The sequence below is a fragment of the Corapipo altera genome, unplaced genomic scaffold, assembly GCF_003945725.1.
Source record: "Corapipo altera isolate COAL_440 unplaced genomic scaffold, ASM394572v1 0, whole genome shotgun sequence".
Taxonomy (NCBI): Eukaryota; Metazoa; Chordata; class Aves; order Passeriformes; family Pipridae; genus Corapipo; species Corapipo altera.
In genome coordinates, this window is record NW_020884872.1 from 13,160,825 (window position 1) to 13,231,112 (window position 70,288).

Here is a 70,288-nt window from a genome sequence, read left to right on the forward strand (position 1 = left end):
TTGAGCCCTGCCCTTCAGCCAGTTCTTCAGCCAGTGCACTGTAAATCCACTCATCCCACAGTTTGATATGGGCATTAGCAGTTCACTCTTATTCCTTTAATGGAAACTACACAAAAAAGTGTATCATAATCAGGTATAACTTATGTACTATTTATGCACATTTTCACTCAGGTACTGAGTGTATTTGCTGTGAATGAAGTAAAATTCCACTGTATCTCTGTGGGGAAAATCTTTTAGCTGTAGCTTTAATGGGGAAAAAGAAGAGGCACTCACATGTGTGTGCTCACTCACACATGATGCGAGTCACACATGAGACCATGGGACTAAATAAACTGCACTGAAGAAAAGGAGGATTCAGTTAATGGTGGCAGCTCTGCTGGATGTCCATGGAGGTTATTCCCAGGTTGAGGGCTGATTTGAGGTCAGCCCTGGACATCATCCTGGCTGTACTTGCCCGGCCTGGGGTGGTGGCTGAGTTTGCAGAGTTTTGGTAAAAGAGGTTCTCTGGAAAAAATATTAGTGTTTCATGCCAGCCGTGTTGCAGAAAGCTGTTTTTGGGAACACTTGTTTCACTGCAGGGAACTGTATTTCTTCACTTATAAAACTCAGTGTATGTTTCAACCAGTGTGCTGGGAAGCAGCCTGTAAGACAGGCAGCCAAGTGTTCACCCACAGAGCCATAACACACGCTTTGCCTGTCACGTTCAAGTCTGAAAGCCTCTTCAGACAAGACATTTCCTATCTGAAGAAGTGTGAACTTCCTCTTCCCGTGATGTAAAATAGCTGCTGAGGGGGGGCTTGGCAGCAGAGCAAACCCACTGTCAGCCCTCCCCTGCCCTCAGCATGCCCAAAAGCCTGAGGAGGGATGAACTCACACCCGCTCCCCACATCTGCCCATGTTTACCTCAGTGGGTTCCTCCTCCATCACGCTCCCACCACAGAGACTACAGTGAGCCCATGTACATCACTCTGGCTGTGATGCTCTGGCAGGCACTAAACCTCAACTGCCACAGCTCACCCACTGCAGAGAAGTTGTCTCAGACAAACCCAGGCTCTTCTCAAATACTGTTTGCCATGTCATGAGGCTCAGCCTCACTGGAAAAGGATGCTGTTTCAGCTCCAACTGGCATGGTGTGCATCCGTGTGGTGTGTTGGCAGGTGCTGATCCTGCAGATGTTCCCCGTGCTGCAGCCAGGCAGGTTTTGCTGGCTGTGGTGTCACTAGAGGTGACTCTATGAGAATTTGACACTTGGAGTTGTTTGTGGGGAACGTCTTCTGCAGGCCAGCTGAGGGACTGGGGCTGCACCCTGGCAAGTGGTGAGGGCTGGCCCAGCACAGCCCACAGCGCACTTGTGTTTCTAACCTCTTATTGCAAGCTGCACATGCTTGAGGTGGATTTACATCTGGTTTACATCCTTTACTTCTGCAAACAGGAGCACCTGATGCTTTATATCTTAAATCAAAGGACCATCAATTCTTGGATCCAAAAGGCTCAACAGCTTCTCTAGGATCAAACAGGAGATAATGTCACATCCTCCTCTACACCTTTTCTTGATTTTAGACCTGTGTTAAAAGGACTTTTCACTTTTGCAGTGCTATGTTTATTTCAGAAAATAGCCTAGCTGAGAAACCAGATGCGTGTGCAAGCAAAACCCCAGCTGCCCAAAATGTGCTGGAGGGGCACATGGCTATGGGGACCTAGAGGCAAACATGGTCCTGCCTGGGAGTGAAGCAGGGATGTCTGACTATGCTGAGCTGTAGGAGTGAAAAGTGCTTTGGCTTTTAACAGCAGAAAATAATAGCTTGCTGACACCAAGCCCAAATGGCAAGAAAAGGAGGTCTGGGGTTCTGGGTCCCTGCAGGACTTCTGTAATCAAATTTCAGTCAAATCATGGTTATGGCAAACCCAGCATGGAAATACAAAATAATTTTATTACTTCTCTGTGCAGAGAAGGTAGTCAACTCATGCCTATAAATCCCAAGTATTTGCTTACATAAATTATTTTTGTTTTCCTTTGGGATTCTTTAACCTTGTCCTCACTTCACCGTCATTTGTACCAGCTGTACTTTGTAATGCAGTGGACTTTGGTTTATCACCCTTTTTTACAGTCTGACAGCTTTACAGCTTTCAGAGATATGTGGTTACATAAAAATGGGTGTGCTTCCTTGCCTGGCTAAGGAACAGCATACACTGATGGCCACTATCCCTTGAATTTTCAGCTGGGTTTGGTTTTGTTTAAAACTGGATTAATAAGGTGTTATTTCTTTGATACTAGCACTTGCTGCTGCCTCTCTCTGCCAGTTCTGCCATTTGCTCTTCAGCAATAATTCCTGCTCCTACACCACGAAATCCAGTGCTTGGTAATGCATTGAGTTATGGCTAATGTAAAAGTAATGCAGAAATTATTAATGTATACCAGGAATTTACCTCTGAGACTTCTGAATTTGTGAAATAAGAGTCTTCTAGTTTCTTTTGACTACATTGTCTGGAAGTAGTAAAGCCTACGCTGTTTCCCTTGATGCCTCCTCCATCGGAGGTGTGGCTTCCTGTGGCAGGTTGTGGTCAGCCCCTGCACCTGGCCTCCTTCAGCACTGCAAACCTCTCCTCCTGCCTCCTTTTTAATTTACATTTTCTGCCCCAATGGCAAAGCTACAGCTCTATACAGGGGTTATTACCTCTAGGAGCAGTGAATGCAGATTTTGATCCATCCGTCTATATTAACTCTGAAAAAAAAAAAAAAAAGACCCCTGTGCCTGCGACTGTAGCTAAAACACATTCAGGCTTTGGTGGGAAATCCTCCTGTACATTTTTGCTACTCCATGGTAGGAAGTTGGCTGGGGAAGAAACCCAAATTCTGTCATGTGAACTGATTGCAAAAGGCACGAGACTATGAGTCCTTTGTTTGCTCCTGTGCAAGCTGTGGGGTGGTGTTTGTATGTCAGTGTCTCAGAAAGTTCAGGGAGGTCATGGAGAGCCCAGACTGGAGTTTGCTCCTCGTAAGAGCAATAAAGAAAGACTGTTCAACGGTACTTTCGCTGTGGTATCTGGGTGCCTAATTATAGTAACCAGCTTTGAAAAATCTCAGCCTGCACTTTTATCAGTGCATTTTGAAAACAACAGTGCAATATTCAGTTACTTGGAAACACTGATGGGCTTTCATGTGGAAATCTACTGTCTCTCTCATGTTTTTTTTCTCATACGGAGGAAGGTTTCTAGTAGGAATTTCAGGGGTTTATGTCCCATCCCTGCTCACTGGGTTCCCAGGAGGTGATGTGAAAATGTTAAGCCACCTCATCATGCTGTAAAGCAAACTTTCAGGAGAGGATGGGCACTTGGTTTCATCTTACCAAGGCACGTTCTTTTTAATCTGTTTTGATGGAGAAGGGAAACAGAGTTCAAGAAAATGGAGGTTCCTTTTCCCTTTGAGTGGATGTGACCAGCTGACATCTGCTATATGAACAATCAAAATATACAAAGTTCAAAACACAAATAAACAAAACTATTTACCTGAGAGCAGTTTCTGAACAAGGTGTTTGTTTTCCACCCTCATAAGCTATTTATCTCCTGGGGCTTTTTATCTCCTGCTTTGGCGTGGAGTAAATCTGTGAAATAAAACCAAAACAGTTTTGAAGATGGAATTGCTCCCCATCCCTCCCTATTTTCAGTTAATGTGTGCACCTGTGGTTTATTCTGTTATCAACCATGGGGAGTGTTTCTGATTGCAGAAAAAGTCAGAGCGTGGTAGGGAGAGGCCTAAGGGTCAGGAGATGAATATCCCACAGGGCTGCAGTGGTGGTGGGCTGTGCTCCTACCCCAGAGCCCACATCACCGTCCTCAGCCTTATACTCTCTCCTCCAAGTGCTCCCTATTGAGACTAGTCTGAGCTCCTGATGGATTCTGAAGCCCTCCATCAAGATTGCATTTACCAAAAACCTTCTGGACAGCAAAAACAGTCAGGTTGGGGGGGGGGGGCAGGGGAAGGAAGAGCCTTGGGAGGGAGTCGCACCTGGATGGTGAAGTTAGAGCCTGCTTTGAGTTTGCAATGAGATTAAACATTAGCAGCTGACATGCTGCTGCTGTGCTGCTTTGTTTCAGACAGCAGCTGATGCATTTATTTAAATAGCGGCCGCTTCTCTGAAACATGAGTTCCTAAAAAAAAAAAAAGAAAAAAAGGTGTTTAAGCAATCCTACCCAAGCAAGGAAAACAACTGGGCAAAGCCGAGTCTGTTACGTGAGGTGAATTATTTAAACCCAGGCGGGTTTCCTCGGCGCTGCCATCAGTCAGCCTGTTCCCAGTGCCTGTGTGTGTGCATTCCAGTTGCTCAGCTTTTGCTCCCGCGAGGGATGTAAGGGGGGAGCCCAAGGGAGCGAGCGCTGTGAGGAGGAAACTTGTGCAAACTGAAGGAAATAAACCTTCTGGTCAACTCAAAGGGAGGGAGGCGTGACGCACACCTCTGGGCTGGCCTCCAGCCCGAGGTAGCGCCGTGTGGCGGGGAATTATGCAGAGCTTTCCTGAATCCCTCTCCATACGTAGCTGGTGTTTTCCCTGCAGCTGAGACTTTCGCATTCAGCGGGCCAGGCTCCAGGATGGCGAGTCTCTCAAGACAAACACCGCGTGCAGGAATGCACTAAAGCCCCCCTACGCTCTTTGGAGGAAAAGTTTGCATTGGCTTTTTGAATTACGTTGACAGCAAAGGCTCTTTACAAGAAGAGGGGAGGGGGAAGGGTTGTTTTTCTCGCATATATTCTGTTTTAACTTAAATTATGTAGACAAAAAAAGCCTCCTTCCATGCCGTCGCTATGGCTACGGCTCAGATCATTATGCAGAAGCCTGTGAACAGGAAAAGGCCAAGTGGAGAGGGGGCGGCGAGCCCGGCGCTCCTTGTGCTTGCTGTCGGGTATGGTCCTCTGACGCATCCTCCGGCCGCAAGTTTGTCCAAGGTCACCTTTCTGACCCCAGCCGACGGGAGCGTGGAAACACTGCAATTGCGAAATCTTCTGCTGGCTTGCTCAGCGTTAGGAGAACTTACCGGGTCATGAGTTTGAGAGCGAGAGCTAGGAGGAGCTTCGCACCTCACCACCCTGGAGATGTTATCAGCGCGGTCATTAACACCGCCTCTCTAACTCTTCCCTTGAGGCAGGCAAGGGAATAGGGTGACGCTGACACACCTGCAGGCCACCCGCAAGCCCTGTGCCCCTGCTGTGATGGGATCCCACTGGTGTGATACCAGTGAATAGCTCAAAGCCATTGCTTAGCCCCCATCATATGCTCGCAGTGCAGCTCAGTGCTGTGATCGTGCGCACCAGGTGAGGTTTCTCCAACGCCTAAAGCCACAGAAAATACTCTGCTGCGTGTCTCAGTTGTAGTACCAGAGTCACTTTGGTGTCCCGGTAGCTTGAGAAAGTTATTGAGGGAATTTAAAATTGGTCTTGACCCATGGCATTACCATATCACTGTTGGAGACTCTTACCAAAACTGTGAGAATATTTCTGCTGGTTCTAAAAACCCTACTGCTTAATAGGATCTCAACAAAAGTCACATCTGAAAGGTTAGTGTCAGTCTTTCATATATGAATGTTTAAAATTATCACCAGTGGCTAGAAAAGGTCTTCTCATTTAGAACTGCCTCACTTGTTTTCTGTGACTCCCAGAGAATCTATTTCATCAAAATCTGTTTAGAAAATGCAATGATAGAAGATGAACAAAATACGATAAACAATTCTAAATTGATTGAAAATCTGACTAAGCTGCTTACTTTCCTAATTATAATGCCTAATTAGTTGGCTCGTTCCATTCAGTCATGCAGCTTTGATAGCTTTATTGTGCTCTAGAAGTCTGGGGCCTGAGATTGAAGCACGTCTGGCCTAGATATCTAATGAACTGTTAATTTCAAAATAAAAACATTCTTAAACTGCTCTACTAGCAATCACCTTCTGGTCTGATACACGGAGCCAGAAGCACAGCTTAAAATAACCAAAACAGATTGCACTTAGGACTGAGATGCACAAGTAGGTTAATGTAGCTGACAGAGTAACCAGTGAAGTTACTGCAGCTTCGCCAAGGAGAAGAGACAACACCCTGGTGCTCAGCAAGAGCTGCTGGAGACCATCTCATCCTTCCCATTCCACCTCCATCACCAGCTACTGGGCTGTTCACTGGGTGGGCTTACTCTCACTTCCTTTGGCTTGCTGAATTGCAGAAGACCACAGGCTGAGCAAGAGCAAGTAGGGAGGTTTGTAGCCTGGCATTTAATCTTCAGCCAAGCGAGAAACAGATTTCTGTTCCCCTTGGGTAGGAGAGGGATTTGAATCTCAGGCTCCAGTGCGTGGTATGAGTACTCTCACAGCAGCTGAGGTGCTGCACAGCCATGGGCAGTGTCTGGAAATGATTGTTTCTTATGCATAAACTGACCTGCTCAATCAGGGTAATTTTGTGACAGATTCTGTGATGACAACTGGAGTTTGTCCAGACAACCATTTGGATATATCACAGAATCATAGAAGGGTTTGGATTGGAAGGGACCTTACAGACCATCTAGTTCCAACCCCCTACCCTGCTCAGGGATGCCACCCACTAGACCAGGTTGCTCAGCCCCCCATCCAGCCTGGCTTTGAACACTTACAGGGATGAGACATCCACAGGGCAACCTGTTCCAGTGCCTCAACACCCTCACAGTGAAGTATTTCTTAACACCCAAACTAAACGTGCCCTCCTACAGCTTAAAGCCATTTCTCCTTGTCCTGTCAATACATGCTCTTGTGAAAAGTCCCTCTCCAGCTTTCCTGTAGCCCCTTTAGGTACCGGAAGGCCGCTAGAAGGTCTCCCAGAGCCTTCAGGCCGAGCAGTCCCAACTCTCTCAGCTTGACTTCATAGGTAAAGTCCTCCAGCCCTCTGATCATCTTTGTGGCCTCCACTGGACTCGCTCCAATAGGTCTGTGCCCTTCTTGTGGTTGGGACCCCAGAACTGGACACGGTACTGCAGGTGGGGTCTCACAAGAGGAGAGTAGAAGGGCAGAATCCCCTCCCTCCACCTGCTGGCCACACTGCTTTTGATGCAGCCCAGGACATGGTTGGTTTTCTGGGGTGAGCACATGTTGCCAAGACAATGTCGAGCTTCTCATCCACTGATGCCCCCAAGGAAGAGCTACCTTCTGCTCTCTTTCAAGAGCTCATATATTTCTTATTAGTCTTCTTATTCTTGAGGCAACAACTGACAGCTATACCTCACACCTGGGCAGAACTGGCACACTGCTGATTACACCTCAGCTAAACACAGAAACAAAACAGAAAATAAAGATAGTTTCATGCTAAATGCCCTGCACAGCTTGCTGTTGGCCCCAGGCAATGATACCTTATTCTTAAAATTAGTTCAGGATTACATGTAGTTGAAGCAGTCACTGTCCTCTACTCTCTAGGATGAGGAAATATCTTCCAAGTGATATGTGATTTATGCAGTGACCAAAAGGTTTAAAACTTTGTTTTATTTAAACCAGTTAATGTTATAAAGCAGATAAGTCTCTTCCCTTCCTTTCAAGCAAAAGCAGTGCTGGCCAAAAGAAACTTTTTATTGCAGGGTTACCACAGAGCAAGAGGGGAGCAGTGTAAATCTTGCATGCACCCGCTTTCACCATCAATTTAAGAGAAGGGCCAACACAGTACTGCAAAGTTAACTTGTTTCAAAGGCAACTAAAAAATTGCTGAGCAGCATTGTTTTCACCTACTGCTGTGCAAAGGCTTAAATACACAGTATCTGTTTTCTGTTAAGTGCTTAACACAGCATTTAATTTCAGGCAGCTCAGCACCACTGACTACGTAGCACTGAGGCACAGGCAGAAAGGCTGAACCTTATCTGAAATCACATACAGAAACCCAGGTCACCAGAAGCATTCAAGTTTGGTGTTTTAAAGTCACATAACGGAGCTTTTTTGTGGTTTGTAAAAATACTTTCTCCTACATGTGACCAGTCAAAACCTTTTTTTGTTACTTAGGCTTTAAAACTACACCTGGATGCATCTTCCCCTTAAAGGTAATCCCATTCCAACTGAGGTGATCTGCAGGTAACTGGAAGGCTCAAGCTCCAGATTTTCTGGAGCTGCTTTCCAGAGAGAAGCAGCCTGATTTAGGGACCCCAGCTGTACCTTAAAATTTAGTTCACAAGAGAGGATGCTCTGCACTACTGAGACCATGGTAAATTGTTTCACTCATCGTGAAAATGTTTGGGTGAATCAGCAAATCTTTTATTAATTTGCATGTTATTTAACTGAAAACTGTGAGAATTAAAGTCAAAACTACTGCCATAAAGTGAAAACACTATTTATTTTTATAAAAGGCAATAATTAAAACAAACCCTACCAGTGTGTACATTGTACACATTTGAATGACACTTACAAGAATGAAGTTTCCATATACAAGGATTACAAGCCCACACTGGTAAAGGATGCACACAAGCACATGCTGAACTTTACAGATGCCAACTCCAGATCACAGTACCAATTACTCTATGACCACACCTGCATAGCGTTCTCATTATTAGGATCCACACTACTTTATTCCACTACAACATGTACATAACACAGAAAGCAAGAAGGAGTTTATTCAGAGAGCATATATATTCGCAGAAAGAATTCATTTGCTGGAATAATCTCTCACTCTTCTGTTGCCATCTTCAAGAGATACTCTTTGTCAATCTTGAAGAGCCTCCACCCCTCCTCAGTGGACAGATCGGAGGCGCCCCTCCTCTTGTAGAACCTGATGGACGGTTCGTTCCACTCGGCGACGAGGAAGTGCATGCTGCTGCAGCGGCACTTCACAGCCACCTGCAAGGCAGGACACACCACACGGCTCACACAGCAGCTTCAGGTCACGAGCACAGCAAGAACCGGTGAGATTACTCAGCAACTCTGCATCACCAGTCAGCGAGTTCATTCTGTCAGTCACTTCTCACTGTTTACCAGACTCTAGACAATGCTTTAAGCTGTCTAGTGTCCTGTGACCTCCTTAAAGTCAGCGTAGTGCTGAAGGAGAAGCTCTACACAGTTAACAGAAAAGCAAGAACACTGCTTTGTGCTCAGTTCTGCTTGTTTAGACTTATCACTAAGACATACCTGACTCAAGTTCTTCAGAATTTCTGACCCGATACCAAGTCCTAAAGAAACAAAAAGAAACAAGAAACTTAAGTTTCAAATTTAAAAAAGTCCTATAAGCAACTAATCTCATTCTGTAATATATACCTCTATACTCAGCCATCACATAAAAATCTTCAAGATACAGCAGTTTTCCAATCCATGGATCGTAAGTGAAGTAATACATGGCAAAGCCCACAACACATGTTTCTGAAACAAAGGGTGTAACTTCAGCTCGTCTGAATTTAAAAGGCAAAAATATTAAGTCTTACATGCATGTTTAAATATATGTATTCTCTGTAACATGCAGACATTTGATGCTAGGTTAGAATTAAAAATGAAGTTTACAAGTAAGCACACAACTGAAAATATGATTTCTGACAAACTTGTATCAGCCTAACAGAACAAAGTTTGCCCTAGCCATACCTTGAAATCCTCAAAAGCACCATCACAGTAAGTGCTAACACAGGGCTTTTTTCTACAAAGTAAAGCACACCCTACTGATTTATCAGTATTTCCACTCATGAATACAAGAACTTTACACAGCAGCTCACAATCTAGATGACTGCCCCAGCTCTGCTTCCTTAGCAACCAGAACAGTCTGTCAAACTCTGAAGAACACTGATCTTTCTGTGTACATTTGTCAGTAACTACACTGTGTGAGAAGGCCTAATCTCAGGCCACCTTTACAGTAGCATTTCAAGCACTTAAACTTAAGCTTCCATGAGAGCATCACACTGCTTTATTTACCTTCAGTACCATAAAGTCAAGGTAAGTAAAGCTGCAGCTTCAATTTTAATTCTGTGGCTCAACAAAGAAGAGAAACAACTCTTCCAACAACAGCCCACTCAAACATAAACCCTGAGTATTTTAACTATTTCTGCACATACTGTAAGAGAAGCGTGCAAACAGGTTTCTGATCTACTGTGTCTTTGGTAAAGGTTTGGGAACAGCACTTTGTCCCTGTAGACCTTACCTCATATTATGATCATCTACTTTATTGTGTAACGGATCTTTTAGTTACCTCCCCGCCCATCCATGTACACGGAAGGGCCATGTACATGGCGAAGCTAGAGACTGTAACCTGAAGATTGGGGACAAATTAAAGAAAAAAATGTGATTCAACAGAATTACATAAAGGTAAGTCAGGGTCAAACAAGAAAAAAACAAGAAAAACTGGAGTAAAGTACATTATGTTATACCTGATCTTCCCACGCTTCCAGGATTAGCAACCACTTCAGCAGAGCATCACTATACATTACTGCATTTACCACTTAACCTACACCTCCTACCCCAGTTCGCTGGTGAAACCTTATGTACAATCGATAACATTAAGCACACGATGCCTCTGTATTTTTAGTATCCAAAAATAAGCATCGGGAAGCCTCACCTTCAGACGACCACCGGTCTTTCGGCACTTCTGCAACCAGACAGTGGTAGAAAGGGTGCTCGCCAAAACCATCCTCAAGCAGTTCTGGAAGATCAGAACACACGGGCACCTGAGCCACAGACACCGTCACTCGGCCGCCCACCCGGCGAGCTGACGCCGCCTCGTACCTTTCTCAGTTAGCACCACTTGGTCCTCCATGTCCTCGTACTTGGCTAGTTCCTGGAAGAGAAGGAGCCGTGAGCGGCCTCTCCCCGCCCCCCCGCCCTTGCGCAACACCTTGTTTTGCTCGGGCCCCGTCAGCGCTGACCCCCCCGCACCGCCGGGACTGAGGGACCCCCCGGTCCGCGCCCCGCCCGCACCTTGATCAGTCGCAGCAGCTCAGGGCAGTCCTCGGGACGCGCGGCGCGGATGCTGAACGATGCCATTTTCGGCGGCGCTTCCCCCTGCGGCCCCCTCGGCTGACGAGTCCCCGGTGTGTGAACAGGAGGAGTAGCTGTTTCTTCATTCGTGTCCCGGGCGCGGCGGCCACCTGCGGTCAGTCAGGCTGCGAGCATGTCCCGGCGGCGTTCGGCTGCTGCGGCCCCTGCGCGGTCCCTGCTTCCCCGGCTCGGAGAGTGGCACCCTCGGCCCCTGCCGCCGCATTTATAGACGCCCGCGCCCCGCCTCCCGCCGCGCGCGGACCAATGGGCGCGCCCTCTGCTCTCGCCCTCAGCCAATGGGCGCGCCCCGCCCGGACCCTGCCCCGGCCCCGCCGGCAACAGCCGCGGCGTCTCGTGACTCGCCCCCCCTGCCGCGCGGGGGCGCCCCCTGGCGGAGCCGCGGGGCGAGACCCCCCTGTTCTCCCCAGGACGGGACCGGCCCTCAGGGCACCCCCGGGACCGCCGGGACCCTCGGCCCCGCCTCTCCCGGCACCGGCTGCCACGGACAGCCCGAAAAGCGAGCCCTGCGCTGCCCCTGTCTCGGGGCTCTCCCTGGAGGGGCACCTTGTAAAAGGGCCGCGCACCGCCCTGGCCGCGGGGCGGTGATGGCGCGCTTTGTGCACCGCTGACGAGAGAGGGGGGAAAAAAGGCCTCGGTATTTGCTTGGAATACGGAGTAATGATCCATATCCAAGCCTGCTGCGCGGGAAAGGGTGCCTAGCGCCAAGGTGCGCCCCCGGGCGGGAGCGTTCTGGTGGAAAAGAGTTCAAAACACCGAGGTTTACCCTTGGGATCGGGACGTTTTCCAATCTGGCGCAGGCACCGTGACGCCCCCGACCGGAGGGGAAGGGGCAGTGCTGGGAGAAGCACAAAGGACAGGAGTGGTTTCAAAACAGGGGGGAACTGCCAATAGTCTGCCCTAAGGGAGGCTGAGACTCCATCCCGATGGAGGTATGGATGTCCCTGAGGATAGCGGTGGGTAAGATGAGGAAATTCCATCTGGATAGACTCCCAAAAATGACTTTGGAGTATGAAAGGATGGAGGAATTATTCCCAGCCCTGCTCTCCCTCTGGACATGACCTAGAGATGTTGACCTGGTGACCGTGTGGTCTATGGACCCAGCTGGGCCACCCAGAGGAGAAGTGCAATTCCTCGGCATACATATGGTTTTCTTTTCACCCTCTTCTATTGCTGTGCAACTATCACGTCCATCCTTAGATACTGTAAATGAGCTCTTGATCTTAGATTTAGGTTAATCTGACTTAAGAGTGGTTTGGGATATGGGAAGGCACTGTCACAACACTCTCATAACACTCATACCCTATTTTTCAGTGTATCCAACAACCAACAAGATTCTCCTTTATTTAGGCAGAGGGGCAGCATAAAACATGAAACTACAAGAGAGTTGCATAAAGAAGTGTGTATTCTGGTGGCTCGTGTTAGCCAAGAAAACCCTTTGGCACACAGTGGGAAGTACCTGGAGCCCTGGAAGAATAATTTAGGATTTATGCAAACACCCTAACTGGCTCTGTTTATCCTCTATTGGTGCAAAAAGGGAGATGCCCAAAGAACAGAAGCATTTCCAAATCACAAAGCAACAGCCAACGGCTAGTAGCAGAAGAGCTAAGATTTATTTCATGGGTTGTGGATCCCTCAGGATAGGGCTTTTGGTAGGGGGACTAAATCTGAATAAACTAGCAAAGAATGGACTGAACCTAACTACATACACCTAATGAATATACTGAGGTCAAAAATGGGCAATACTGTCTCTGTGAAAGACAGCAGTGTTTGTGTTGTCTCAACTCACTTTGTTTTGCATTCCACCATGAGGAAGTCATGGTATCAGGAAACCTACTGTTGTATAAGAACAGAAGGTGCCTGGCTTCTTTCTTCTCAAGTCAGAAAAGTCACATGATTTTAGAAGCTGAAGTTTTAGCAAAAAAAACCCCCCGAACATTTTCCACCTTGACTGGTTTTGAAAGTCCTGCTTTAACTTGCTCAGAAATATGCTGATACTATGTTACCCCAGTTAATACAGTTCACTGGATTTAGCTTTCAAAGTCACAAGGTAAAAGGAAAAAATAATAAAAAAGTTCTTAAAATATAAAAAAAAAATTCTTAAACAATAGGCAATTCAGAGAATTAAAAAAAGAAAGAAACAAAGAAAGAAAAAGAAAGAAAGAAAAAGAAAGAAAAATATCTAATTAAGATATCTAGATCTCAGAGACTATGGTACAATTATTTAGTTACATATTACTAGAGGTATTTTTCCAGAATAAGTAAGATTAATAAGAATGGTAAGAATATTTTACAAAGAGGTTCTAAAGAAACTCAATTTTGTGAATTAATCGGATTGATGGAGCTGTATTTTACAGCTTCTTCCTTTCGTCTCAGGTCTGTTTGTCTTTGAGCAAGTTTTGTGTCATCTTGACGTAGTTACAGCCAGTGATGAAATCTCTAATGACCTGCACAGGGCTCAGATTTTATCCTTGAGTGGTCACAACCTGTTCGTCCACCCTTCTCTCCAAGGGAATGAGTTGTGGCAAGTCTCCTGAAAAGGACCAAGGTTTTCTCAAATTATGCAAGTATGTATGCTGGCAGGTGGTTAGAAAATGTGTCTAAGGTAAACCAGTGTTGAAATAACCTGTTATAATGAAATATGCACCGAAGTCTGGATTAGCTCACTTTTCTGTATCAGCCAGCAGCTTCTTCCATGCAGAACCTGCCAACTGTGAATCCATCAGCATTTGCACCAGGAGGGTTGGACTTTGGTCTTTGAGAGGTAGAATGGTTAGAGTTATGTGAAATGAGCATGCATATAATTCCCATTATTGTTGCTGCATCTTCTCCCTAAACGTTACTTGTAAGAGGAGAAATAGAACATTTTGTGCAACATATCAAGCAGCACTTTATTTTTCAGCATGCAACAGGAACTGCTGCTAATAAAAGCACACAAAGTGTTGTGTGGTGACTGAGACATGTTTTCCCCACATCCTCTCCAGAGATGGAGGTCATGTCTAGTCTGAAGCTACCTGAAATAGCCAAGCCAGTTTCTCCAGATCCTTCCATGGATGAACAATTTATGCAGAGTTATGGGACCTCATCCATACTTACACCAAAAGCATATTTTTATTTGTATCTAATTTTCTAATGTCCTCTTTTCTCAGAGGCTGGACAGAAAGGCTCAAAGTGGGCACCAGTTTTCTTTCTTTACTATCCAACTAATCAAAGTCCCTTTACTTCTCATATTTTAATTTCTGATTTCCTCCTTCACTAGGAAGATTCCTTGAATTCCTGTATGAACGCCTCCCTCATGCCTCAAAGGTTCTCTGTAACAAATAAGAGGGGAAGGAGAAAAACTCCTTATTCCACATTAGAATGCAGTGAGTTAATAATTTTTGATTGCATGATTAAATATTTTCAAGTATTTCAATCCAAATTGTATCTCCTGTCAAATCTCTGGAGCAAAATACAGAAAATGCAATTAATATTCTGTATTGACCTGTAATTTTTCCAGATTAGTCTTTGGATGGCATTCAGGATTCTCTTAGCATTTTCAACTGAATATTTTCTTCCTCATACTTAGACCTTGCATTGATGAGTTCATAGTTGCTTCCAGATATTTTTTAAAGTAACTTTAAATTACAGTTTGTCAACACCAGGCTGTACATAGAAAAAAATATTAATCTCTGTCAGAATAGTAGAGAATACTAAATAAATACTGCAGGAGCATTGCTCAGAATTCAGGGCAAATGCAAAATTAACAATTTCACATAATAAAGCTACACGAATTTCCATAAGCTGGAAATAAAAGGACCATAATTCTCCATTATTTTCTTTGAAGACATATTTTAGGTCATCTTATTCCCATAAGATAATACATCTCATCTGTCATTTGTAATTATGCCCTTTAATGATTTTGGGATTTAGACATGACTAATTATCTGCCTGCATCCACAAATCATCTATCTCATGTGCAAATAATTTGGGGTATAAAAGTTATAGAAATAAATGTTGGGAAAAAATCAAGCCAGGCCTCAGTTTTATAACTTTATGTTTTGTAGACAGTAGAAGTCCCTTTGGCTCTGATCATGAGTACACTTAAAACAGGGGTAAGGTTCTCAGTCTCCTAAAAGAAACCTACAGAATATAAAGTTTTCCTTAATATTAAGGGGGGTTCTCACAATGAGCAGGTGGTTTTCTTATGTGTCACAAGGAGGGTTTTGTCTTTGGCACAGTCTTCTGCACTGCCCAGAGGTGATTCTTTTAGTGGTATCTTGATTTTTGGACCTTCAGCATGCATCCATAACAGGTTTCCACATTTTTTCCCATGACAGATGAATGAAAAGTTTTGCAATAGCACTATCAGCTTTTTCTTAGAATAACAGAATGGCTTGGGTTGGAAGGGACCTTAAAGATCATCCAGTTTCAACCCCCTGCCATGGGTAGGGACACCTTTCACTAGACCAGGTGCCCCTCTCCTGTGTGTCTGGTTGTGCAGTCATGACACAGGAGGGAACTGCTGGCACCACATCCACCACAGAAAAGCTGTGCTAGTAGCAAGGGTCGGTTCCTCAGTGTCCAAGGCACATCAGTCACTTGGTCTTTCAAAACACTAATCAATTCAAAACTGCAATCAATCACAAGTCTCATATAAAAAAAGACACCAACTCTATATTTTCAATTAGTTTTGTTTGTTTAGAAGCAATTTATCAAAAAGAAGGTGACAGTGAAAAGAGTGATCAGGTGTTACACTTGCAAGTAATGAATAATTCGGTTAATGTACTTTCACTGTTTTCTAGAACATGTTTTCTTGTGCCCTCATACAGCCTCGCTGGTGTCTTTGATAAGTCTTTGGCAAGGTGTGCTTAGCAACTTCATCGCTAACTCCTAACACCCGTATAGATCCAAGCACCCGGGAGGTGCGGACACGGTTTCGGCAAGTGCTCCCAGGTCTGCTCCTCACGGTCTCTGTGCAGAGCCGGGGCTGCCCCTCTGCCCGCGCACCCTGGCGTAGGCCCGATGCCCTCTCTGCTCCAAGGTTCTTCAGCTCCCAGGAAAAAAAACAATTCTGACGAATTAAATTTGTTGCTTATTCGCCTGTGCAAAGCGCTCAGCTCATTTAACGCAGCTGTGTTTTCCTAAATCGTCTTCTGCCCAGGAAATTCCGAAGCTCTCGATTACCTCCCTAGCAGTGCCCCCAAGTGACGGGCCGGGGCAGGAGGCCGCATCCCCCCCGCGGCCGTGTGACAGGAGCCCGCCCGGCCCCGGGGGGGAGCCGCCCAGCCCGCCCTCCTACAGCACAGGGAAAGAAATGAGCATTAAAACAAAAAAAACACGGTGTTTATTGAACACAAGCCCTACGCAGGGCCCGCCCGCTCTGCCGGGCCCGCCCGCTGACTAACGGTGTCCGGCCCCAACCTCCGCCCCCGGGAGCGGCCACGCTGTGCGGGTACCGGGACAGGGGGAGGCCAGGCCGGGGCCGGGCGGTCCGGGGGCAGGCAGGGCGAGAACTCCCGGCTGCGAGCGCCAGGAGCACGCTCGGCTCTGTGCCCGGCGAGCCGCTGGCGCTGGAGGACCGCGTGCCTGGGACAGGCGTGGCCCCGCCGTGACGGCCCCGGCGAGCACCATGCTGCCCTCCCGGTAAGGCGGCCCCCGAGCCCTCTGCCCCTGGCCCGGGTGGGGCATGGCGGCCGGGGGGGAGCCGGCCCTGAGGGGCGGAGGCGGCGGTGCTCCGGCGGGGCCGGTGGGCCCTGGGCAGCCGCCGCCGTGAGGGCCCCGGGGCGCGGCCGGGGCGGGGCACCCGAAACTCCCCCGGTGCCCGGGCCGGTCCGGGGCACTGGGCGGGAGAGGAGTCCTGTGGGACTGCGGGCGGAGCGGGAGGGCATTTGCGGGCCGTGCGGGACACACGAGTCTAGGGGCTCCAGCAGTTACGGAGGCGTTTCAGAATTGCCATTCCCGTAATCTCTGTGTGTGTTCCCTTTCACTCTCCTAAGTACTTCTGGTATATATGCAGATAGATATGGCCCTGCTTTTCTGCTAGTGCCTGAGGACCTGCCACCTTTTCTTTTTTGAGGTGAAACCCCAGTCCCAGCTGAAAAAAATTAAGGGACCAGTAATCCATGTTCCCTGACAGGATGATGCTGTGAACTGTCACAAGGGGTTTTACACTTGCCGACCCTCTGTGTGTTCTTGTGTTACCACAATTTTGCTTACTGGAGGAGTAGTGGTGGCCACTACCTAGTAGAACACTTACTGAGTTGTGAGCGGATTACATTCTCTAAAGGGTTTCGGGGTTGTCCCTTCTTGCTTAATAGCTAAGAGGATTATATCCTGCAATTTAGGCTTGTCCTGAGTTGCTGCAGTACTAACCCATGGAGGAGAAAACCAGGCTTAGCTCAATGGGACTGCTTGGGAGACCTTGAGAAATCCTTTTTGGGATATTCCTCCTTCCACTGCTATGCATGCTAGAGAAGTGTATGGGTGGGGTCATGGATGATTTCCTAGATGCACATGGACCCTGTCTGTATTAAGATGCTACAGGGTAGAAGCTAGTATTGGGCCTAAGTTGATTGTCCCAGGGCATCTGAATAGTCAGTGAAGAGATTGATTACTGCCAGTGGATCATCCTTCCTTCCCATTTTCAGACAAGTACAGGTATCAGCTGGAATTTCAACTGTCTTGGAACTGTTGTACTGATTGTATCTAGTTCTAAAAATCAAGCTGAAAATAAAGAGTGGTGCTTCTGAAGTAATCAGCATAATTCCAAAATTAAATCCTAAATTATTTTCATGGTATTATTTTTAATGACACTAAATTCTTCTGCTCTGCCTGTAGGTTGTGCATCATGAGGAAGCTTCCTTCTGTTCTGGCTAGGACACTCACTTCTGGGACCACTGGCTCCCCAGTGCTTCTAGACATGTTTGAAGGTAAAGTAATTGACTGTACTCCAGAAGATTTAATGATGTTTCTAAGGAATTTATTCTTTCAGGTAGTGTCCCTGCATGTATTAATATTGTTTGGATAATGAGCATGGTTTTGGCTGTTAGCTCATGGTATAAGGGTTTAGGAAGCAGCAGAAAGTGACTGTATTTATTTGGGGGTTAATGGCACAAGTATAATCACTGAAGTTGCCATTTAGGGGCTTGTCTGGTTCTCTAGTCTTTGAAGAGCACGGGTTCTTTTCTGGCAGGATAAATGCTGCTCGGGTTGGATCTAGATAGAAAGTCAGCATAGTACAGACAGGTACAATGGGACTAGAGAGAATGGCCAAGAAGTGGGGGAACTGAGTAGAAATAATGTCTTACAGAACTTTAATGTGTCGATACAGTTAATTTTGTAAACTCGGAGAAATCTTTTAATCGGATCAGCAGCATTGCCTCGTGAAATTGCTCTTGTCAATAGATCTTTGTGTGGAAAGATTGTTGCAGCACTCTAAAAGAATAAACCATAATGTTCCTGTTTCAGAAGCTTTAAAACTTTTTTCTTGCATTCTAATCCCTTGAACTGAGAAAAGAGCAGGAGGAAAAAGGCTGGAGCCAGGTACAAATAATTCTTTCCTGGAGTTTTGCTTGTATCTGAGATCTTCTTTTCCCCTTTGTTCTCTAAACAGAAGTTATCAAGTAAAAGAGAGAATGAGGGTCATTCGTTACTAGAGAACTTATTTTCATTGTTGTTAATAAATGGTAATTTAGGATATTAAGGGAGAGAAGCAAGGATACAGAATATTGAATATTTGCAAATATTATCCTAATTTTTTAGTTAGATATTTAAAAGTCTTGTAAAAACAGTGAAGCATTGAGGCCATCCTGGCCTTGCCTCTGATTAGTACTCCAATATTAGTACTTCAAGAGGTACTAATATTTTGAGGATTATAATAACTGTAAACATTTGAGATTCTGTTTCAAAATTGTAGCATCTAAACATTACACAAACCTTTGCTGATACATAAACTACTTTCCTTTAATTATGTATCCATCCTTTAATTATGTATCACAAAACCAAATACTTTTTCTTAACTAGCTTCTCACATGCTTCCTCCCAGCTTTGGGTCCCAGTTGTGAGTGCCCTTTCTTCTTCCATGGTTCTCCCAAAGGCTACATGAAGCAGACTTTGGAAGTTTCCTCTGAGATAGCTCTCATCCCACTTCCTGAAAAACGCTGCAGTTATTCTTTCCAAAGTTAATAGTTTTTGTCAACAGCATATGGTAGCACCAGTTTGAAAAACCGTTTTGGGATTATGCAGCAAGCAGATACCACAGAGTCAGTAGACAAGGAACTGCAAAGCTAACTTGTAAGGAAAGGACAGACTGAGTTGAAAACACCAAGATACTGACCGTAAATCAGGCAAGGACAGGTTGCTTGCAGTTACTAACATTAAGGAACATGTGCCTGAATGGAACTGAAGCAGGTAGAATAACCAGGTAACTCCTTACTAGATTAAATTAGATGTAAATTGCATTGTTTCTTTTGATTGGTAATCTAACCTGTGTTTTCTACTCCACAGGACATTCACCTATTCATGTGAATAATGGTGTGTTGTGGTAATCTGTACATATTAAAGTATTTGCTATAGCACTAAACTTACTCAGCTACTGTTTTTCCTTACTTTAGTATTCATGAAAAATGAAATGCTATTGTTCTTCTCTGTCCACTTGCTTACAGCCACTTTGCCTTGGGTGAATGGCTCTGATCTTAATTGTGGCAGTATTGTTGGACCAGATCTCTGTCAGCACACTGTGTTTGTGGTGCTGTGCTGGATAACACGTGTCTAAGAGGTTTGTGGGATACAAAATCTCTCACAGCAGCAGCTCCTGCAGTACTTGGCTTCATTTTAGACATTGGAATATGCATCTTTCACCTGGGTCCGGTCCAAGCTCTGTACCAAAACTGGTGGTCAAATACATTGCAGTGGTCTGCCTGAACCTGGATACAGCCTGGGAAGGCACCAGGACATAAGATATGGATCTCACTGGCAAAGATGAATGCGGTGATCTTGCCCAGCTATCCTTGTGTCCTTTGCCACAGCACAGTGCAAATAAACTCAGACCCTTCTACTCTGGCATTAATGATCCACTGCTCAGAGTTTAGAAGATACTGTGAAATATGCAACATGCTAATGATGGATAAGTCCCATTTTGCACATTTAAGACATTTGCCAAATAATAACAGAGAAATAGTTTATGGATTTTTGTGCTTAATTACTTAAATTTCTGTTGTAAGATACATAATATCTAGAAGGGCAGTATAGTCTTTCCAAGAAGGAGGAAAAAAAAAAAAGGAGCAAAACTATGTGCTTATGAGGTATGAAATGGACTAGATTTAGCTTGGCAACATTTTAGAAATGCTTTTGCATGTAGTCCCTTTTATTGTTAAGATAAAAATTATGTGTTCTCAGCCTGGCAAATGTTTGTACGTCTAAAATTGAAATCAGAAGTATTAAATGGGAGTAACAACTTATATACATTTTTGCAGGTTTGAACTTGAGATTTTTCAGAGCTTTTCAAATGAAGATGAACTTAGTTTAAACAAGGAGAAAGTGCTGTTTATTCCTTCTCCATCCCAGAACAGTCTGCACTGTTGAAAAATTGAGGTTTTGTGTTCTAGAAGCTGTAACAGTGTTTCTGCTAACACTGAATTTACCAAGTGCATGCTATGGCAGCTTCACAGATGGAGTATGAGTAACAGGAAAGTAGTACCTATTCTGTAAATAAGCCTACTGCTTCTTAAATAAAAAAGAATCAGACCTTCTTCCCTTAAAAAAAAAAAATCAACTCTCAAGATTTTTAATCACTTTCTTTCACTGGAATTTTTTTTTTGTTCTTAGAGTTAGTAGTGGAAGTCTTCTCATTTCAAAAGAGTTTTTAGCCTAATTTAATAAATAAATGAGACCTAAGCAATCTGTTTTGTCTTTGTTTGCTTATCTTCCTGTCCCCTCTTCTTCCAGAACCCTTTGTTACTTGATATCAGCCAAAATAGATGAGCCGCCAATCTCAAAGGGAAACGTGTTTACACAAGCTTTGTGAAAATTGGCTTCTAAATCAGAGGCTTGTTAGAGTGCCAGAGCTAGTGCTGGGGTCACCCACAGACCATGGTGTTTGCTGGCTGTTCGAGAGTGACTGGGATCCATGTGCTGGCTGGCAGTCAGCCCTTTGCCTGCCTCTGGCTCGGGCAGACAGAGCAAAAACAGGCTGGGAGTGTAGGGGCAGGGGCTGAGGGTGCTGCAAGGGAAGGAACAAGAAAGGGAAGGTTTGGGGTATTGCTGTGGTGGTGCTGTGGGGGGACTTGGGCAGAAACCGTGTGAGCAGGAGGAGGGCTGAGTGGGTCTGACTGAGAGAGGGGAATTTAAATCCTAGGGAATCATGCTAGACTCACTTCAGGGTTCAGAGGACAGTTTGCTGATCACTACGAACAGTCTGACAGGGCATTTAGCTTGAAAAATGCCAAGCCTGATAAAGCATCAGCTTGTGACTCACCAGCAGCCCTCTTTCTATTTCACCATGAAATTTTGGATGTTTTTGTGGTAGCCCTTGCTTGATATGTCTCTATTTTGTCCTAATACTTGAACCTCTTTGTATAAAAAATATTTGCAAATAAGCAAGGAATCCCTACTATACAATTCTCAGCTTCTGTTTGGAGTGTGGGAATTGTTGCTACTTGTTTTCAGGTGTTTCCAAATAGCCAACATTTACCTGCCTGACAGCAATAGGGTAGTTTAATAGATTTGATGGGACCTTGGCACACAACCTCATCTGAGCAAGAGTAGAAAACCTGGTTGTGCAGATTATTCTTGAGATTTAAGAAAGATTTGTGCAGAACTTGTATTAACTCTTATCATAGAATCATGGAATCAACTGGATTGGAAGGGACCTCTGAGATCATCAAGTCCAACCCTTGATCCACTACCACTGTGGTTACTAGACCATGGCACTAAGTGCCACATCCAGTCTCATCTTAAAAACCTCCAGGATGGAGAATCCACCACTTTGATAGTACAAACAAGGCCAGAATAAATTTTTTAGTCCTGTCTTCAGTATCATAACATGGAGACTGCTAAAAATTTGGGCTCTAAAACCCTGCTGGTGAGAGCCAGGCTGCTGCTGTTACTTGCCTTTGTGGGTGGGATTGTTGAATTGGTATTCTTCTCATTCCCTTTCTCACAGCTGCACTGTTCCTTTTTATGTTCTTTTATGACTTTCTGATTTATCTCCACAGTTTGTTTTTAGGCTGTAATATTTTCATACCATAATTCCTCAGTCTGATCTCGATCCACTCTCTGTTTCAGCTCTTAATTAGCACTGGTGGTGACTGCACTAACAAACACCTTCTTGGCTGTACACAATGAGCTACGGCATCATGTAACTCAACCCACTACTGTGATATGCCTACTAACAGCATCAGTGAATTTGGCCAAACTTTTGTTTCTGGGCTGCTATTTGCATGAATTTGTTTAATTTTCTTGTTCTGGGATGAGGATTATGCCTTCTAACGCCAGGCAACCTCACGTTCATCACTTGCAGAACTAAGCTTGATTTGCTTTGATTTTTTTTTTTCCAGTGCGGAACAAGTTGAGGGATATAGTGGGAGCATCTACCAACTGGAGGTACAGTGTGCATTAAATGTATTTTACTTTATTTGTGAAACTGAGGTAGTTGAAACAAGGCTTCTGAATTGGTACTTTGTGGATCACAAACTTCTGAGATTTCTCTGGCAGAAGATCTTTGGCACCAAAGGAACAAAGTATATGATGTTTATGTGTAAAAGATTGTCCCGTTACCTTTGAATCCAATGGAAGTTCAAGAGCTGTAGAGTCAGTCTGGCTGGCAATGACATGTTGCTGTTACCTTTGAGTTACCTGTAAGTGGATTGCCCACATGGTGAATTTATCCTGCACTGGATTCAGAGGTTGGTTCACTGTGAAGCAGGCTGCATGTCACTTTGGAAAGTTGTCAGCTCAGTATTAGGGTCTCCTTAATCACGAGCATCTTTAGCATTTCCTTTGTCTGCTCTAACTTAATTTTTGACTAATTTACATATAATTTAAACAATTGACGTTTTGACCTTATTCAGGTTACCTTCCTCCCTCTCCATTACGTTGACTAAGCCAGAGTTGTCTGTAATCCTCTACTGTTACAATTCTGGAAAATTCAGTATAGCAGTCTAGGGGAATTATGTATTGCAGCTTGGTTGGTCCCATGTGTATTGTTAATTTTCTTATGGCTGTGTTTGCTCTTCTTACACACTTTGTGCACTGATAGGGGAATGAAGAGAGGTTCACCTGGGTAGAATGTCTGATGAAGGTCTTCTGGTTCAGTTTATCTAGGCAGAATTGTAGGCATGCTAACAAAAGTGCCTGAATCCAGGAAGCTGATTTTTGCTTAGTAAGAGTAGGGTCTAAGCATGAAGGGGCTTGAAATTTTCAGTGGGTCAGCTAGAAAGGGCTCTAGAAATTGTTTTATGAAAAAGCTTTTCCCACAGCCCAGAATGGCTGGGGAGAAATGACTCCGTGTGGAAATACCATCGGAGGATTGAGATTTTAGAGGGCTCTGGTCAAATCTGACCCACTGCCCCCATCCTGGAAGGAGAGCATACTGAAGCCAGGATCAGCACAGCAGTGTTTTTCTTAGATAGGTATGTCTTTTGTGCTGTGCAAGATGCAGCAGAAATGGTTTACAGAGTACTGAATGCTTCAGCTGCCATGGAGAAGTAAAGCTGGGGAGACCATAGCTGGGAGTGCTTGAGAATGACAGGTTTAATTGGGGAGGTTAGGAGGGCATGGATCATGTAGCCTTTGAGATCCCACTTTTAAAATGCAGTGACAAAGAGTTGATACATGTGGAGACTGAACAGCTGGGGATGAAATTGAGGCCTCAGAATGACTGAAGAGGACAAATCTGAGGGAACAGGATGATAGGGGTCCTGAAATTGGAGCTAGAGAAGGACTGATATACATACATCTGGATTGTTGGGAGAGAGGAGACATGTATGTTGGAGGAACACCTTCAGCCATCAATTTTGTGAAAAGTAAACTTCAGTTTGTGATTTCTCTTGTAAAGGCCAGTGGCATTTTGTATTCATTTATTATTAAAAAGAAATATCTTGCTTATATGTTTATTCTGGTTTTGTACTTAAATTGTAATTAAAATTATTAATCTGTTCCTTGTTAAATGTAGTCTAGATGAAGTTGTGGACATTTCAGAAATAGATAAACATTTCTCAGAATGTTTAGGGCAGGTGTTAGTTAATAATTAGGTGAATTATTGTTACTGTATGACTAATACTGCAGTGTGTAACAGTATTTGTTTGTTGAAAAATGTTACTGCGTTGAGCCCCATACTTCTGTATATTGAAGTGCAAATTCTGAAGTGGAAGTCAAGAAGAGTTCTGCTGCTGACCTCAAAGGAGCCAGGATGGGACTGGTGAAAACAGAATATAATCGAATTTTTATTGTTCGGTTTCTTTGTGTTTGTAGACAAATTTCTGATGTACTCTTTGATTAATTTCTCTTAAACCTTTCACTGAGAGACCTTGGAAAAAAGTTTTTTAAAAAGCCTGAAGGTGAATTATCTTGAATGTTACATCTTTCCTTAATCATCTCATATATTCTATTTCTATGCCGTGGCATAATTTCAAACATTAACCCTCTGGAGGAGGTTGTTATCTTTCTGTTTCCTCTGAACTCTGTGGTAGTCATGTTGCCAAGAATAGGTAAACCATATCTCTTGTTTAAAACAAACAAACAAATTAAACTAACTGAAGTTTTCTGCTAGACTTTTACTCTCTTTGATTATGGATTATTCATATTTCCCAAAAACTTATTAAACAGAAAAGAGAGAATATAAATATGGTGAAGCTTGACTTTCTGAAATAAAACTCAAACCAAGTAAGCCTGCATCTTAAATTGCTAATACCCAGAATTCATCCAAAGTCAAAACTTAAGACAAATTTTCTTTTTGGTGAAAAGGTTCTCTCTTTCTCCCTTTCTTCCTTTCCCCCCTCTCTCTCTTTCCCTCTCTCTTTCCTCTCTGGTTTTGTTAAACACAGTGTCACTGATCTCAGCAGTGCAGCTTGCACTAACTGAAGGAATGATGCATATCCAGAAGTTTAACGTTGGTTGCTTGGTGTTTTATGCCTTGCCTTGCTCTATGAAATGGATCCATAGTTTTGCATACTCCTTGGAGGTGTTGCATGTTTAACCCTTAGGTTTTTAATAGATTCTAGGGATGTTATGAAATATTTGCTTTATTTGGTTAGGTTGCACTTTTAAGAGGAGGGAACTTTGGTGGAACAGGTAAGAGAGAACATTGGGCAAGACTGTTACATCTTGTAGATACCTGTGCAAGGAACCAGCTTGATAGATTGCAGAGAAGTGACAGTAAGTTGGCCCTTATTTGACTGTGAGAGTTGCAGCCCCTCTGATTTGGTGGTGCTGGAAAAGTAGCTCTAAAGGAGCAGTGCTCCCTTCTCTGTATTGTTTCTTTCTGTAACTTTTCTGTATAGTCGTAAGATATCTGGGTAGGAAGAGAGAGAGAGAAAGAAATAGGTTAGTTTTCCCTGTCTTTTAGCTTGCTGTATGAACTGATGCTGTAAAGGGGCAACTCACCTGTGGATGATAGCAAATCTTAGCAGGTTAGTTCTCTTGTTCTTAGTACTAGCCAGCACTGTACAGCTGCTTTACTTCTTGGGAGAGAGTATAAATTGATGTTCAGTTCTTTAAAATTGTCACTGTGGCAAGAGTTGTGATACTGTAGCTATGGAAGACATGAATATGCACAAAAACTCATAGGTTAAATTGTATCTGATTTGTTCTTTTCAAGGGGAACCATTCTGGTTACATTCAGAATTAGATTAATTTTGTTCATAAGTGTGAAGTATGTGCTTGCCACTTGTACACAAAGATATTTCAAAGCTTTCTGCAGTAGTCTTGCTTAGCATCTCTCATTATATGCATCTCACTTTCTTTTCAAGGCTCACTTACTGTGTCTTGCTATTTTCACTGCGTTTTGGTTTTCATTTTGATAATCATCAGTGTGACATCTTTTAGCTGGGGTTGCAGTTGTGTTGTCATGCTCCAGACAGATTGTTTGTTTTTTTTTTTCTTACCAGTGATCATGTGCAAGCAATGCAAGAAAGAAAAGCTCTTCATACTTTACTGGCAAAACATCAGGAAGATCTCCCTCCCAGAAGAATGAAGGACAGCTACTTGGAAGTTATTCTACCTCTAGGAAGTCAGCCTGAAATAAGAGAAAAGTACCTGAATGTACACAACAGTGTAAGGTAACAAAGCAACCATGTTACACATACAGGAAACTGTTAACTTCCATTTGCTATGTAAGTAGGTATTTAATTGTCAAAACCCCTGTCTTACAGATTTGGAAGGATCCTTGAAGATCTCGACAGTTTAGGAGGTATGTATCTGTGCCCTTTTAAACACTCCACAAAGTGATTTTGAGTACTGCTGAGCACTGTTTAGTGTGATACAGTATGACCTCGGGCAGAGAATCCCATAATTGTGCTATCTCAAAGGGGAAGGAAAAAAAGACGACACTGATGCTGGAAAGAAAGGATGGATGATAAAGAACAGACAGAAACAAAATTGTTCCACTTCAGCTTCTTGCCTCTGTCAAATTTTTAATGGACCAGTTACAAGAATAATTTACTGAAAAGTGAATTTTAGATTTTAGATTCTGAATCTGCATTGAGTGTTAGCTCAGAGATGATTTGCACAGTGTGTATTGAAAATTAAAACTTAAGATTGTTTTTTCTTAAAAAAAACTCAACAAAAACTGACACAAAACCCAACAGAGGTTGGAAATATTTTAATCTTCCCTTTGGGGTGAAGAGTGTATAATCTGGAAAGAAAAGAGTGTAACCACTGAGAACAAATTAAAAACAATTGATGTATATTCTTGGGTTCTGTCTCCAAATTGATATTAAGGGTAAAACCGGCTCAGTTATTTCATGAGTTAGCATCCTTACTTTTTTTTCTTCTTTTTATTTCTTTGTGGTCTTGAAAAGTTCAAGATCTTTGACTTTTGTATTGCAATTAAAATAAGTACTAGGTTGTTGGAGATACTTTTATCTTAAAAAGTCACCAGGTGACTTCCTTCTTCATCAAAGTTCTGTAGCTGGTTGGGAGCTTTTCAATGGAGGTTTTTGACAAAGAATAAGTGCTTATGGAGGGAAAGCTGTGAATGGAACAGTTTTTTTCTGTTCCTTCTGAGGGTCCAGATACACAAAATTGAGGAAGGCAGAGAAACAAGTGAATGTATGTCTATCTAGGATAGACACAATAGCTGGATGATTTATATATTTCCTTCCGGGAGGTGGAAGATACTGGCTTCAGCACCTGTCCTGAATTAGAAAAGGAGACTTCAAACTGTTGGCTATCCTCCATTGTTAGATGAGATGAGCCTGTTTTTCATTCTCTGCCTTGTTTATTTTCCCTGAAAATCTGTGATCATCTTATTTTTTCTGTGATGGCACAGAATGTCTTTGCCTTGTTTGCAGTCATACTGTGCTCCAGTCAGTTCCACTGGGGATGTATTGTTTTGGGTTAATCAAGATTCTGTCCCAATTACACAATATTCAGAATGGCCATATTGATGTAACGAGTTGATAGGCATAACAGGTTTTAGAATTGTGTCTCCAGTAATTTTAGGGGGAAATATAGATTACTTGGAAGGACAGAGATCTTTCTTCTCTTATCTTGTTAAGTCCAAACAGATACTTTTGATTATGGGAATCTGTGTTGAGTGAAAGTCACATGAGGACTAGGACAAACCCTATTTTTGCAGCCTTGAATTACTCTAAGGAGTCTGTTTACTTGGATGTGCTCTTAAGAACAAAGCTAATTAGTTTAAATAGTGGTTTGGCTTTTAGTGACTGCAGTGTGATAAATATCTCTGACTGTGCTTTCATGCCTGTAAGGCACATCTTATTTGATCTTCACCTCTTTAAAGGAATCAGTATTTTAAAAGTCCTCAAATAGCATGTATCCTTGGACAACCTGCATGAAATCAAAACAGAAGATAGGAAGAATCTGAGATAGTGGGCTTCAGGAGTAGAGAAAATAGATTATGTGGGATTTGGAGTAGAGTGATGAGTTGATTTAAAGTGCTTAGCTAAATTTCTCTTTGTAGTGAGTCAATATGCATAATATTGAGCTGCTGCATCACTGTTTTCTTTATAGCAATCCCATATGTTAAATGCATGAAAATGTGGAAGTTGTGCTTTCCTACAGTAGGATATTTTAGTTTGTGTTTTGCAGGTACTTCTCATGCTTTGCAAAGATGGCTTTGATCTGCTCCACTAATGTTTTTGTTAAAGAGCTGACTCAATTTTTGTTCTCTCCGCAGTTCTTATTTGCTACACTCACACCAAGCAGGAAATGCAACCAAAGTCTCCCTTATCCATAGTCACAGCTCTGGTGGATAAAATCAGTAAGTGGCAATTTGGTCAATAGAAATGGCTTCATCTGTTTGTCTTACTCTTTCAGCAGCCACTGCCTTCCCATGGTTGTTGAGGATACCTTCTTCACGCTCCTGTTTAGTTCACTTCATCTTGTTTTGGCCTTGAACTCTCAAGTATTGGGGCTTTTGTTGAAGGAAGGAGAGAAGAGGATTTTGTAGTGCTTTCTAGCATTTCATATGTCACTTCAAAATACAACTTTCATGCTTTCTACACTTCTATGTTTAGTTTTCTCTTGGCATCTGGGTTTCTTAGCTTCATTATGGAACACTGTTTGTTCTGGTGGAGTTGGGACCTTGCTTGTGTCACGTGTTCTGCTGAACACCTCCGGGGGTCTGCTGTCCACCTGTGTGACTGCTTCCTACTCCAGTTCTGGCTTGAGAAGTCTGGAAAGGCAGAAACTGCAGACTAGCAGTTTGGTCCTTTGCAACAACCAGCTTTTCTGGGTTGTCTTTGCGCGTGTTGCCACCTTCAGAACACAGAAAGGCCTTAGAGAATCTGGCCTTTCTAGTATTAGATGTGAGTGATCTGTCTCCAGTAACCCCTAATGTTTGTCTTGTAGATTTGTGCAAGAAGATTATATATCCAGACTGTGACATCAAATTCACAGGCAATGTTTCTTGGGTTGGGAAGACCTCAATGGAAGTGACGATGCACATGCTGCAGGTTAGTTCCTGTGACTTCTCTCCATCTTATGACAGGCATGAGGTGCTTCAGGGGAAATTCTGGACAATGGCATGAGCAATCTAAATTATGTATTCTAGAATAACTTTCTGCAGGGCTTGAGGCAGCCCTAATGTTCTGAAGACCAAGGCAACTTCCAGTAGTCTCTATGCAGCAAGGCAGTCTTGCTAATCTTTCAAGACGTGTTTTTCTTAACCAGTATTTTGTATTTAAAGTGCAGCACAGTACTCCTACTGAAAAAAATAGGTGTCTGTGCTCTGCATGATCTCAAATAAGCTTCTCCCTGCTTTTGAAAAACTTTATTTTCCTTATGCCTTATCATTTTATAGATTTATGAATTTTAATGTTGATATTCAGATTTGGTGTTAAGTTGTATCTCATGTGCTCATCTTATCTACTGTGTAGCATAATTTTTTTAATGAGTTATTAAATAATAATGGGATATAAATGAAGGCTGTAACTAGGCTACACTATGCAGGAAGCAAAAGGAACATTAATAATTAAATTTAAAAAATCTTAACATTTCTAATAAATATTTACTATGAATTCATTAGTTAACTGAAACATTAATTCAGTTATTTAATTATTTAGAGTAAAAAAGATATGCTATAAACACTTAAATGATATTAGTGATTCCTTTGGAGTGAGTCCAGAGGATGACCACTAAAATAGTCAGAGGGGTAATAGTCAGAGCACCTCCCCTGTGAGGAAAAGCTGAGAGAATTGAGACTGATTATCCTGGAAAAGAGAAGGCTTTGTGGTGACCTAATTGTGGCCTTCCAGTACCTGAAGGGAGCCTACAAGAAAGATGGAGAGGGACTTTTTAGAAGAGCCTGTAGTGACAGAACAAGAGGCAATGGCTTCAAACTGAAAGACAGTAGGTTTAGATTAGATATTATGAAGAAATTGTTTACTGTGAGGGTGGTGAGGTTCTGGAACAGGTGGCCCAGAGAAGTTGTGGATGCCCCATCTCTGGAAGTGTTCAAGGCTAGACTGGACAGGGCTTTGAGCAACTTGGTCTAATGGAAAGTGTCCCTGCCCATGGCAGGGGGGTTGGAACTAGATGGTCTTTAAGGTCTCTTCAAACTCAAATCATTTTGTGATTCTATGATTCTGTGATAATTCAGAAAAACAGATAAATATTTTTTTATTCGCTTGGTCTCCTTAAATAAAATCTCTTATGTAGAAGATAATGTTACACCTTTATTGTCAGAGTTCCTTGCAGTGCTGGCATTAGTGGCAGTTTGGTATTAACAGAAAAGTATTTTTTGGCATTTTTCAGAATAAATGTTAAGTGGGTACGTTTACAATGCCTGTGTTGATTTTCTCCTCTCCCAGCTGAAAACAGTTAATAAGCATTCCCTACTAAATGTTTCACTGCAGAATTCCTGAAACTAAAGTTTTAATTTGCATTATTTCCTTATCTTTGACCTATTGTGAGAGATGTTGGAAGGGATGACAGAATGTGAAAGTAAGCAAAATTAACAGTGTGGTCACATAGTTGATGTCAACTAAAGAGCTTGCTAAGCATGTTTACAATTTTAGAGTTTAATAATACATTTTTTTTCTGTCTCTCTTAGCTACATGATGGTGATTACAGCCCTGTGTTAGATGCAACCTTTGTCATGGTGGCCCGGGACCCAGAGAATAAACGGTAATTTGTGGGACAGGAAAATAGTTTTCTGACTCTTGCTGTGCTGAAAATGGCAAATGTGGCAGCTTGCTCTGTATGTGTGGAAGCCCTATAATGTAGGTGTTAAATGAATCACATAGTCAATGTTTTCTGCTGGCAAGTGTTAACTTCCCTGTGACAAGCTTCAGAGTATTGATTTCAGCAGTCAAATGATACCAGGATTTAGTGGTAGTCTTGGGATCTGACCCTTTTCTTTAACAGATTTTCCCTTCGTTTGAGTGACTGGGCTGAATGAACACAAGAAGTGAATAAATCTGCCAGAAACCCAATTGCATTCTAGTAGTTGTTAGAGCTAAAGATAGAGTTTCAGTAGTTAAATAGTCTTTGAGTGAACAATACCATTAATTCCCTAATAGACACTTGATAAGTGTCACCAGAATAATTCAGGCTGCAACTTGCATGTGTAACTAACATGGAACTGATAAGTATTCCCACAGAACTTTCAAAACCCCTAAACACTAATTTTGTTCTTTTTCTGGTTTTACTTTATCTATAATTTCTTAGTCATTAAACTAACAGGCTGCTCAGTTGCAGTTTTGCTTTATAACTCCAGCATCAAATAAATGGTTGTATTTCTTAAGCTCTTTCCTGTACAGCCCGCCAAAGTAATAAACTATTTCCTGTTTCCAACTAGTTTAAATAATTGCTTGTATTTAATGAAGAAGGGTGTGTTTAATGAAGGGGTTTTACTTTATTTAATTATGTAGTCCTGATAGCATTAGGAGTAGTTTTTAGTTTGGTTTCCTTCAGATTTTTTTTAGAACCAATGAACATACTATACATTAAGAAAACCACTTATATTTATGGTTCTCATTCTAAGGACTAACTTTGCAAAATAATTACATCAAACCTGATGTCATTATGCACTAGCAGATTGACTGAGGACAAGCCTACATGGACTTGTGCAGATAGATGCAAACTTTAGTGTCTGTTGTACAGGCTAGCTGGCCACAGGCCAGCTGTGTTTCTGTCCATATAAGGAGGGTATTTATGTGAGGTAAAAACCCTTCAGAGAGATACAGGGTACAATAGGTTGGCTATAGTGCCACAGAAATGTGGTTGTGTGCCTTTTGGACTATAGCAAACTTGCATCTCAGCAGCTTGGGGCTTGGGCAGGAGAGCTGAGGTAGATGTGTCCTGAGCTGAGGAGAGGGGAAATAAACTCTGCAGTGGAGAAGGAGCTGCTTTGTCTTCAAAATCCAGAGATTTAGCAAACCAGGAAAGAGCAATTTGTTATAGGAGAAAAGATCCTCTCTCTGTGTGCCTCTTGTCACCAGCACAAGTAAAGACTTGGGGTAGAGGTGGATTGTTCAGTGCATACTTTGTGTATATGTATATGTTGTTTGGAGCATTTGTATAAATGTTGAAAATAGAAAAATAATAATTAGGAATTACAGGAAAGAATGGTTCTTGAAAATAACCATTTGCCTTTACTTTTGAAAATAATTAAATGTCATATAATTAGGTTAAAGTAAACTTACTTGTGCGGTAAAATAAACATAAAAATTTGTGCTCAAGGCATGTCATAATCTTCTTTGATAAGTAGTACATGTGGTAAACAGCTTTTGGCTGTTGATAAGGCTGTCATGGGAGCATGTAGATTATAAAAACACTTGCTAGCTATGCCACCGTGCTCTTTCTATTCCAGGAGGAATGGTACCATTCAGCTTTTGGTTTAGTCTATCCTAGATCATCATGGCTTCATTTGCTGAGTTTCTAAGCAGCTTTCTGCTTGAATAATCTTTATTATAATTTATAGGTACAATTTTATCTTCTTAAGAGGGAGAGATGCATCTCTTTATTAATTACACTAGGTAGTGTTTGGATCACTTAACTGCCTCTTCAGAGTTAAAGCTAATGGGATATTCTTTTGGCAGCTCCACATTATGAAATAATGCAATTATTTCTATGATATAACCTGAAGTATGTCTTTTCATCTTGTAGTGTGTATGTAACAAAAAATGGAAGACTGTTATAATGTATTTATAGAACAAATTCTTGTGAAGTTCGTAACTTAAAAAAAATTCCTGTCCATAGGCCAGCATTTGTTAATCCACTCGTTCCTGAGAGTCCTGAGGAGGAAGAAATCTTCAAGCAAGGAGAATGTATGTCATATTTCCTGGTAGTATGTACATCTGCCTCAGGTTCAACTCAATAGCTGGAAGGAAGTAAACTTCAGCAGTTCTGCTACTTAGAAATGCTCCTAATTTATTTAAAATCAGATTTTTTTTCTGGCTCATGTGTGTCAGTAGTGTAAGAGAGTTTCAAAGCCTGCTATCACATACTTGGAAACTATTTGGCTAAACTGGCAGATAAGGGCACTCCTGATGTGCTCTGCACACCCCCTGGACTCCTGTGTTTGCAGGATGCTCCCTCTGCTTCGGGTCTGAGTGCAGCCCAGGCTCTCCTAATGCTCTGGCTGATGGGTTACCCCATGGTGGACCTGCCTAAGTGCATCACAGCTCCTTACTGTCTGGGTGCCCATGTTCCCTTTGGAAAGACACTGAGAAAAAGAAAAGGGGGAGAGCAGGGGAAGGAGTGTGTAGTTCCATCTTCTTTTATTCCAAGATGAAGTTTTAAAGCAGAGAATTAGAGAAACATTGAAGACTGAATAAACTGGACTGAAGATCTTTTAAGCTAAAGTTTCAATCATTGCAGCCTATGGTAATGAGTTCTGTCATAGATTTCCATTCTTGTACCACTGGCAAAACCCGAAGGTGGTTGTTCTGTAGGGTTTCTTGTTAGATATGTTTTTCTGTACTTTGAGGGTAGTACTCAAGTTTTCTGTAGAAGCAGTGGGTATCATAATACACGTATTGAAGTTCTTCATCAAAGCGGTGAGGTAGCAGTAAACTTCTGCTTTATTTTTTCTTTGATGCAGTCAATTCTAAAAGCCAACTTTGTGTTTGAATTGATTGGACCAGGAAATTACAGCTTTTAACCTACGGGGGAAAAAATAAAAAAGGAAAGACAGTTGATTCCAAGCTAAAATTGTCAGAACCATTATTTGTTTTTTTCTCTGAACTCTAATGCTATGAGTTTTTTTTAATATTTAGTGAACAAGCTGAGGAGGATTGAATTCAGCACTGCTTCCTTACTGAAAATGGCTCCCACTGCAGAAGAAAGAAACATTGTGCATGACATATTCCTTCATACTTTGGACACAAAGTAAGAAGGGGAGTGGTGGAGGAGAACTGATGTATTATGAAAGAGAAAGGTGCCTTTTGAGTGGGTGCTCGTAAGAGTCTGGAATAAATGAACACATTTAAATTCTGTGGCATTTTATTTGGAATGTAGGTACAAACTTTAATGTGACATCTGCAGCTCTCAAAAGAGTCTTCAGTTGTTACATAGTGTTAGCTGTACCAAGATGGTGAAAGGGACACTGTAAGCACAAAGACCTGAGCAAGCTGTTAGGAATGATCTTGAGGAAAAAGGTTAATGATGTTTAACCAAATAAGAGAATGGATTAGTTTTACAACCATGACTTGTACAGTCTCAGAGTTTTCTGCCATGATACCTAGTTAAAAAACCTGTGAGGGCAGGAACTGGCCTTATTATGACCAAATAACTTTGTAGTGTGACCTGACAACATTATTTGAGAGAAACTGTTGATGGCATACTTCTCTTATATTTAAGATTGATGTGGAATCATCTGATGCCAATGGTGATAGAACAGTGTCTAATGACAGTAGTGCAGTGTTATATTTGTGATAATTTGTAATTTTTTAAACATTATACAGTTGTTATTTTTAAAACTGTTTACTAAAGGGAGACATGCTTTCCCTTAAAATTAGCAGATGTATTTTGTACACATTCTGTCTGGATTTGAAAACCTCAAACTGTCTGTGTGTTTGATGTTGAATTATTCTGTTAGCTCATTGTGTGCTTTTAATTCCTATTATGACTTAAAAAAACAGAATAAGGTTTTTCTGACAAAATGTGTGCTTTGTGGTTGTGATTCATCTTTTCTTTCATGTGCTTTTCTTGAGCCTCATAAGTCACATAAACTTGAACATTAGTAGAAGTTTTCAAAGGATCAGGAGCATAGGTTTATTGCAGTAACAAATCAAAGTACTATCTTAGATAAGGCTTCAAGGTCAGTTGGAATAGTGTTTAGTGACACCCTTTCTGTTTTGGGGTTATTTTAGTGTTCCATATTTTTGTGGGATTTTTTAAATATGTGTCTGCATTTGCTATTTATGCATTTTTGGCTGCTGAATTCTGCTAATTCTGTAGACTGTAAAGTTTTTTGTCTCTTCCAAAGGACAGTAAGTTTCCGGAGTCGTAAATTACCGCCCAATTCAGTGTGGATGGAAGATACAAAGCTAAAAGGCCTACAGATTTGCCATCCTCAGGTATTTTGAAAAATATTAATGAATTACAGAAGTAATTAAGAAGTAACTTTAAAAGGGAATTTTTACAAGGACATGAATTGACAGGATAAAGGGTAATGGCTTTGCACTGAAAGAGGGGGGGTTTAGATTAGATTGTAGGAAGAAATTTTTTACTATGACTGTTGTGAGGCACTGGAACAAGCTGCCCAGAGAATTTGTGGATGCTCCACCTCTGGAAATGTTCAGGGCCAGGCTGGATGGGCTTTTGAGCTCTGGTCTAGTGGGTGAGGTTGAATTTTTATGTAAGATTAGTCAAACCATTATTTTGTTTCCCTTCTATAGTCCTTGCAATGTATTTAGATCATAGTTTCTTTTGCCAGTTTTTTGTTATTTGTATGGGTTACCACTGCAAAATAGAAGATCTTTAATGACCTTGTTTTCTTACTAGACTATTCATTCTGTGTAAAGAAATTCCTTTGTAAAGTGTTTGCAAAAAGTTTAGCCTTTGGTTGCTGACACAATTTTGAGTTGTTATCTTTTGTTTTCCTAATAAGTAAAGTTGCCTTGGGCATTTTGAATTTTGCATGTATATTTCAGTAGTGCTTTTTATATATTCAGGTATTGGGATTTCTGTTAAATACTGTAAAGTGAAGTGCAAACTTCAACACAATCCTTTGAAAAGAGTTTTGATTTTTGTTTCTACATACAGGAACGGAACATCTTCAATAGAATCTTTGGGGGTTTTCTCATGAGAAAGGCATTTGAACTGGGATGGGCAACTGCTTGCAGCTATGGGTGAGTTGTAGGCCTGGAATATTTATATAATCCAGATCACTGTGCACATATACATAGGTCAGGAAGGCCAAGCTAACCAACCTAATGACTATCTGAGCTGAGAAAACCTAGGTGTCTAGTAGAATCTTGAACTATTAGTGCACAGGGCTGTTTTACTTAGGGCACCTGTTGTATTTACAAAGAGATTTGCATCTTGCTCCTTGGAGCTTGGTTTTTAAGCATCACTTGTCAAGATAGAAAACACATCCATTTTCTGTTTTCTTTTAACTTACCAAGGTATTCAGATGAACTTTTGAAGATTCATTTTCTTTGTAACCATATAAAATAGACATTCTAGCAAATAAATATTACATCCTTTCATTCCATACACAAAAGGAATGGTTTCTGACCTTCTAGTAACTACTTGAGCATGACTGAAGTCATCACCCAGCAAAGCTCTATGTGTCAGTTAAATGGAGTATGCATTGCCGGATACAAAGTTAAGTGGTTTGTGTCACTGCTTGGAAAATTGAGGCCTGAGCAATGGTGGCATGAAGATCATCTAGCAAGTGTAAGTCATAGGATAGAATAATGATGCAATAACATGTCCTTAGAGACCGTGTACTTTTATTGGTGTGAAAGATTTCCTCCAGTTACTTTTGTCTTTGGTGATGACATAACTCATTAGCACTTCCTGTGGCCTCTTGTTTAAGGAAGAGATTTGTTCTCTAGCAACCCTTCATTAAAATGCTGCCAATAAAATATTTTAAATTTCTCCAAACATCCTTTTTATTCTTGAGACAAAATTTCTCTTTTGCTTCCTCAGGGGTTCCAGACCCTTTATTGTATCTGTTGATGATATCATGTTTCAGAAGCCAGTTGAGATTGGATCCTTATTACTGCTTTCTGCACAGGTAGGAGTTGATTTCTTTTCGAAAAGGAGCAAACCTTATCTTTGCTGTGATCACTGCTAGTCACTGATAATAAACAGTGCCCTATGAGAGCGTGTGACTTTTCTTGTTAAATGGTGTAATGAAGTCTGTTGCAGTTTTCAGCACCAATGGTAAATTACAAGCTATAATTCTTGTTTTAACTGTGTAGGTCTCTTACACAGAAAAAAACTACATCCAGATTCGAGTGCACAGTGAAGTTTATGATGCAAATACCAGGGAGCACCATACTACCAATATCTTCCATTTTACATTTATATCAGAAAATGAGGTCCCACGGGTTGTACCTAATACATATGGAGGCAAGTATCCAATGAATATGTTGTCATCATAACTCTGTAGAAAAGATGACTTTCTCTTGAAACACTGGTCATTTTAGTAGATGAACTATTGGCATTTCAATAATTTAACAGGATTTCATGGCAAAACACATTTATTTTATGCTTTGATGACAGTGTGGATTGCTTCTTGCTTTTGCCAGTCTATATAGTTGTAGTTGCTCAGTATTGATACTGAGTTCTAATATGGTTCTCTCTTTTCTCCACTTTATTTCAGAGTCCATGTTGTATTTAGATGGGAAGCGACACTTCGATGCAGTCATGAAAGAAATCTGACAGGCACTGGGTGCTGCATCAGCAGTGTAGCAGCACTGTCTTGGAAAGAATGGCTAAAGGACAGGTGCTTGCAATACTCAAAAAACCCCCCAACAACCACCCAAAACGAAACCAAACCATAACAAACCCAAACTCCGCAACAAACCCTGCCTTTTTAGTGCTCTTTATGTATTTGCATATATTTGGATTTTTTATTGTTTGCTACTAGAATTTGTTGAAATCTACTTTTACATGCCAATGCTACAAAAAAAGGCTGAAAAATACAGTTTTGGCTTTAGATAGCTTCTGTTTTTCTACTTTGAGAGATCTCATTACAACCTTTGCCGTCTTGTCACCGTCGCCTTTGTTCCCTTAGTAGCTCTCCTTTGTGTTTCCCTGATAATGGATAGAAGTTCTGTCAGAAAAATGTGTGCAATAAGTAGATGCACCCAGGTGGAGCAATTTGAGCTACATTCTTGTTTGAATTAGCTTTAAGGTCATCATTTTTTTTTAACAGGGACACATGTATCTAGGCAGCAGCATAGGCTCAGAAGTTACTACTGTGTGCACAATGTAAAGCAGGTGTTTCCCATCAGTGGAGATTTTACAAGGTTATTGCAGCTTCTGTTTTGGATGGATTCACATTCCCTTGGGAGGAAACTGATTTTTGCAATGAAATGAGGTGGACAGGTGGTATCTTCTGGCATTCTGTTCGTGTACAGCCAGTCCTTGCCAGCCTCTTCTAACTTTTGTTAGTTTTAATATATAATAGTAAGTCAGTTCCTTAGTGATTTATTTCTCATGTCCTGGAGACTAGAGATCTGATTGGTAGGATTGGGTGGGACTGGGAAATGGCATTGTAGAACAGAACATTTTGGTTTATTAAGGATCAGGAACAAAAAAGGTAAAATGCTGCTCAAATGATAATGGCAATGTTTGATGCTGGAGTTAGGGGTCTAAAGAATCTTTGTTGAGCAGCTGCTGAATGGTGGGAGGATCTTTAACCCACTGAGGGGTGGTACAGCTAGAGGACAGCCTCCCCCTCAGCTGGATTATTTACCTGGTTCCTTGGGGGACTGAAATGCAGTATGAGTATTGCATAGGTTGGCAAGTTTACCTGTGAAGGACAGAGTACTCTCCTACCACAGAGGGGACTCTATGGTGGACATAACTATGGCAACAGGAAGTAATAGGAAGAAAGTAATGGATACTGAAGTGCTTCTGATGTAATGTAGAAAGTTTTAATAATCTTGAGTATCTGGTAGATACAGCTCAACATCTTGAAATCAGGAAGGTGAGGGGATGGGAGGCATCAACTTTTAGCAGTGAATATAATTATCACAAGCACAAAACTAGACCTCTGATACCTTCACATCAAGACTGATATCCTGTTTGATCAAGACACACAAAGAGGAGTTTGGCTCAGTGGTAGTTAAATGGATGACATGTGATGCCTTATGATACACAAAAACAGACTCTGACTTTAGATAACAGGTTGATAAAATAAAGCATCATGTTATGCTTTTGTTTCTGAGTAAGAAAATCTGAGAAATTCATAATTAGGACCAGTTTCCTTTGGTGCTAGGATGGCATGAAGTTCCTGGCTCCTGACAGCTGATTGCTGTTCCTGTCAGGGTGAGCATTGTAATAACCAGCAAGTTGCACATCAGCCTTTTCTTTCTAAGACTTGGCTGCTGTTACTGAGGAGTGGGATCAACAGCTTTCCAGTGGAGGCACAGGGGTGTTGCCTGTTCAGATCAATGCATTGCCATGATAGTAACTTCTTGGTTCCTTCTGTAGGGTTTCTCTCTTCAGCCATACTCCAGTGCTGACCCAGCTGTATGATTTTATAATCTTTTTCTTTAACGGTTTTGATGCTGTGGAGATATGTTGTATTTTATGGGCTTCTGCCTTTTAAAACTCTTTGGAAACTCAATATACTTGACTGACTACACAAATAAAAAACTGAAATTCTGTCTCAGCTTCTTCCCCCCTCACTGCAGGGATCAATGTTCACTGTTAAAAAATAAATGGGAAGGTGGCACGTGGAGGGATCTATTTCAGAACTGTGTATTACTCCTGACTAGCTGCAGGTTTTTATTATTGACCCAGTGGTCCTATTTGGGTTGCTTTTTTATAACACTTGTAAGTTAAGGGGATACAAAGTTCTTCCTCTACTGCCTTTTCAGCTGCATTTAAAAAAAAAATAATTATCATAATTTCTGAATTCAGCCTTTGGGAAGGGATGGGAGAGGAGAAAAGGTAATAGAGTAGGGAGGAAGGCATGACATCAGAACCTCTGGACACAGTGAAGAAGATGAATCCTTCAAATTACGATGCTTAGAAAAAGTGTGTTATCAAACTTCATGATAATCACATGCCACAATGACAGCATTTACAGAAATGTATGTACAGACATACTGAATGTGTGTGTATATATATACACATATGTAAAAGATACTATATGTCTTTCTGTTTATTACTATATATATGAGCTCATGCATTTTTTACTCTGAGAAGGTAACTCCAAGTTGTCACCTCTCTGGTGATAGGCTACATGTGTCTTTGTTCAAGGGTATGCATGCTGCTTTATACCTTTGTGTGTGAGAGAAAATTGTTCTCAGATCTCAGAATTAAAATATTTTAACATAGTAATTAATGTTGGGTTTATGTTGCAACTTAATGTCCAACCCGTCACTGCTGTAGGTGACTAACCATTACCACAGAAGCCTAAAGGAATTGGTAGATAATCTTTGTATTTATAGTAAGCCTATCTATATAACTGACTGTGGCTCTGTAGTGGGAAGTTAATGTTTCTGTGGCCATCATGTCTTGGAATGCCATCAGGAGGGGGAGCAGGATTGCCTCCCCCCGCTCGCTTAATGGTGATATAAAAGGAGATTTCTGTGGGACTGGCTGAACTCAGTGCCCAAGAAAGCGCTTTCTTTTAAATGTTTTTATTTTTCTGTGGCTAAAAAATAATATTAAAATTATTACTCAAACTTACGGCTTCTGGTACCCCTTTTTCCAATATGCACCATTCCTTTGCAGGCATGTCATGGTGTTCAGCACTCTGGGAAGAAGCTTGGACGAGCTGGAGCAGCAGGGGCTGCTGAGAGAGGGTTTTAGTTCAGAAACCTACTCTAAACTTACTGCATGCTCAGTTGGTTTTACTGCACATTCAGTCCAACCTTTGTCTGGTGACAGACTGGTTTGATTGCTGATCCTCCTCTGAATGCATTTTTAACTAGGTGTGGGAGAGAGGATGCACAGGCTAGGCACTAGTTAACAGGAAAAAAAAAGGGTAAATATTCAGCTTTAAAGAAAGAGAAACTGGGGACTCCTTTTGTGGAAGTTGTAATTGGATGGTGATATTGGAGCACTTGTCCTGACAGCAGAGATCCTTATCTCTGCAGGGCTCCTGTCCGTGAGGCTTAGGCACTGCTGGGAATTGGCTGCTCCCTATCTTCTCCTACACAGCACAAATGGGAGGTTGCTGGAAGAAGGGAATGCAGCTCTGGGGACTGGGCAAAGGAGAATGCTACAGGTTCTGGTCCTTGCTCACAGTGTCACTTCTTTACTTTATCTGGTAACTGTTCAGCTCTTTGCTTTTTGTGTTGAGAAGACAGCTTCAGAGTGCTGTTATTTTTATCTGAAATTCATGCTTCTTCAATACTTCTGGAAGTGACATCTGGGTCTCAGCTAGACCCATCCTGCCTGGGGAGGTGGCTTTCACCTGCAGACCTCACCACCACATATATTTTAACAGCTGAGAGAGCAGTGAGAGCAGTCGAGGGGTGTGAGAGGCTTACCCAAAATAGCAGTGAAAGTTGAAGACTGTGTCTCTTTATTAGTTAGTTGCTTTGCAGGAGCATTTTTGCTTTTTCTGTTGAGAAGACAGGTTCACAATGGCATCTGCATTTCGTGCACTTCCAAGAGAGGCCCCTGAATACATCCCAGGGTTTGGGAAAGCAAAGGTCTGTGACATCTAATTCTTCCACTATTTCAGACCTCAGGTGAAGAGTACTGGAAGAACAGATTGCTTTGTCATTTCTTCATTTCAAATATGTGCGGTCACGTGGCAACTCAGGTCTTTGCTTAAGGACTATTTCCCTGAGACCTTTTATGCCTATTGAACTGCATTTAGAAAAAAAATATAATTCCTTAGCCAATTCCTTACTGCATGCATTGAAAATACCAACGTGAATTTAAAAAAGGCTTCAAAGCTGATGGAGCTACACTGCTGTGAGCCTAAATTTACAGTGGTCAAAGTCTGCAGATGGCCCCAGTTTTCTTCAGTCACTAAGTGTTCTCAGTCCTGTTTTCTGTTCTTGGCTCAGAGTTTGTACAGCTTTTGACATCTGCTTTAGTTTGATGCTTTTGCTGCTGTATGAGCTACCACGATACATCCTGTGGTTTTGTTGCTGTAACTCTCCACCTTCCTGGCTCCACAAAGAACTGTGGCCTGGGTGGAGCATGTTCAACACATGGGTGATAACTCATCTCTGCCTTCAGCATGTCTCATTGGCTGGCTCAGTGACTTCTCCCAGCTGGAGAAGTGGGCAAAGCCTCTGGGGAGCAGGGCACAGACACCATTTCTGGTGGAGGCACAAGTGTTGGGCTTATGCTGTGCCTTGAGCTACCGTGAATACCCATGTAACAGCTGGGCCTGCATTCATCACACTGCAGTGGCTTGGAGTTATTTGAATGTTCTCTGTGTTGATGTTTTTGCTGTTTCAGGGTTGATAAGGCTGTAAAAAAAATCCCAAGTAAAATTCAAGCAGCTGGTTACAGCCTAGTAATGTGAGGAACTGCCTCTCTACGTGCTGCCCTCCAGGCTTTGCGATCACATGGACTGGAGCAGCATTTACCAGCCTGTGGGGTTTGGCGCTGATCCTGCTCTGCCTCTGTTACACTCTGGGTGGGATGAGGGACTCCTCCTTTCCCCAGGCCTCACAGGGGAGGCTGGGGCTTGGTGGAGCTCTGTGCTCTGGCCGTGGCTCCCTCTGCAGTAGGTACATGCTTAGGGGTTATTTGTCAAGCAGCCACTTCTGCTCTGTGTCTGCAGTGAGTAAGCCCAAGAACTGCACAGTACTCACCTGAGTCTAAACAATCATGTAACTTCACAGTGAAAATGCAGCTGCTGGTCTAGTTCTGCAGAACTGAAGTGTCTATGTATAGGGAAGGGAATTGTATGGTTGGGTGGAGGAAGGGGAATTGAGTTCTCAGGTGTTTGGGATCCAACCAAGAGTAATGATGTAGTGGTGTAGACTGGAGCAGGGAGGAAGGCGCCTTTTGCCTTTCCAAGGATGACCCTGGTGAAAAGCTGACACATTTCATTTCAGTTGCTGTTTTTCCAGTTGCACAGACTCTAGAATACCATATCAAAAAGAGGGAGAAGTGGGAAGGAGCAAGACAAGACATTGGGGTATTCCAGTGCACACAAGTGTTATCTTACATGGAGATGTTCTATTCCCTTGAAAGAAGAAATTCATGCATATGAGCCACTAGAGTGCAATGTGATCACTGCACATGTCAGTACTAATCCTGGGAAAGACTACAATTACTGCCTTAAAACTGGGAGCTGCTAACCACTATGTTCATCTGTTAACAGTGTAGGGACAGGGAAAAAATTCAGACCATGTGAAAACAGATTGATCTTATCAGCAAATAGACTACAAATTCAAGCGTGGAAAATTCACTGGTTCAGCTCTTGAATCACATGAACTGGCATAGCTGTATTTTCTTCAGAGCAGTCATACTGATTTATGTAGCATAGGGGATATTTTTAGTAGTTTAAAAATGTTTTCCAGCTTCAGATGGACTGGAAATTTAATTCAGCAACTGTCACTTATTTCTGGCTTTTTGGTTAGTTCCTATTGCCTCTGGACTACAGACTAATGTACCATAACCAAATGGCTCTTTTCTAGCTGTAGCTCCTAGAATGTGACCAAACAAAAGAGTTTTGTGGAAGTAATCTAGTAATACCAAAAAGCCATGAACCTAAGCCCAAGCTGCTAAAATAAGAAAATCTGGGGAAGACTGAGCATCTAAACAAGACTTAAAGGAAAAACATGTAGTTCATAAGAATATTCTCTGATAACTAATGAGGTACCTGTGCTTTACACAGGTTAGACTTCTGTTTAAACAATGAGGTCTTTAATGTTTTACAGCAGTTACATATTAGACAAACTCACAAAAGTACCAAAATTAATGAAATTTTATTGGCAAAAATCAAGTTGAATGTGACCTATGTAATTCAACAGAAGCAAGCCTCAGTTTAGTTTATCAAAATACTTCAGTTTTCCAGCTGGATCTGGAATTATCTGTGCAAGAAAGAAAAGGACAATGTTAGTCAAAAGCCATGAAAACACAGCAAACTATAAAGCCAAAACAGCACAGTATTTCATAGTAAGATACTATGGCCAACTCACTAGCAGCACTGAATAATTTATCAGTTGACTTGGTACTAGATTACTGTTGATCTCTAAGGGTACTTCACGGCAGTAGCAGAGAGATTTAACTAATTGAGGCATGAGAGAGAGTGCAGCCTACCAAAGGAAGAATTTTGACAGCTTGCCCCAAAAGCAAGATATTTTAATAAACTAATGTCTGTAATCCGGAGTCTTACAATTTACTTACAGGTCTTCCCTTGGCCACCACACTCTCATGGCTTCCTCTGGTTTAATCTAATTAAATCAAACACATTTAGAAAGCATGACTACATCTTTGAGAAAGGCTTTTTGAACTACTCTGCTATTTAAATTATCTGCAACTTTTGCACAGAGGAGATTTTTAAACTGGCAGTATTGGAGCTGTTAATCTCAGCACTGTAAGACTGTTTTTTAGAAAACATGTTAATGTCATGTTATTTAGATGATTCTAGTTATGGAGGGCAGAAGTTTTTGGTGCCAAAATATGAATGTTAGGTCAGCCAGCTCTCTTTTCATTTTACAGTCTTAATATCCAGCTTCCCCCACTACAACACTCCTCTGTTAGCTTGAAAAAATTGACTCCTAGCCTCCAGTCATCCTGGGAAGTTTTCACATCCAGTGAAGAAACATGGTTTAACATTCCACTGTTTTTTACTTTCAAGTACAATGCTCACTAACTCTGCTTAGAGGCTGCTGGGACCTGCTTTTTGCTGAGACAGCTCTTAAACAACAATGCTCTGTCATCAGCATTTGGTTCAGAAGGAAGCCACATGCTCAAATACATGACAGTGATCTCATCCCAACTAGGCAGCTCAGACCTCTAGTGAAAGTTTCATTATTCTGCTGAGGCTGCTCCAGGCCAGAGAACACAAACAAGTTCAATGGGTGTTTATCTGAACGCTGGCTCCTGTGCCTGCAGTCACATGGAGGCGAGGAATAACAGAGGAAGACCAACTGCACAGCAAAGGAGTGCTCTCTGCTGGAGCACTGGCAGTGGCACGCTGGCTCTGGCAGATACTACAGCAGCCTGGGAACTTGTATCTTTCTTTTTTTGGGTAGTGCCTAGGATCTGCAATAAGAACCAACAGCACCAGGAATTTATATGGACAAATAATCAAGGAGATAGAAAAACCTCAAGAGTTTCCAACTTCCCCTCATCACATTGTTAACAGGAAAAAAAGTTCTTGATCACGAACTCTTTGCTGATCAAGAGAATTTTGCTCACACACTGGGAATTTGAAACAACTGGAACATGTCTAGTGTGAGGGAAATGAGATCTCCATGAAATCAATAGTAATCCAAAAGCTGTCACTGTAATAATGTGAGATTACTCATACCTTCTCATTGAAGGTTGCAAAGATTTTGGATTTGGCTCTATGGGAAATAATAACCGAGTGTTTGTTAGCAGTAAATGCATGTAAATATAAACAGTGACTTACTGTTTCACTGCCAGGTTTCCAACCAGCAGGGCAAACTGGAAAAAAAAGGACAAAGTTAGCCAAAGTATTTTTGCACATGCTGGCTTTTGTGCACTTAATATTTTCTTTCTGACCTTGAAGTAAAACACCACACAAGTGTCACACGTAAATATCTGAAACTATAAAATGTGCAATGACACCCCCCCCCCCCCGAGAACTGTGGATCTCTGGATGGATAACTATGCCTTGGTTTAATTCTTCTGGCCTTCTAGACAAAGTACTGGCAAAGCAGTACCTGAGAATGAACACCTATTCTAGTAGAAATAAGTTTCTTAATAAAATTCACATGACTACAGAGGCCTACCTTTCTTTCTTTAAAACCAGAACTAGGGAAATTTTTTAAGCAAAGAGATCAGCTCAAAGATTCCACAAGAGATTTTGTTTGGAGCCTTGCTTAGGCCTAAAGGGGTTGTAGCACAAGTTTACCACACAGTGTGGCTGGGGGCCCCATGACCACCTGTACAGCTGCACGTTCTGGAGTGAAGCTCTTACCTGTTCAGAGCTCTCCCCCTGAGGCTTCAGCCCAATGAGTTATGCCATTTTACACTGCTTTAAGGCATTCTGACAGACAAAATGCCACCAATGCAATTAGGAATTGTGAAGAACTGTTTTTCCCATTCTGTGCAAAGAAGCCAATAAGGCATCTAGAGAGTCTCCTCCCAGCATTCATGCAAAAGCTGGAAAAAATGTGGTACTCTGGAAACACACTGCAGATCAATATTCTGTAAGATGGTTTTGTAGCTAAATGAGGGTAAACTTCCTTAGTCAAATGTGTGTAGCCTAAGCACCAGCATTTATCTTTTCAGATCTGTACAGCAAAGCATAATAATGATTTGCACCTTCACATAAAGGTACTTTCAAATTCTCAGTTAAATTGAGTTGAATTGGAAGTCAAGCTGCTGAACATGTGTATTCATATTTAAACAAATCTTCCAATAAATGAATGTGTTTATTTAAACACATTATTTAAAGAAATGTGAAAAGTTCACGTTGTGCTTGAACTGGAGGAACATGAAGTCTTGAGACAAAGTAATAATCTGAAGCCAGTGAAAGCTTCTTTGTCAGGGGAAGATGGTCACATAGCCCTTGTAAAGAAAACACAACTAATGCACTGTAACTTCCACAGTATTCCCATGTATCGTGACATGAAACACACTCGGTTACTCGTCACAGGTCCTCAGTGAATGGCACAGCACAAGGATGGCCTGCATCTCAACTATTTTAGTATGCAAAAATGTACTGGAATATTGGGCCTGCTTCTTCACAGCCTCACATTTTGTACAAATTTTTGCTTTTGACACATGGTACATAATGCCTTAATTCAGACTAAGGAATGCTTTATGCTCTGCATTCTCATGGATGTGAAGCAAAATGTGAATTACTATTCCAGAAACAACTTAAGGAGGTACTGGAACCCCAGGACCCTGTAGGAGGGCAATCAAAGCACTTCAGTCACGGCATGACACCAGTCACTTTCCTGCAAAAAGCTACAAACACAGCTTCCAGTCTAAGTAAAGCTACCTTCAATGTGACAACATTTAAAAGAGCACCTTCTCCATGTTTGTCTGTGTACTGGAATGCTTGTACCAAACGAAGTGTTTCATCCACTGATCTTCCAACAGGAAGGTCATTCATTGTGATCTGTCGAAGGATTCTCTTATTGTCAATAATGAAAAGGCCTCTGTGAAAAAAAAAATGTGTGCATGTTAGGAAAGAGAATTAATTATAGTGTTGGGTTTACGCACTATTTTATGTCTGCTGGATGGGAGGAATTTGATCTTTGCAAACACCATACAATACCCACTGCTTCAGAATACTGGTAACATACTATTCTTTACCTGGATATCAGATGACCTGAGCTGAGGGTAAGTTAAAAACAGAAAAGGATACTTCTCTGCAGAACATAAAATAAGCTTTGACAGGCCCTGCCAGGGGATGCAGCAGATGCTATGGAATTACAGGGATCCCAAAAGCAACTATTCCGTTTTATGAAAGATGTATCTCTTGAGGCTATGAGGTAACCTTAGTTTTGACTCCACTTGGACATGGGAGATCCCTGAGCAACTGCAGTTCTGTGGAATCCTGCATATTTGCCCTGCCCTAGGTATCTGCTGATGACTGCTGTTAAACAGGATATTAACCTTGACCCGTGTTCTGACTCATTATGACTTTTTTGTGTTCTTCTACATTTATTTTGTCTCTTGGCATGAATCTCCAAGTAAAGTCTGATCTCAAAAAAAAATTTCAAATAAATTTCAAATTTCAAAATAAAGCAGTAAGTACTACCCCAGCAAAAACCCAAGAGAACTGTAACCAAGTCAAATACCTAAGTGTATGTCCTTGATCTTCCAGATACACTCCATAATCCTTTGAAATCTGATGTGTCAAATCTGAAAGAAGGGGAATCTTCATCGGTCCAAGTCCTCCTTGTTTTCGAGGAGTATTAATCCTTTGAAAGAAATGAGATACAGATGTATTTCTCGTAAAGGTTTACATTCCCTACACAAAGCCAGAAGTCACAAACCAGAACAGTGCAGACAGAAGGATTTAGTGCAGGCGACATTTTTTTGTTCTGCATACAAAGGAGATGAACACTATTTACAGTTTGAGCAAAATGTTCAGCAGATCTTTTGCAGGTTTTGGCCACATCTTTCTTGTCAGTTGCATTTGCTTTATGCCACCGTGCTCACAAATTGGGACAGTGTGAAACATTTACAGATACTTGCATTCTCTTTTTTTTTTGTATTTGTATTATTTTTTGACCTGAGACATCATGTATTTCAAGTAATACGAATTAAACAACTTCAAAGATAAAGGCAGTTTCACACACTAGGGTTAAATATTTTTATTTTAAACATTTGTGTCAACAGCATCACGCTTTCATACATTATGATACACTTACACAGGCTAAAAATCTGGGGACCATTGTTGCATAAGATGGATCCATGAATAATTTTTAGTGAAAGGAAAAGTAAGGTACATACCATGCTAAGTGAGTGAACTTTGAGTCCACAGAACATGCTACTACTTCGGTATTTATTGCTCTGAATTCTTCAATTCTGTCGCTGAAGGCGATTATCTCAGTTGGACAGACAAACGTACTAGAAAATTTAAGACAAGATAAAGTCAAAATTTCATAAAACATCCAGTAAGTTCTTTGCTTAACTTAAAACGATGGATTTATCATAAATTATTTCAGTTTTTGCTTAATTTCCTTGCTTCTTCAGGTGTTTAACTAAAATGTTGCCTGACAAATCTTCCACCCTCAGACTCTGGCTTAGTTACAAATGGTTTATTACTGAAGATTATAAATCTACAGTTATCCTACAATCTGAATTCAGAGTTTTTTAGTTACTTTCTTTTAGACTTTATGAATATTAAGTGGCTGAATTTAAGTAAAATAAGCCAATTTTTCAGAGGGTGATACTATAATTTGTTGTTACCGTGCATGTCTGCAAATTTTAATTAATTTGTCTTCAACTTTTTGGACTACAGAAGAAATAAAGTGGTAAATATTACAATTTATAGGGCTTTGAAGCTAATGATATTATAATATTAAAGTAGTTAAGTATCTCTGTCCCCTTCATTTTGTGGAAAAGAATGAGATTGTCTCTCAGAAAGCAGAGATGTTTTCACTCAATCAGTAAATTTACTGCATTCTAATAAAGGAGGTTAATAGTTGTTATGGGATGAGCTTAAAGGAAAAATGCCACCACTACATACACTCTAGAAAATATAGATGGGGTGCTGCCTTCTATTTGCAGCAGTGATTTACAACATCAAACAGAACACAGAAGTTGCCTGAATGGGTTATACAAAGTTGGCTTTTTTTTGTGGAGAAACAAATTAGTGGACACGCTTATTAGGACAAAGATTGTGTTACAATTTTACCAATGCATGATGAAAACACAAATGCAAAGAATATATTTTCTTCTGTCACTCCTTTCTTCTCTCCCAAATTCTTACCAAACAAAAATACAAGACCTCAAAAAAAGAAAAAAATTAATGCATTATGAATCAAGTGTAGCTGCACTCAGTCTTGGTATGTCTATTGTGGTCTTACTTACAAGTCAAGAGGATAGAAGAAGAAGACAAGGTATTTTCCTTCATAATCTGTTAATTTCAACTCTTTAAACTCTCCATTGATGACTGCTGTTCCCTCCCAGTACGGTGCTGGTTTGGAGACTGAAATGCAAAGAACATTGAATTAAAAGTCGGAATATGAAGCCCATGTTCAAACCAAGCTGTCCAAGGACAGCTGTTCTTCCTTTTGCTTGAAAAACAACCTCCCGCACAAGTTACAGAGTGAAGCCGCTTTGCTGCTCTAATCAGCGATACAAAATCATGAAGAAATGTAGGTTTTAATACACATGGAAAGTAAATAATTTGACCAACTTGTGCTTATACATGAGCCCTGTGAATCACTGATAATCAAGGCCACACAAACCTTATCTGGGCACACTGAACAAACCATGTGTGCACCACCAGCTCAAGGCAGAACAGCTGCTAGACTGAAGGGGAAGCCGATTAATATTTTGGGTATCCCCACTATTTTGTTATGAATGGCTGTTGTGAACCAGAAGCATAAGATGGTTCAAATCCATACTGTTAGTTTTCAGCCATGGAAAACTATTTGAAATTCAAGTCCACAAAAAATGCTACAACGTGTCTGGAGACAAATGCCTAAAAATGTGGTGTATATTTATTAAATTACAAATCCTAAGCAAATTGTAACTTGAAGATAGCTGTGTTAAAAAAATCCAATTAAAATGCATGATATATATTTACTATTCCTATCAAAAGGGACTAACCTCGAATTTAAAATATTAAAAATTAATCTGCCAGGTACTATTTTCATAGCCATGTGAATTCCAAGGATAGGGTATGCTGGAGGTACAAGGTCATCTGAATACACTTGTGTATCACGGACACTGACATGCAGCTCCATGAAATTAGGCAAATGCTTCTGAGAAAAACATATGGAATCTTAATTATTACCTGGATGGCTCTCCTTTTAGGACAACCAATCCACACTGTAAAATATGGTCAATGAGGATGTATAACAAAGACCTCCAGATTAGGAGGGAGAAGGAAAAGAAATTTAATACTTTTTATCTTTATCTCTTCCTATATTAAGGTGATTGTTTTTACAGTTATAAATGCCTGTCTGTAATAATTTACATTGCAAAGGGAGGAAAACCCACACAGCATTAATTATGAGTATCTTGGCTGATTTCTTTTTTTTTTTTTTTTTTTTTTTTTTTTTTTTGGTAGCATCTGCTTGCAAACATTTAAAACAGAACTTAAAGCCTGGCTCAGAAAAGTATTTTCAAGCTCTAAATTCTCACAGTGAAGATAATTTCTGTGCGATTTCTCTATTCTCTGTTCTGCAGAACGGGATTTTTGGAAAGCAGGTGCCCCCTGAACATCTCACTGCGACGCGATTTAAGGTCTTTGCACCCAGGTCTGCCACAAAGGCTTTAAATCACAAGAGAGCGAGCACAGGCACGAGGTGCCCGTTCAGCGTTTCCCATCGCACCGAGAGCACAAAACAATTCTGTGCACTGCTCAAAGCGCTTCCCTTAACCCCTTCGCCATTCCGGGGAGCACGGGCCTCGCCGGACGCCCGCGAAACGCCAAACTCGCAGCCAAGTGCCCACGATGTTAATGCAGGCCTGGAAGGGGCTGGGGGAGAGACGGGAGCTCACCTTCCTCCCTCCCTCCCTCGCTCCCCTCCCGGAGGCCGCAGCGGGGCCGCGGGAAGGGAAGGGCCGGGGAGCGCTCGGGGCTCCGCCTGACGTGGCGCTGCCGCCGCCGCTCCCGCAGCGCACTGCGGGCACATCCCCCGCCTGGCCCCGCCACACCCGCGCCCCCGGCGGCCCCGTCCCCGCCCGGCACCTACTCTTGGCCTGGCTGAGGTGCAGCGAGTGGTCGGACACGGGCAGCCGGGCCGCCTCCCCGGGGTACACCTGCCCTCCCGCGTAGTAATGGCACTGCTCGTCCCCGCGCTGCCGCGCCGGGCGCGGCTTCTCCGCCCCCGCTTCGCCTCCCAGCGCCGCCGCCGCCGCCAGCAGCAGCAGAAGCCGCGCACGGCTCCGAGCCCCGGCCCCGCCGCCCGCTTCCATGTCCCGCCGAACGACTGCACGTCCGCGAGGGGCGGCGAGGGGCGGTGGCGCCGCCGGGGAGGGGCTTGGCCGGCCCGCCCGCACTCGGGCCCGCAGCACCGCCGGGCCCCCGCGCTGAGGGACCGCGGGCGGGGGGGGAAGAGGGGCCGGGGCAGCGCCACCTCCTGATCGGGCACGGCCTCCCCCTGACCCGGCACGGCCACTCCCGGGCTCGGCTCAGCCAGCCCCTCCTGGCACAGCCACCCCCTGACACGGCACAGCCACCCCCGGGGTCGGCTCAGCCGCTCCTGGGCCTGGGTGTGCAGAGAAAGAGAGGAAACAACACCACACGTGTGTGTGGAGAGCGCGCACACACGGTCCGGTGCGTGAGATTGCAGAAGGAAACTATCGATATCAGAGGCTTCCTGCCTGGTATCATCTCTCTTATCTGTGGCACCGTGGGTTCTGTGGGCACGGCATCACTCGTGGTCGTACCCATCTATGCCAAATACAGCTTGTACGTTGTGGCCTCATGAACACACAAAATGTGGAAAGGGTACTTGCTGTGAGTTGAACTGCTGCCAGCTGGGCAGCAACTCACCCATGAACTCCACGTGGCGCACGTGGTGGCTGTGTTAGGAGTGTGGTTACACAGAAATGAAATACTGAGTGCCTCAATTCACAGTCATCAAATGGTTTGGGTTGGAAGGGACCTTTAAAGGTAATCTACCAACAGCCTTGCAATGGCAGGGTCATTTTCAACTAGATCAGGTTGGTATGGTATGTATGTAGGTATGTATGTGTGGTATGGTGCCTGTGCCAGAATGAGCAGTACAATTTCTCTCTCTCTCTCTTTTTTTTTTTTTTTTTTTTTTTTAAATGATACAGAACAAGCACATAAAGAGCAGAGGCAAAAGGAAATGCTCTGGGCCATTTTTGATGAATACAAGCTCTATAAAAGAAGAAAGGGATTAGTGAGGCACCTATCATTATATGTTGTGTCTTGAACAAATCCTGCTATTTTTCTGGTTTCCTGCAAAAGAATCCATTCTTATCTGAAAAGAGGGATATAAAAATATCTAAGATTTTTCACAAAATTAAATTTACAGAAGTGGGAGAAACATGATCTTGTGGGCATGCTTGCGCTTCTTAACCTGTGATTTTATTGTTCCTTGCTCCCAAAGCTCTGACTTCTATCCAGAAGGTGCTCCTTTTCTTTACCATCTCTTGTAATATTTTCCTTTAAGTTCCAGTCTAGGAACTTAAGTTCTGGCAAGTTAGGGATCATGCCATTCATATTCTTACTGTCACAATAATAACCTTCCTTGGGCATATTTGCCCACCTGAAGGGATTCAAGATTACTGAGCTGGAGAAAGGTAGGGCTCTGGAACAACCCTCTGACAATTATAGGAGCAAAATACCTGCATAGTTATCAGGCTTGATCAGCATGTGTGAAATTGCAAAAAAAAAAAAGTAAATGTCTGCCTACAGGCACAATGGACTTGATGGCACATGAGATCCCCTTGTCTTGTTTTTTTCACACAGAGTTGATGGTGGCCATTCTCTGATTACACCTCCCAAAATTTTGGAAGCAGGATAAAACCTATTCTTTTCAATGCTGCCGTTTGACTCCCCCCTCTTCCCTACCCCCCAACCAAGGGCATGTCATTAAAAGGAGGATGAACAAAAACCATTTGCTCATGTTGAGCACTCTGGCTGTGGTGGGAAACAGCACTTCAACAATCTTTGTACTCCCACTGATTTCAGACTGAGACAAGCTTTACATTTAAGCTTGCTAAAATGTGTTGATAGATGACTGTCTTACACGATCCAACTCTAGTAGCACTGAATTTAATATCAAGCTTTCCTCAATCTCACTGCTTGTAAGAAAAGTGACAGTCATGGCCTCTGTGAGTTCACAGAGGAAGTTAAATTGGTTGTCCCTGCTCTTCGTGCTGCTGTTTTGAGCCATAGGAAATGGCAGTGATTTGAAAAGTAGTCACACAGTGAAGCTGAAAAAAATGAGCAGTTCTGAAGTAGGCACTCTGCATAATGTTAACATCCCTCATTCAAAAGATATTCAGAAATACCTATAAATGAGAAAGAAAACAAGTGAAATCAATGCAGTAAAAATAGAAAAAAGCAGTCCTCTTGTGAGCAGAGAAAATCCTGAAGGACAAAAATGGGTTTTATCTGCAGAATGTAATGTTAGTTTAATAGCTCTAATTTGAAGTTCATATGGAATTAAGTATATATAGACATGGAACAGAGTTCAAAAGAGCAACAAGAAAGACTTTCTGGCTGCTGCTGTACTCTCAAGACTTCTGCAAGTGATTAAAAAATGAAAAATTTCATAAATGAAATCCAAGATGAAATCCAAATATATATCACTCTTCAGTGTCTAAATGGAGAAGACAGGCAGCCTGCTTTCTTTACCCAGTGATGAAATACTTGAACTGAATGCTGATTTTGGTGTTTAAATTGACAAAATTAAGTGATGCTGTTAAAGTGTGATAAGAAGGACACTGGGCTACCTTCATCCTGCTGTACAGCTCTTCTGAAGTCAGTAGGGCTTACCATGAACAAAGGGAAATCTCTTAAATCCTTCCTTTCCTCCCCTGTGCTACAGGCTCTGTTCCTGCATGTCATGCCATATCCAGGCCCACAAGGATGGGTCAGTTTGGCAAAGGGCTTGATAGTGGCAGGGTGTCATTGCTGTGGTGGCAATGTAAGCAGTGGTTTACGCCACTAAAGCAGTTTAGAAATGGTTATGGAGGTTTTGTCTGTTTTTGCTTGTAGTAATAAAACACCTCATTATAATTTAAATGACCTAATATAACAGTATCTTGGAAAAAATAGTGTAGTATATTGTAACGATATCTGTCACTGTTTCCTGGAACAGATGTTCAAGACTGTGCTGGTGAAACTAGCAGTTGGTTTTATCCTCATGGTTTACAGGGACATTTTAACAAATGTATTGCATTGCTTGTCATGCATGACAGAAAATCTATAGCATAAGAAACTTTGCTGGAGAAAGCATCTCTTTTGTAAGCAGAATTGGATCAGAATGACCATAATTAAAATTACCAGTTATGGAAGTCTTCTCTTTGGCTTTTGCTAAGGCTAGACTGGTGGGGTCAGCTGTGTGTGCACCGACTGCAAAGGCTGAGAGCGCTGAGTGGTGCCATTTGCTTTGACAAGAACCTCATCCTGACGTCTGATTGCTGCTAATGTCAGCTGGTGGAAGCAGTAAGGCTGAGTAAAGATAAATACAGACTTTGTAAAATCTACCACTTTGTAGAGTAGAGGTAGCATAGATATAATTATTCCTGTAACCTACCTTTGGGGAATGTGCTAGCGTTTGGAGATGAATTCATGTTTTTCCTCTACAAACACACCTGCCATAGAAAAGTTCTGCTTCATTTCTTCCCTTCCTCCTCCAGCTGGCTCTGTTTCTTGTGGCATTGGTGTCAGAAACAATACAGGGCCTGTGTGATAGGAACAGAACAGAGCACATTACTGGTGTGTTTGACTGAGCATGGTAAAAAAGAGTGGTTGACACTGCTAGCCACTGGGTGATGCAGGAGTGTGGTTTCTAAAGCACCTCCTGTTCCAAGCTTTCTTCTGCTTCTGTAAATGCTGACAGAATCTATGAGTTTGTGAATATAAACAAACATTGTGAAACCACTTTCTTGACTTGATAAATCATGTAGTCCTTGCAAGGCTCCATCAGTTTTCCTTTGCCTATCACCTGGGGCAGGGGGCCGTGTTCAAGTGTGGTTATGCTCTGTCCCATTTTTTAATTCCTTTAACAGGCATGTATTTAAAGAAAATGTCCAAAATGTCTCTGTGCATTAGCACATTTTTTGGGCAGTTGTGAGGACAGAGAAAGTCAGCTCTGAACACCACCTATTAGACATATGCTGTCCTCTACAAGTCAGTTAACTGTGAAGGACAGTTGAGGTATTGCACCAGAAAACCAATGCTGGACATCTGGACCTACCCTTGGCAGCATGCTGATGATGTGCCCTGAGACCATCACAGCTAGAAGCCTGCTATCCAAAATAACCCATCTAGCTTTGTCTGGTGTTGCAGACCAAGAGAGACCTTTACCCACAGAGTAGTAACCCCACTGTGCCAAGTGTAGTGATCTTCCTCAGTGACATTCAAAGGGATTCACAGGCTCCTGCCCTTGGGGTCCCACCTGTGGTTCTGCCTTCTCAGGTCTGAACTTAGACTAGCAAACTCTGGTCCAAGTCTTGAGCTCAGTCAGCCTTTGGGAAAAGGTGGAAAATTTGTCACCTCTGCTCAGACAAAAAGCAGAGCTGTGTCCTGCCCTTGCAGGTGCCTGAACCTCATGGATAGAAAGAAGCCCTGTGGCAACTCAATTTCATGTTCTCTCAAACCAGAACACAGACATGGTGCTGATGTTTATTGGTGATGCCTGGGTATGCCTCTTCTGTGGGTAGTCACTAAAGCCTTGCTCAAGCTCACAGGTGTGCTACCTGCCTTGCATTTGGGCAGCAACCGAAAATGGAATATATAGCTGTTGTCAAGTAAATATACCCTGCTGTCTGAAGAGTGGGTGATCCCATCAAGATCTGTGGAGGAGAGAAGGCTGCATTCCCAGGATAGTGGGATGATGTGATCTTAAAAAATTTCCAACTTGCCTCCTTGTGCTGGACTGCCTTCCCCTCTTCAGTATTATCTTGCAAAGCTTTTTATAGTATCTATTTTCTGGCAGTGTTACATACCTAAATTTGCCTTTGTTTTCTGTTTGGACTTATGAAAGAAAAAAATGGCTTTTGGTGAAAAATATTCATGTACCTTGATATGTTAGTTGCTTTTACATTGCTCACTAGATGGCAGTAAGGTGCTTGTTATACTAATTAAAAAAATTGAAGTAATGTATTCTCCACGTGTCTGAAATTTCCTAAAATCTGAGGATATGGCATTTTCTTCTCTAAAATACAAGGTTCACAGGTGTAGGAAATGTAAGTAGAAATCTATATTCAATCCTCATAAACAACCCCTGTTCGTGTGAACACATTATGACAATCATGCTCACACAATTTTTCAGTAAAATGTTTACTCTATTGTGCCTTTTGGAGTGAATATGATGGAGATACTACAGTAGTCTCTTAAAAAGGAGGAAAAAATAAGAAAAAACATCCATAAAATTTGTGATGAAAGAGGTGGAAATTTGTAGCAGAAAATAAGTTTTAACCTGGCCATTATGGAGTACTGAAATCAATATTGGATTTTTATTTCTGCTTCCTATTTTACTGGTTAGACACAGTTTTCTGGGAGTTTAAGTAGCAGTCCAGAAAGCTATCATCTCTACTTTAACTAAGTTGAGTGCACAGACCTTTTTTCGTCTCTGCTGCTTCAGAAATCTTCATGCTCCACTTAGAATTGCTGAAAATAAATGAAGTCTTTACCTTTTTTTATGGTAACATCCTCACCCCTTCCAATTCAGTTTTGCAAATGTTTCAGAGATTCAATTATTTCAGCTTGTCTGATTGGTCTAATGCAAGGTTGTGGAGGTTTTCTTGCAAATCAAAGTTTTTTATTCATTGGAAGTGAAATAGATCCAACATTTGTGTTCCCTAGACCATAGGTATATGTCTTAAGTTTCCTTCAGTTAAGTCCAATAATCTAATTTAGCATGTAAGTTGAGTAGTAAACTGTTCATTAATTTAGGTCAATACTAAAATAACCCCTGTTTAAGTCAAAGGTCTTTCTCTGCTTTGGTTTGTCAACTTTCCAAGTGGCCTTGAGAAGCCATACCTCTGTGCAAGAGTCAGTATTTTATCTACCACAACTAAACTTGAAATGGAGTGCTGTTGTTTTCTCACAATTAAAGGAAAGAAAAAAGCCCATGGTATATAGCTAGGAATTTTATTTATTACTGCATGCTTACTTTTCCCCAAGAAAAGCATAATTCTTAGAAGTTTGGAAAAGTTTGCAAGTTTACAAATTCCTAAGTTAAACCATAGGATTTCAAAATACTATGTGTGTTAAAGGTAGTACACTTGAAGTATACTGCCTTTGTGCAAAGCATTTATATATTTGTACCCTACAATCTCATTCACCATTACAAAAAATGGATGAAAATATTGAGAAGATACTGATACTTGCTACAGTTTGGTGCAGCTTTCTTGTATCTGCTGCTCTTGAAGCCTAAAAGAGAGCATGGTGTGCAACTTACTCACTTAAATCACAATTCAAGAGTGAAAACCAGAATACTGGCCTGTTTTCTTCAGTATGGAGTCTAAAGTGGTGAGAAAGGGAATGGGTTGGTTCACACCATTGTGCAATCTGAAAATAAAATAGCAGTTATACGTGAGCACAGTTCCCATTGATGCTGAGGGGTGCTCCCCGTTCAGTTTGAGTCATGACCCAAAGCCTGTCCCCAGGCATGGGAGTGGGTATTTCCAGAATGCTCCAGAACTGCAACTGTCTTGTCAAAATTTGTATCATCTCTCTCACTCACTGTGTGTGAGTAATTCCTCCTATGTTAAAAAAGAATTTAAAACTTTCCAAGATTTTGAAGATGGTAAGTATTGCTGAGATATATAAAATAATGTGTTGACCTTCTACACAGCTGGCTCTTACAAGGAATTATTCCTCAGGCCTACGCTTTGAAATAGTTGCTGTGAAAAGTTGGCTGAGGTTGCTAGTTAAGAAAGCTGATAACACAGAATGGTTCGTGGCACTGAGTTCCTCTCTTAGACCTGCGTGTTGATTTCTGAGATAAGATTTCTGCCAGATGGTATTTTTGATGGAAGTGAAACAAACAGCATTTAAAAAACCCCAAACAAACGGAAAAGTCAGATTCCATATCTCCTGATCATCCTGTAGGAAAGCAGACTTCAAGGTTGTTTGCTGCCATTTTGCAGAGGGCTGACACGATGCTTTTTCTCCTGGTAAGTCTGCAGCCACGTTGCCAACAGACTGGAACCTCTTAGGATTTAACAAGAAATGATTAGTTTTAAAAATACCTCATTAAAAATACTTGACATAATCTCTGTGGTTATTTCATTTTTATTACCCATATTTATTTCATTTTTATTACACTTCGTGTCAGTTTTCTCACCAGAAAACCGTGGATAGAGCAAGAAACTGTTGTGGCAAGTTGGCATTGATACTGAAAGGCTTGGCTGTGGCACGAGCTCAGCTCCTCCCCAGGCAGTGGCAGCATACCTTGAGAATCACCTGCTTGCTGTGCCTGATGCCTGAACATACTTGAATAGGTCACCATAGTTAACTGCTGTTTACATTGACCAAATTATTTGTTAAGGGTCAGTAGACAATTATAAACTGCTTCATGCTTCAATGCATTCACGTTCCCATCTCAGTGCTCCTGGGCTCTTTTGATAATTGCGGGAGAGCCACTGCTGGGTTGTTACTGTGGGAGGGAGGGAAAAGACTGTCATCAGTATGTGCTTCCTCAGCAAGGGGTTTCTTTGAAATATTGCAAATAAAGAGCAAGCAGAAGGCTCCAGATGACAGAACATGTAGCCTGGTCAGTAAACACACTAAATCCTTCTGCCCCCATTCAAAGGAAGCGTTGAGTTTTGCCTGTCTGTAGTTACAAAGGCTGGCGGTTTTTTGGAAGCTGTGAAGATTTTGCTTTTAGCCTGACCATTTCAGGTGTGAAGCCTGCTGTTGGTGACAGCAGTGCTCCCACAGCGGAGCAGCGTGAGCTTTCCTGGGCAGCAGTGATTGCTTCTCAGCAGACCAGCCGAGATGTCTCCGTTTCCTCACTCCCACTGCCAGGTAGCGGTCCCGAGCCCAGAAGAAAGAAATGACAAGCCCTATGCCTTGAGCTTTTGTGCAGTGTTGCAAAACCCAGATGCTAAAAGGTTGGAAGATGGAAAGAAGTAATGGTAATAGGCTTGGAGATCTTTGAACCTGTCAGATTTCTTATGTGCAGGTAGGGTTCCCATGTCTGGGTTTCCATGGAGGCCCCAAACTGTTGTTTGTTTTAAATGAAAGATGAGTTTCCTTGTAATTGTGAGACATTTGAAGAGGAGACTTTGGGGAAACAAGCAAATATTGTAATGTTCCTGAGGAACTGTACCCAGCCACACTGTTCCTGAGGAACTGTGTGGCTGAATGCAGAAGAGCATGGAGGACCCTTTTGCTGTGGGCCAGATTTGGTCTTGGTTCTTACACATGGTGTGTGTAAGGGCAGAGTGTACAGTGTCCATGCAGCCACTCAGCCTCTGCTGTGCCTGCAGGCTTGTCCTGCCATGGGCTGACTGAGGGAGAGGCCAGCAGCTCCTTCCACCCTCCCTTCCTCAGCAGGCAGCTGAGAGATGGAGCAGGGTCAGGGCTTTTTTCAGAATCCAGTTGGAGAAAAGGCAATTAAAGATGTCACCAGGAAGAGTCTGGCATTAATCTGCTTCCACTCTGCCCAGTATACTCTTCTGGCCTGGTTAAATACCTCAAAACAGCTGGACCAGGCTTGTGTTTGGAGGAATATCATGTCTGAAATGTTGACTCAGGCACCTGAGAAAAATAGCATGGAATAAAGACTTGGGGAAGCTGAACTGAGTCTGGGCATCAGCAATGCATCAAAAGACACAAATATTGCTAAAATATTATATGAAATGAATGCTAATGGAAAAAATGAAACATTTAGTGAAGCATGCAGAGCTGGAAATATTGCTATGGTTATTAGGTTTGAATTAGTTGGAAAGCGTTCATTCAAACTGTTTCTATGCACGGATTGTCCTAATGGGGTTGCATTTGGGATCTAACGCTTCTGGGTTTTCCTTTCTTTTTGAGTGCTAAGTACTGAAATATTCATTATATGTGTCCTTCTGGCTTCTGGACTGCTGTGTGGGGAGATTTTTTTGTACACTAAATTTTGCAGTAAATGATACCAGTTACTGCCTGGTGGTACTTATTGTAACCCCAGTGACATAAATGGTCCTGCTCAAAAGACTTTTCATATGATATGAAAAATCTGAGGGTATTTCACAATAGGAAAGTAGTGCCATCTTACCCGTTTCACCTTTAAAAAGACTGAGAAGGTCAAGACAAGCGTTTTTAAAATGCTCTGTGAACACATATGGCCTCTGTATGTACATGTACGCACACAGACACATAAGTGTGTCAGTGAAAAAAATTAAATGAATTATTTTTCATCCACTGAGAGGTTTTACCTCTTCAGTTGAGAATACTCCATTACTATACATTCTTCATAATATCTCTTTTCAGAGACAGGAACATTTTTAATCCACTGTCTCGCTTCACATGAGTGAACACAGATCTACCTGTTAACTAGAGCACTGGCATCTGGAATTATAATGGTATATTTTTGGGCATCACTGTGTGGTCTGTTTTCCAATTTCTTGTTTGGAAGTCTTTATCTTTGCTATCTTATCTGATGCCTTCTGGAAACAATTTTCTCTTTACACCACTTCATAAACTTCAGCATACACTAGACAGAAGGTTCTGGGCCATTTCTCACATTTTGTAATGAATTTTCTGATTGAATTCTTTTACAGATAGCACCTCATACATGCAAAGCAGTGCCCAAGATACTGGTGGATATTTTACTGATTGTATGTGTATAGCTCTAAGAACTTGTGACATATTCTGAAAAGGTAGGTTGCTGCTGAAATGTGCACATTTTTTGAGGCATTGAATGAAAAAATCTGAAAATAATGGGATAAGAATGAGCCCATTAACATGAAAATAGGTAAAATTAGAAAGAACCAAGTGTGTTTGCATAGTTAAATTTTAGCTGGAATAACTACAATAATTTGAAACAACTAACAGATCTCTTGACAAATAGCTGGATGTTATCAGAAGAACTCTGTCACTCATTAATTTAATTGATGTCTCAGGCTTTAGATGAGTAGCCATAACACTAAGATGATTCATCTGTGATCATGAGAGGAAGCACCAGTGTAGTTGTGTGGGTTCAAAATTTTCCTCACTGGGCAGCCCACATGAAATTTAAATTAGAGTTTTGTTAAACCTTCTTAAAAGACAGTTCTATCATGTAATGTTCATCAGGTATGGCTGAAGGTGGGAGACAAAGGCAGGGGCCTCACCCTGTGAGAACAGATTCCCTCTAGAAGGGCCTGAGTTCACAAGGAAGGTACAGTGTGGCTGCAGGAAGGGTCTGGCTACTGAGAGGAAGGTTATTCTGTGGGCGTGTTTAGGGCATTAAATGAGTGGAAGCAATCCAGAGAACCAAGCAGCTTCAGGGAAAAAAAAATAGGAGTTTTAGAAGAGAAAGTGTCACGATGGGGAGGGAGACTGCTGCTGTAAGCAGCACAAGTGACTGCTTGTTGAAGCCACTGAACAGGGAATCCCTGGGAGAAAAAGAAGTGCTTGGCATCATTCACAAGGGCAAGTGGGGTCTTGTTTGCATGGTTAGGGCTGGAGGGACTTTGGTCGTTGCAATCACAGCATACACTGATTCAGCCAACTTCCAGTAGCAGAACAGGAACTCCTGCATCTCTTCCCCCCAGATCTACTGTACCACAGAAACGGAAAATAGCAATTTGATGCCAGTATTTAAAAAGGACTTTGGAAACGTGTCAATGTGGCTTTTGTCAAGAGAAATTGTGTCTGAGAGAAATCCGCTGCTGTTTGTCTGAAGCGCTGACATGTGTGTGGATTAGGCTGATTTGGTTGGTACGGAGTGCTCAGATTTTCCTAAAGCTTTTGATAAGCTCCTCAGTCAGAAGATCCTAAAGAAGCAAAACAGGAGCAGGATGAAAGGAAAGATCCCTCCTGGAACTGATGTGAGGAGTAGAAATAAACAGTCAGGTATTTCAGCGGGAGATAACAAGTGGAATCCCACAGGGATCTGCACTGAGTTCCGTGATGTCTGGCATATTCATAAGTGGTCTGGAAAATATCCTAAATGGTGCTGGATATTTCTTTAACTGAATTACTCGGGGTAGGAAAAAAATAATCTGCTTTTAAAAACGTGGCAGAATCTCATGATATCGAGTGGCGTTGCAGCAAAGTAGCAGCCTGCGTTTGGGCCAAGATAATGCACACGGGGAAAAATAGACCTGACTGTACGATGCTGAAGATGGGCTTTAAACAACCTATTATGACTCAGGGAAGAGAGCTCAGATTAGCTGTCAGTAATTCTAAGAAATGTTGGCTGAGGGCAGAGCAATGATCAAAAGAAAATGGATTGTCAGAAATTGCTAGGGAAGACATAGAAAACAAAATAATTATTTTGCTCTGCATTCACCTCTTGATTACTGGGCGCTGTTCTGGTCTCCACGTCTAAGAAAAGGTATAACAGTGCTTGAAAGGGACAGAGAAACCTGACAAATGTTTTCACAAACAGAATGGCTTCTGAATTGAGATTGATTAAATAGACTCTTTAGATTGGAAAAGAGAATGTGGAAAGGCATGTGATAGCGGTGTTTAAAATCATGAGTGGCATGGAGAAAATAAGTAGCGAATGATTATTTGCGTTTCTCCCAGAACAAGAACAAGGGACATCAGGTGGAATTACCAGGTGGTGGCTTAAGCAAGCAACAGCAAACAACTTGGTCTTTGTGGTGTGCAATTGAACTGGAATCAGTCTTACAGTATCTGCTGGGTGTCAAGAGGTTAGACGGGCTCAAAACCAGTCAGAGGAATTAATGGAAAAAGAAAATCTATCAGGGACTATTAGGAAGCAGGATGACATTCCTGCCTGAGGAGATGCCTGCATGGCAGCTGCTGGATGCAGGGAGGGGAGAGTGGAGAATATGACTACATGGTTACCCCTTTTTAAAATTGTTTCCTTTGGTATTTGCTGCTGGCTTCTATCAGTGGTGGGATACTGGACAAACTGGACCTTTGATCTGATCCAATATAATTCTTCTGCATAATGTTTTTATGAGGAATCAGTCAGGATCTCAAGGTTTGATCACTGCTTCAATAATTTAGACCTAGCCTGGATGTCCACTCAGAGTCATGAAAGAGAATATATCCAGAAGGTTGCATTGATCCAACCACCTGAGAAAGTGAGAGCCCTGAGGACTACATTAATGAACCAAAGTGACACCCATGCAATTGGGTACTCAATTTCATTCCTTGTGGGATGAGTAAGTAAAATAAATACCAGTGCTACACTGGGCTTTCCTGTAATTCAATGATTTGTAGTTCTCTGAAAAGTACCTTTTGCATTGTTTAGTTTATTGTTCTGCTTTTTGAGCTTGTGTAAAACATGGATGTGCAGGAGCGAGCCAACATATTGCCATTGGTTAGAGAATGCCACTTTAAAACAGTGACAAAATTACTCTCAAGCTAGAAGTGCAGCCATGAGAACTGTATTTTGGTAAAAGGAGAATGTTGATCTGGAGTTAAATTGAATGTCTGTTTCTTCGGGGAGGGTAAATTTAATCAGGTGCTCAAAATCAAATTAAGGGGGAAATCAGTTTGGAAAAACAAAAGAATTACAATACAGCTAATGACCTGAGGTAATACTGGCACAAAATTTGCTTTCACATTGTAAAATGAAAAATCGTTTCTCTAAGAGGGAGCTGCTTGTAGATCATGATTGACCAGGGCAGTTCAGAGCCTGGTGTTTCCTTGAGAGAACAATTGCAATGTGCCGCCCTTCCACCATTTACTTCCCCTCTATTATAGTAATACCAACAGTTATTATACTGTGATCAAGCCTGTCAGTGTTTCTATCATAGTATTATTTTCTAACTTGGATGTTAAGCTGGAAATATTTTCCCGGCCCAGCCTGAAACAGTGTCTGCAGATGGTGGCCCATGAGTGATCCAGAGGTGTCATTTCTTCTGCAGAAACACAGGCTTTCCTACAGCATCAGTCCTTGTAAGAAACATCTCTACATCTGGGAGAAAAGCGAGTTAATCCTGCATTTGGCTGCAACCTTGCTGCAGAGAGGGATTTGGATTTTAATGTACACATTTTTCTGATTAATGTAGGTGAGTAGAGGGGCTTTTTTCAGTTTGATTGAAAGGGGCAAGGTCTTCCCCTGATGATTTCCTTCTTGTATAAAGGGAAGATATTGAAGGAGCTGTGGCTCAAAGGTACTGCTGCTGTTTTCATCCCTGAAGGTGATCCCTTCTGGCATAAATTTCTCTCTCATGTTGATGGAGAATTTGGAAATGGGGCCCAGAAGCTGCAGCCATGATTCAGTAAGAAGGGGAAAAGTGCTGCTCTGATATTGCCTGGAATTGCATTTAACTTAAACCAGCATGGTGCCTTGCTCTTCTGTGACCTTTACCCATCAGGAGTTATTAGCTAATTGAATTCAGAAGGTAACTCCCTAACTGTTTTCAAACTAAATTAACTTGCTTCAAGGGACCAACTTATGTTTGTATTTCCACAGAGATAATGACTTTAGGCTTCAACTGAAACCTTGCCAGATAATGAGGAAAAAATAAATCAATGACCTCACTCTTATCTGGTCTTAACAGGCAGGCTTTCCTTTGCTAAAAGTGACCCTGAAATGGTCTGGATTGATTCAGACAAATATCGAGCCCTGTGCCCTGCTGAGCAGTGCTGTCCTGGGGAACGCTTTGCTCCATAAGGAGATCTAATCTGAACATCAGCAAAGCTGCAAGTATTTGAATCATAGTGTTTCTTAGAGTCAAAATGAATGCTTCTGAGAAATTCAAATAAGCAGTAAGATAAAGAGTTAAGGAGGAATTTAGCTTCAATACTAATTAGAAGAAAAAAACACATTCTCACACTTGTGCCTGGGACTGAACAGTCTACATAGGCATATACTTCTCTGATTCTCCATAGACATATGCTTCTCTGATTATTTAATTAGCTGGAATTGTTAAATAAGAAATGCTTTACAGATGTTAAAGGGAGATTGTTGCCTGCTGAGAACTGGTGTAGCTGTATTGGTGGAGATTTTTCCTTTGGTACCTTTAATGGAAGAAGTAGACAGCTCAGAAATGTGCCTCTCTAAAAGCAGCTCCTTACTCTCTATATGGATCTCTCAAATGAAGGCTTAAATCTTCAGGCAATAAATGTGATTAGTAATAGTTTTACAGAACATACGAGGCAATCCATTCAAGTAGGCAGAGGTAAGAGGCAGGGGGGTTTAGCTACTGGTAAAGAAACTGTAAAACCTACTTTTAAAGCCTAAATAAGAAAACTGAAATTTTATAGTAGCAATAGCAGTAGTACTAGTAATGACCATTCTGGTCTGTTAAGAGATGTGATGTTTTAGATAGGGGTGGTAGCTTTTATTAAGTTTGTTGATACAGGTTGTATAGTAGCATCTCTTCTTTTACTGTTGAACTTCATAGAAAAAAGTGCCCCTAGGCAAAATTCATGTCTTTCTCCTAAAAGGTAGGTAGATACCAATATTTTACCAAATAGCTATTTTTCAGTGCTTTCAGGTGATTGACTGATAAAATTGGAACTGCTTCAAGAAGTGGTCACCTGTGTCCAAGTGTAGCCAGTTTGCAGTCTGTACAAGATTGGGAGTGATAGTTGATGCACTGGATGGTTGTGCTGCCGTTCAGAGGGACCTCAATGGGTTGGAGACATGAGCTGACAGGAATCTCATGAAATTCATTGAAGGGAAAGGTCAAGTCCTGCCCCTGGGGAAGAATAACCACAGACACCAGTACATGCTGGCTGAAAAGCAGTTTTGCAGTAAAGGACTTGGGGATCATGGTGGACACCAAGTTGAACATGAGCCAGCAATGAGTCCTGGAGGCAAAGAAGGTGAATGTTGCCCTAGGCATCATTAGGCAAAGTATTGCCAGCAGGAAGAGGAAGGTGATCCTTCCCCTCTACTCAACAATGTTGGGACACACCTGGAGTGCTGTGTCCAGCTCTGGGCTCCCTAGTGCAAGAGAGACATGGGCATACTGGAGAGAGTCCAGTGAAGGGCCATGAAGATGATTAAGGGGCTGGAACAACTGACATATGAGACTGACAGGCTAAGAGAGCTGGGTGTGCTCAGCCTGGAGAAGACTCATGGTGGACCTCATCAGTGTGTTTAAATACCTAATGAGGGACATAAAAAAGATGGAGCCAGACTCTTAGAATTGGTGCCCAGTGATAGGATGAGATGCACAAACTGAAATACAGGAAATTCTAATTAAACATGACTGATTTTTTTTTCCTATACTGTGAGGGTGATCCAACACTAACAAAAGTTTCTCAGTTTGGCTGTGGAGCCTCCATCCTTGGACGTATTCAAAACATGACTGGACACAGCCCTGAGCAACTGTCTCTGAGTTGTTGCTGAGGTTGTTCACCCTGCTCTGAGCACAGGGCAGGACTGGATGATCTGCCTTCCAATCTCAACCAATCAATGATTTTGTGAATCCAGAATACATTTTTACTCAATGGCTAAGACCTTCTCATGGGAACTGGTTCAGAGAACAGGGCCCAGGTCTCCTGTAGGGATGACTGAAGAAGGCTCCGGGAAGGGTTTCTCTCTTATGAATCAAACTGGGCTCCTTGAGATCCTTTGCTTTTTGTCCTTCTGAAAAACCAATGTCTCATGCAGCTTTCAGACAACTTTCCTCCTGGGGACTGGCTGTGGTTCCAAATTTATCAACCTGTCACCCCTGCAAACTGTGAAAATTGGCCTTTGGCCGTAAGTGAGTTCCACTCATAGCAATTGTCATTTGTGACTGGCTTGGATGTGCTGACTCAGCAGTTTTGGTGCTGTGCTTTGGAGCACCAGCACTGTGGCCAAAAGGATAAACAAACCTATTAGGGAGGTGGTTTTAGCTGAGCATTAAGGTAATTCTTTCTAACAACATAATGGAATAAAGCAAAATGGACAAAACACTCCCATAAAATAAGTCAGATATGGAAATTGAACACTGTGACTCTAAGACAGAAGTTGAGATTGTTCTATGCAATGCAATTTATTTTTCAAGTATTTGCAGTGGAAATTTTTCTTTCAAATTTCCACATTTTGGAAAATCTTGTGATTAAAGAAATTAAAATATCCTCTGCCCTATTTAAAATATTTTAATCTTTTTATATGTCGTTTCTGGGATTATTAAGATTAAAAGAATGTAAGATAAAAAAATGTAGATGTTTGACAATCTGCTTTGGGTCATTGTCTTCAAGCAGTTGCCATAGTTCTTAGTGACAATCAGAAGACTATTATGTAGTCAGAGTTCTGTAGGAGTGAGAACTGAGGCTTGAACTTTAGGGAAATTGTAGGATATTTTCTGCCAAGAAAAGTGAAGGACTGAGTCCTTGCATCTAGGGGAGATCCTGTCATAGATCACACAGAATGCAACATATTAACATATATAAAAAACTTGCCATCAATCATGTATAAAAAACCAAACCCCCATATTAACACTGAAGAAGTTGGCTGCTATTTGATTCTAAATTTGATTAAATAGATACTTTTATCAGGGAGTCAAAACCAATCTATTCAGCTGGATACATCTCCACACAGAAGCAGAATATTTATCTAATATGTGAACCACAACCACAACTCTGCTTATAAAGCTTTCATCCTAGTTTTAAGTTGTTTTGTGGTAAACAAACACTTCCTTCCCTTTGCTGTCAGCTGTTACCCTGCCTGGTCCACTTGACAGCCAGAACTCCACCAATTTTTTCAATGGTCATCAGTTATCAGCAATTACAGATGGCAATTCCCCAGTCTCAGGGCAGTTAAAAATACTTGATAACTTCATGTGTTATTTGAGGAGCGTTTCCTTCCTGCATTAAGCTTATGTGGGCTCACAGATGTGCGCACTCAGACCCTAAGCAGAAACACATCTGGTCCCCTTCTCATTTCAGGTCCTGAAACTAAAATAGATTGGATTACCCCAGGTGGTGAGGCCGAATGTCAAAACATATGAAGAAGGAAAGTTTGTGTTTCTGTGCTTTTGAGCTTTCTGTCTGGGTCCTCTGCAGACCTCTAAGGTGTGAGTTCTCAGTCAAGCTTTCCCCACACTCAGGATATTCATAACCACTTGCTTTCTCTCTCTTGTGTGCAATCTGGTTTCTAAAGAGGTGGGAGTTTGTTCATCAGCCTTTCCCTCACAGGCAGCATTAATGAGGTCTTTCTCTTCCACCTACATCCTATATTCAGGATATGTGTAGGAACTTAATGACTTTAAGACTTCTTGCTTGTCTTATTAGATCAAAATTGTCCAGTGGGCTCACAAAAGGTTAGGAAAGAGACACAAACAAAAGATAAATAGACATGGATGCAGACACCAAGAGCCTTTTTTCTTTAAGAAGTGCTAGCATTCTAGCTTTCACTTGTAAAATGAGAACCAGAGCTGACTAAAGGAGCATCTGGAAAGAAACAATGCTTTTCCGCTCATGTGGTTTTTCAGACTTGGGGATCTTCAGGACAGGTCGGTGGCTGAAGGAGTCTGGCTGTTGGTGTCAAGATCTCCTCTCCCATGCTTGATCAGCCTGGGCAAGTCTGAATATCCCTGTCCCTGTTTCCTCTCACATGGGCAACCTTTGCTGACTCTCCATTGCTCTGCATTTCCTGGTGGTCTTGGTTTTCATGTCTACCAGGGTATCCACTCCGAGCTAGGGGAGGACATCATAATGTGTTGGTGTGAAAAACTGTTCTACTAATTTAGCCCTTTAATAAATTATTTAGAGGTTTGCTTTCCTCAGCGTCTTGCTTGCAGTGATCCTTTTTTCTCTGCCTTCCCACTCCCAAGTGTCAAAAGCCTGGATAGATGAAACCACTTGTGAAAGATTTGGTGTCTAAATAGTTGATGAAAAAGACTTCCAAAACTGCTGCTGGAATCAGCCTTCTTCCCTTGGAGGCTTTAAACTGGGCCATCCATTTTTCTTCTTCTTCCAGCTACCGAGTTTCCAAGTGATCTGTGCCAGCAACCACTCACTGCCTGCAGTCACACCCCAGCACTGGAATCACTGCTTGTCTAGGTGCGTTCTGGATACTCTTGCAGTCACAGCAGTCTTATTTCTTGTTCCTGATGAGTTCTTTCCAGGTACTCTCAACACCCTGACCTAAAATTCTTGCCAGCAAACCTCATCTCCCTCTTGTCCTTACCCCAGAGCCTTGCCCAGCTGCTCTAGGAGGAAAAGGTCCAGGATACCTCCCAGCCACCAGCCAATGTGTCATCCCCAAAGTCAAAGCAGTCATGTGACCCAACAAAGGTTCTTCTTTCATATAACCACATGCATAAAATAACAATAGCTTGAATTTTATCATAGAATGTAGAGGGATGTGTGTTCTGGAAAGAGATGAGCTCATGCAGGTTACTGCAGTGTAGAAAGTCTCAGATCTTGCGCTCCAAGGTTTCATTTTGCTTAAAAATAATCAAATTAAAATGAAACAGTAATACTTAAAATATTTTCTCTCTCCTCTTGTGGGGGGAATTAAAAAGTGTATTTTAAATTCCAATCCAGAAAGGATGCTTCTTTTTAGAATTACCTGAAGATGCAATTTTAGATCCATTTGGTCCCAAAGTCAAGAATTCTTGTCTGGCAATTACTACCTGCTCCTTGCACTATGTAAAGCAGGGTCTGTTAGCTTGAAGGCAGCAGGTGGTTACAGATTCTGTAATATTTAACTTTCAGTGATACTGTTAAAGAAAAGCAGACATAATCTTATGGGTTTTTAGACTTTAGGTAGTTTAGTTTACCATCAAAAAGACATCACAGCAGCTACCTACAACTTACTAGAGGTGGAAAACACCAATTTAATGTGGAGTTGGTACTCATAATTATGAGTACCATATTCAAATTCTGCTTTAATAATGTCCATATTTGCAATACTGTAAATGTGAAAATGAATTTCTTTCTGAAAGAGTGCCAGTATGAAGCAGCATATAATTTTGTTTTTGTTTGTGCTCTGCATAATTACTGTAATTATGCACATTAGGCTGTTCTG

The 70,288-nt window shown here is 41.8% G+C and overlaps 3 protein-coding genes across 10 annotated transcripts; 1 reads left to right on the forward strand and 2 right to left on the reverse strand.

Annotated features, from left to right (window-relative positions):
* Positions 1-8,299: 8,299 nt before the first annotated feature.
* On the reverse strand, positions 8,300-11,138 carry SAT1 (spermidine/spermine N1-acetyltransferase 1). Of its 2 annotated transcripts, XR_003526617.1 has the most exons (7): positions 10,872-11,138; positions 10,680-10,731; positions 10,513-10,596; positions 10,099-10,206; positions 9,231-9,332; positions 9,105-9,145; positions 8,300-8,816 (listed from the first exon to the last, which is right to left on the reverse strand). XR_003526617.1 is itself a non-coding variant. In XM_027637124.1 (6 exons), the coding sequence occupies exons 1-6, from the start codon at positions 10,935-10,937 to the stop codon at positions 8,646-8,648; spliced, it is 516 nt and encodes a 171-aa protein (XP_027492925.1). In that variant the 5' UTR covers positions 10,938-11,133; the 3' UTR covers positions 8,300-8,645. The 2 variants fall into 2 exon arrangements, 1 of the variants encoding a protein (XP_027492925.1); XM_027637124.1 differs by lacking the exon at positions 10,099-10,206 and having other exon boundaries at positions 10,872-11,133.
* A 5,219-nt stretch (positions 11,139-16,357) lies between these two features.
* On the forward strand, positions 16,358-40,432 carry ACOT9 (acyl-CoA thioesterase 9). 5 transcript variants are annotated; one of them, XM_027637143.1, is made up of 16 exons: positions 16,359-16,574; positions 17,769-17,860; positions 19,437-19,463; positions 22,487-22,532; positions 26,036-26,206; positions 26,300-26,337; positions 28,288-28,371; positions 28,962-29,065; positions 30,664-30,737; positions 32,814-32,881; positions 33,833-33,944; positions 35,044-35,134; positions 35,823-35,908; positions 36,714-36,801; positions 36,989-37,139; positions 37,393-40,432. In XM_027637143.1, the coding sequence occupies exons 1-16, from the start codon at positions 16,561-16,563 to the stop codon at positions 37,449-37,451; spliced, it is 1,305 nt and encodes a 434-aa protein (XP_027492944.1). In that variant the 5' UTR covers positions 16,359-16,560; the 3' UTR covers positions 37,452-40,432. The 5 variants fall into 5 exon arrangements, with proteins under 5 accessions (XP_027492960.1, XP_027492944.1, XP_027492951.1 ...); XM_027637150.1 differs by lacking the exon at positions 16,359-16,574 and adding an exon at positions 17,427-17,576 and having other exon boundaries at positions 17,767-17,860; XM_027637159.1 differs by lacking the exon at positions 19,437-19,463 and having other exon boundaries at positions 16,358-16,574; positions 37,393-37,500.
* A 3,200-nt stretch (positions 40,433-43,632) lies between these two features.
* Positions 43,633-51,489, reverse strand: PRDX4 (peroxiredoxin 4). 3 transcript variants are annotated; one of them, XM_027643174.1, is made up of 8 exons: positions 51,245-51,489; positions 49,410-49,527; positions 48,327-48,443; positions 47,669-47,791; positions 46,893-47,023; positions 45,304-45,338; positions 44,073-44,119; positions 43,639-43,756 (listed from the first exon to the last, which is right to left on the reverse strand). In XM_027643174.1, exons 1-8 carry the CDS (start codon positions 51,465-51,467, stop codon positions 43,753-43,755), a joined length of 798 nt encoding a protein of 265 aa, XP_027498975.1. In that variant the 5' UTR covers positions 51,468-51,489; the 3' UTR covers positions 43,639-43,752. The 3 variants fall into 3 exon arrangements, with proteins under 3 accessions (XP_027498965.1, XP_027498975.1, XP_027498983.1); XM_027643182.1 differs by having other exon boundaries at positions 43,662-43,756; positions 44,062-44,119; XM_027643164.1 differs by lacking the exon at positions 44,073-44,119 and having other exon boundaries at positions 43,633-43,756.
* Between the last annotated feature and the right edge of the window lie 18,799 nt (positions 51,490-70,288).

Excerpts from the sequence above, each read along its gene's own strand:
- SAT1 (XM_027637124.1), bottom strand. The coding sequence starts at position 10,937 with ATGGCATCGTTCAGCATCCGCGCCGCGCGTCCCGAGGACTGCCCTGAG. Across the intron at positions 9,333-10,512 it reads AGACCGGTGGTCGTCTGAAG|AAACATGTGTTGTGGGCTTT; the intron begins GTGAGGCTTCCC and ends CCTTTGTTTCAG. Across the intron at positions 8,817-9,104 it reads TTCTGAAGAACTTGAGTCAG|GTGGCTGTGAAGTGCCGCTG; the intron begins GTATGTCTTAGT and ends CCTGCCTTGCAG.
- ACOT9 (XM_027637143.1), top strand. Across the intron at positions 28,372-28,961 it reads AGCTCTGGTGGATAAAATCA|ATTTGTGCAAGAAGATTATA; the intron begins GTAAGTGGCAAT and ends TTTGTCTTGTAG. Across the intron at positions 36,802-36,988 it reads TATTACTGCTTTCTGCACAG|GTCTCTTACACAGAAAAAAA; the intron begins GTAGGAGTTGAT and ends TTAACTGTGTAG.
- PRDX4 (XM_027643164.1), bottom strand. The coding sequence starts at position 51,467 with ATGGAAGCGGGCGGCGGGGCCGGGGCTCGGAGCCGTGCGCGGCTTCTG. Across the intron at positions 48,444-49,409 it reads TTCTTCTATCCTCTTGACTT|TACGTTTGTCTGTCCAACTG; the intron begins GTAAGTAAGACC and ends TAAATTTTCTAG. Across the intron at positions 47,792-48,326 it reads AAGTTCACTCACTTAGCATG|GATTAATACTCCTCGAAAAC; the intron begins GTATGTACCTTA and ends TTTCTTTCAAAG.